General features: G+C 33.7%; 1 protein-coding gene across 4 annotated transcripts; it reads right to left on the bottom strand.

The window, feature by feature from the left end:
* Positions 1-7868: 7868 nt before the first annotated feature.
* LOC143254640 (bile acid-sensitive ion channel-like) lies at positions 7869-48691 on the bottom strand. Of its 4 annotated transcripts, none has more exons than XM_076509784.1 (9): positions 48401-48691; positions 44994-45045; positions 35642-35775; positions 31621-31727; positions 23520-23692; positions 19804-19902; positions 15897-16023; positions 11699-11777; positions 7869-8390 (listed from the first exon to the last, which is right to left on the bottom strand). In XM_076509784.1, exons 1-9 carry the CDS (start codon positions 48598-48600, stop codon positions 8240-8242), a joined length of 1122 nt encoding a protein of 373 aa, XP_076365899.1. In that variant the 5' UTR covers positions 48601-48691; the 3' UTR covers positions 7869-8239. The 4 variants fall into 4 exon arrangements, with proteins under 4 accessions (XP_076365899.1, XP_076365900.1, XP_076365901.1 ...); XM_076509785.1 differs by having other exon boundaries at positions 11682-11777; XM_076509787.1 differs by lacking the exon at positions 7869-8390 and adding an exon at positions 11057-11375 and having other exon boundaries at positions 48401-48690.
* Between the last annotated feature and the right edge of the window lie 23398 nt (positions 48692-72089).

Raw genomic sequence — 72089 nt, forward strand, 5'->3', positions numbered from 1 at the left:
AAGTGTTAGAAGTGCTATGACAAGTTGGTAAAAGAACATATGCACCACTTTGGAGATCAGGTTTGGCTGTGGTATATGCAAACAGTACAAAAGCAACTTTGATCTGGCTGGACATGCCTGTACATCACATTCCAGTTAAGTGGTCCATTGATGTAAAAGTTATAGTTGCAAAGTACATGGAGCATTTCATACACTATGTTTGTACATCACAGATGACGTTCCTTTACACTGATTTGACCAAGGATCTGAGGTTAAAACCAACGAGTTTTACAAGAGAATAAAAATATTGCATCTCAAGTTATATTGTCTCATCCAAACAGAAGAAAAGAGCTTAAAGTAGTAATTTTTCAGTCCACAACACACCAGATTAGGAAATGCTAAGGTTATAGGTAAAAAGACTGCTGTTTGAGTTTGCTAAGTCACTGCCAATGGCTTACGAACAATATGGGTAGGACCAACAATGATTAATTCAAGTACTCAGATTGTTACCGACTGTAGAATAAATGCTTAAAGAGAAAGTGGTAATATTTGTTTTCCAAGCTATCAAGTAATGTTCATGGTAAAGCATATGTACTACATTGTCTGAATTCTGATTAGTTATCGCATAGTTAGGGTGGATTGTTGGTCATAATATTGGTGGAACTGGAAAAGCTTAGCAACCCCAAATTTAAAAGTATAGAACATAGTTTTACTATAAAGAATATCTGTTGGATACTGGATGATAGTTGTTTTAGTAGGATAAGCTAGGATGGTCACCTATTTGAAAAACCAGTTATATGAAGAATTTCAACCTTTCCAAGCTACTGAAATGTATGAGGTGAAATGTCATCCAACGTTTCAAATGAATCACTCACTTGATTCAGCTCAGCGGCAAAAATTCCACAAAACAAGCCACTTGTTGCTCATTAAATTCTCATCCATACACCAGGTTAATGTATAGGGATTCTACATTAGTGCTCAAATTGTTGCCTCCAAATGTATATTGATATACAACAGTAACACTACAATTATTACAATGTATATTGATATACTCTTATAAAAGTATAAATATTACAGGGAATACTGATACCCAATAATAACAGTACAGCTATCAATCCAATTAGAATTTAAGCTAAAATATTTTATTTGATGCTTGAAACAAGAAATGAGTTGAGTTTCATAACTCAAAGATGAAAGCTTTTTATGCACTTCAGATACCATGTTCTAGCTTCGAAAAGCAATCCAGTAAAGTTACAAATATAATTTGCACAAGAACTAGATGGAGATTTTTCTGTAAAAGCTATTCGATTATGCAAGAGTAATATAAATAATAAGTAAATATATTTATACATGTGTGGCATTAAAGATGTATATGAACATTGTTTAACATGAGTTAATCAGTTACAGAAAGGAGTGAATCTGAGAGTTTAAGACTGAAAAATATGAAGTTAATTGTTATTACTGACTTGGAAAACATTATATAGAGCAACTGTGCATATATTTTTTCATTCATACTGCTGAGAGAGTGCTTCAATTTCAATGTTGAAATATTTAGCAGACAGTGAGAAACCAGATCTACTTTATGGGTTTTTTTAAGTGTTAATTATTTATTTTAAGTTAAGTACAAAGCTACACAAATGACTACTTGTGCTTATCACAAATATCAAACACCAGTTTTTAAAACTGTAAATCTGCAGACACACCACTGTGCCACCAGTGAACGTTTTTGTTAAGAACAGTATAAATTATTTTAATTAAATCAAGTGAAGTATTTATAAATGGGAGAAAATGATCAGTAGTAAATGAACTCTTCAGATAGTAGCTGAGATATCATAACAAAGAACTTTATGTGTTTTGTTTTATTTTGACAGAGTAGTTACAATAATGCAGATTGAAAGTTTTAATAATCGCATAGCTTTTAAGCACTTTTATTAACACTGTTTTAGTACAAAGTGCAGTTATAACACATTAAAATGCAGACTGTAAGTGTACTAGAAGGAGGGGAGAGTAACACTTGTTTAAAGTTGTGTATATTTCACAAGAAACTAGTACTAAACTTGTAACACGACGAATGTTCACAAGAGGAAACAATGCAAATATTCGTGGATTCTAATGGTCATAATTGAGGGTTGGAATTACCTATCTTAGGTCAATTCATGGTGTGGGAACTTGTTTTGGAATTTCGATCTTCATTACTTCTTACAGAAATTGCATTCTAACCATGTGATAGCTAGGTGGTAAGGAGAGGAATGAGGTTGGGTTGAGTATAAATGTGATGACCATAGTGACCAACAACTTCAGTTTCATTTTCTTTCCATATAAAGCAAATGAAAGTGCAACAGACTATTCCAATAATATAACAAGAAAAATCATAGGCAGAAATAAAAAGAACAAATCCTTTCTACCATAAGCATCCATCCAGTTCATATTGTGTCTTGTAAATTATAAAACACATTAATACACATAATCTATAGTAGTAGATAAATGACAACATTTTACCATAAGCTACCACTTGATACATTGAAAAGGAAGAAATGTCACTTCCTTTTCTTAATCAACTATCTTTTCTAATTTTTGATAAAGATGTTATCTCAAACAATAATACTTATGAGGTTGTTGGTAGCATCTTTAATGTTCCAGTGCACTTCATACCAGTTAAATTTCTTGAATTTCATCCATAAGACGACAGCTATAACTATGCATGTTCTCTCAAGAGAAGAACTCACTAATATTTGTTTGAGATAATTGTTTACCTAACATTACTAGCTTTTCCTTTATATTGTGTACAGTACTGTGCAGAAATATTAGGACAAGGTCAAAAATTAGATTCCAGGCTACTTTCCAAGAATAAAAAAAGGTAAATCACTGGTAAAACACATTTTTTTTTAATCTTCATATTTAGTACAACATAAACTCAGTGAAAATACTTGAGTTTAGCAAAGAGTCACCTTTTTGCTTTAATAACTGCAGACAGGTTTTTAGGTATTATTGTAACATATTTAATCCAAATGTCTTTAAAACACTCCCATAAAGGTTTCAGAAGTAACTTTTGACTTTCAAGTTTTTGATCTATCAAATCCCAGATCTGCTCAACAGGGTTGAGACTGGGACTCTGTGGGAGCCATTATACCACTTTATTGACTCCAGCAGCTTCTTTCTTACATGAGAAATTTCTACATAGGTTGTAGAAGTGTTTGAGATAATTATTTTCTTGATAGAAGAATCCTTTACAAATAATACACAAACAGCTGAGTACACCATGACAGATCAGTATCTGATGGTACTTGCACTGGTCCATTATTCGATCTATTTTGCAAATATTCCTTACCATCTCAGTGGAAAAACATTACACCCTTAAGGCATCACATTGCTTTGTAGTAGGTACTATGCAATGAGATAAGTATTTTTCACCCTTTTCTACTGGGTGTACAACATATGCTTTGAATCAGATATTTCAAACTTGGACTATTCTGTCCATAACAGCATTTTCTAATCACCAACAGTCCAGTTTTTTGTATGTTTTAGCGCAAATTTCAGTCTCTTGACAATATCTGGAGATCAAAGTAAAGATTTTTTTAACTGCTACACAACTGAATATTCCACTCTAGTTGAGTCTTTTTTGATAGTATCAATCTGGACGCCTTTCTATAATTTGGTATGTAGCCATTTATCTCATGCATTAGATTAGTGGAAGTCGTTCTTCTGTCCCAAAGGTTGTATAAACAAAGGTACTTAACATAAGTATCATGGAGTTAAAGTGTTCTGCCTCTTCTTTCCTCTTTTCGTATTTACCTGTTTTAGTCTCACGATATAACGTGTACTTGACAGCGTTTGGGGAGTATTTCAAGTCTGCAGCACTTTGTCAAAGAGTCCAATCAGCATCAAACAAAGCTTTTATGCAAACTTTCTGCTCTACTGCAATTATCTATGCTTTTTGGGCTATTATGTGGCAATAAAAAATAATATATAGAGTTAAACGTTGTTTATATCAAGGTTTATTAGTAGAGTATTATTAAATTGATTTATTGTAGGATATACTAGTACCATATGCTAGCTTCTGTCTATATAGTTAAGACACTGCATAGGGTACCACGACAGTTATTTCAGACCCTAAATTTAATCAGTATGTTCATTTAAGCAGAACCATTATGATATGCCCTTGATATAAGTTTATGGGAATTCTAAAGAATGATAAGTACTCTCACCCTGGATCATTCAACTGTTAACAGAAATCAGTGAAGTATTAACCATAGTGTTGAAATTTACATTCTGTAATGGCATGGAAGAACTAGACCCATAAAATGGAAAGAATGACAAAACATTTTCTTATCCTAACAATTATGCACACTACTGTATGTGGTACAACATTTATATTGTCATTTAAAATCCACACATAAATGAGACATGAAAAACATTTTCACACTTTTGCAAATATGAGTAAAACTCTCTGGTTCCTTCCAATCAAACTAATCATAGCTTAGCTTGGCGTTTCCTGTTTATTCTTAACAATGGGACAGCAAGCCATCATGCATTAATAAGAGATACATACAAATGTCGGATGTCAGGCACGCTCAAAAATTATGTTTATCTATCACTTTTCTGCAAAGCCAGTAGTGCCAATACAGAATTGTCATTTCTTGGATAGTCTTGACAAAAATAAATCAACACTAGTGCTTTAATTAAAATATGCTTAAAAGACCGGCTTCAATCAACAAAGGCATTGCTGAGCAAAGGTGCAGTGCTAAATGTTGTTATAATACTGTAGTCCTGCTAGTGTTTCTTAAATGTATGATGTCACTATTTGGGTAAAGATTTAATATTAAAAACCTAATTTCTGTTTTTGTGAAGCCACCTTAATGAGCAAATATAGGCAGCACTAAGTATTTGAAATTGCTTAATCAAGGCCAGATTAAGGATTTTATTGGGCCTAAGATTTTCGATTTATATAGGCCCCCCTCAAGACAAACTCTAGGTGCAGTATATTTATAGTCCTAGCTTGAGGACCCCTAATTAGTGTGAAGCCTGGGGCTTCAGCCCAGTAAGCCCATGCCATAATACAGGTTTGACCTTAATATGCACATACTACCAAGAGTAAACATTTAACTCAACTTCGTTTAAATTAAACAAAAGCAAAAACAGTTGCTACAGCTTCAATTACAGCCTTAACCTGCCAACTCTAATAATTAGAAAAACTATCTTACATTTTATATTATGTAAATAGAAAGTTCCAGGGGAAAGAGATTACAAACAGCCAATGTACTTCAACACTGTGTGTTTGGTTATGACTGGTACTGAATATTTTGTGTGTGTGTGTTTAATGTTGGAAGTTTGGAACTTAACTACAACTTCAGGTACAAAAGATCTGTTCTAGTATACTTTGTCAGCACCCCACCCGTGGTACTGTGACTGTTATAAAGGAATTAGCAGCAAACCATCAGTAACATGGTATGATATCGAATCTACAAAGCCAAATACTCTTAAATTAGTCTAAGGGTAGAGTCAAGAATATGTTATAAAAGTCCATTATGCCATCCATATAAGTAGAAAATCTCTTCAATTCTAGTTTTTAAGATCCAATGGGCTCTCAAAAGTGGAAGTTGAATTACACAGATTGAATAGAATGATTTAAAATTCACACAATATTTTCCTGGTGCTAAAAACATCCTAGGTTTATTTTGTCATCCATTTTCCAGTAGCCATATTTAATGAAGACCTTAAAGACAAATTCAGAAATTCATCAAGCCACTGCAGCTACAAACCATCATCACATGTAACTGTCTTCATTCAAAACCTGTTCACAATAACCTTGAATTCATTTATTACCTCTGATTATTGCAAATGAAAATGATCAAACATTATCTGCTCAATTTCAGTGCTGACAACATCTCTGACATAACAGCTGTTTTCTCTTTTATTCATAGTGTATCATTTTGTTTTTATGTTATATAGGACAGTCATTTGGTCCCATAAACATATCATGAAATTTCTTAACTACTGACTAAGTACATGTCTTTGTGTCATGTACAGATTTTTAGCATAATACACAAAAACTTAAGGTATTCTGAAAGAAAATGAATATGGAAGAGTAGCTTCACTCTGATTTCTGGGTTTGTTTATGTCTCTTTTGTATGCCTATGACAATTGCATATGGGAATTAAATATTCAGATATCTCTTGTTACAGATCAGTACTCAGGAAAAGCATCTATTCAAGCAAGTACAATCTACTTTTCAGAAAGGAACTGAGTGTTCTCTGTATCAGTTTTATAACTGCAGAAGAGGGTGGCAATGCACCACATTTCACACATTGCAAGCCATAGAAAATAATTTGCATACACAATATTAACACTATATTATAGGTACATATCAAGAGATACCATGCATATGGTTATCTCAACTAGATACCATGCCATTGCATGCATGCTGACTTCTGTGCCCCACTCTGAGCTGATCGCTTGATCCAACTCAAGCTCTGCTAGTTTAAACTGTCTAGATCAGCTGCAGCCATAGTTTGTCAATGGTCAAACTGCATACGCTGTAACATCAGTTGACCAACACTTGTGGAAAAATAGTCTTGCCTTGAATGGGATAAAAATATTCCCATAATTAATGATGAGATAAGCCAGAGGTGAAGTTAAGGCTCCTTCATTTACCCCATGTTGTTTTTCAAAGCCAATTTCACCCATCTATCATTATCACTAAAATAATTTAGTCTGAGAATCATTTAGCATCATCTAGAACTATGATGCAGAATACCAAAATTTCTTGCAGTACATGTGGCAGTGGGGCTGGTTGTAATTACTCCTGAGAAACCTTAGGAGCCATCATGGACCCTGAATGCTGCTTTGGAGAAGAACTAACAGCTACCACTGGTCTTTATTTCAGCATGTGGCTCAGAGTATCTACTTCAAACAGTGTTGCAACAAAAATTGCCTCCATAAGAGACAAGATGGATCTGATACTCATGTATAGCTACAAAAATTCATTCAAAAGCTCCCTCAATAAACATGAAAACAAGTGTATAATCATTATAATTCAGGAGACATGCTCAAAAATGCCTTCTCATGTACCTTTCTTATGCTTCCTAGTGGGTTCTCAACTTATGAGTTTCAAACTAAGATGTATGGAATTTTGGTTTTTCCACAGGATTGCATCTGTAATCCCATACATTGCTAATCAAATCCCAGTGACCAATTAGCTCTTTTAGGACATTGACACTATACCATCTACGCTGAGCCTCATGTATTTCCAAGCACACATAAATTACAAAGAATTACTTTGTAGAAATGCTTAAAAATTGGTCAAAATTCTTCTTCACCTTTCTTTTAATAAAATACCATGAACTTACCTATCACCATACAAACTAAATTATGATGTGTATAGGTACATTCTATTAGCTTTTCATCACTATGCAACTACTATGCCATCAAATTTACAAATACTTTTATTTTATGTTTGTGTATTATTCTCACATCTTTTGTAGCTTATAATTATCTTCTCAAGCCTCACATTTTTTTTCTTCTGTTTTTCTTATACTAGAAGTAGCTTTCTCCTCACTAAAATCTGTTGAAGGGCTACTGCTAAATTAATTATGGTTATTATTCATAATCATTTTAATTTGGCATTTGCTCCATCTTGTTTGCTTTTTCTATGTTTTGTAATTTCTTCGCCCACACAATGTTTTCTTATCATAACACAACCAATTTACTGCCAGTAATTTTAGAAATGTAAGAATATAGTAATAAATATGTATTAATCATTGGGCATTATATGATGAGAAAATACATTTACAGTATAATAAAAAAAACTTAAATCTGACTAAATGTATGAAGAGAAACATTTATGAATTGAAAACATGTAATGCTAACATACATCTATCTTTTTATTTTAAGCACACATTAATAAGTCAAATTTAATATACAGATAAATAAACGATCTGATCTAACATAAAATGTTTTACTTAAATGTCATTTTTAAAGTATCAAGAATAATATTGGTTATATATGTATATAAATATACAGCCACAACAATCATACATAGTAATTAATTTCATGACAGCTATCATATTAGAGACCATTAATTTAATGCATATGTTTATGTCACTTTGTTGTACATATTTTAAACACTTTTGCAAGAATGTCTTATATCAATTTTGTGAGTCTAATTTTAACATCTACACATTCTAAAAAAAATTCAAAATAATTATAATTTTGTAATTACCACATCACAATACTTGTCTAGAATTCTTCTTGAGAAAAAACTTTAAAAGTACAATCTAGCATGACAAAACTTAAAACATTGCAAGTATACTCTGTTTACTAACTTGTGTTTATCTCTTAAAGTACTTACTTCGTCACTTGCATTTGGAACTATAAGTGGTTCTTTATAATGTGAAACTTCATAGATAACCTTTCTGAGAAGAAAAACATCACATACAATCACTAAAAATAAATATTTACTCATAATTATTGAATGGATAGTGAAATATTATATTGTAAATGAACTAAAAAATATAGTTCAGTCTAACATAGATATTACAAGAATACCGCATAAAATAGGTATTCATCCATTTTAAATATGTGTGTGTGTCTATATATATGTCACATTGAATTTTACAAGTTTACATATACAATAAAATTGTCAGAATATTGTTATCACATGTTTTAACTTTGGGAAGGTTCTTTAAAATATTTTGTTGAAACTAAGCAACAGTACACATAACAATAATGAATTAAGTTATTTCTACATTTACGATCATTACAGGCTATATTTACATTAATGTAAGTTGAATGCCTAAGTTAAAGAAAAACTTTCATCATAAACTCTGAAACTACTGTAGGCCTAATGCACTAGTAATTTTAACAGAAATGTTCACAATTCATTAGTAAGCTTATCTGCTCAATTAACTATGCTTTATCGATCTTCTCTTAATCAACCATTATTCAGTCATTTATACACTAAATACTTCTCTTAATTCTTAATAATTTCTCATTAAATATTTAACTATTTATTATTAGTTCTTAACTGTATTTATAACTAATGTACTCATCTAGATTGTGGTTAAATATACAAAATCTTAACCCTACATACTCTCTAGCTACCATCTAAATTAAAATATTAAAAATACAGTTAAAACACTGTTTTTTATCAGATTTTGAAGACCCTTGAACAATCCTAACATAAAAATAAAATACCACTCTAAATTGTTTTGGTGATTTGCCTTTCTAAGGTCAATGATATTAAGATAGAATGCCCTCTTGTCCCTTGCTGTCTTGCCAATTGGGAATTCTCCTTATGTAGGTGGTGAAGCAAATCTACTTGTGGCTCTATTCTTAGTGATTCTCTGAAAATAGTTTTAATAAGAATCCTAGGCTCATCTTGGATTACCATGTTGGCTGTTCTCTCATTAATGTACTTTTACAGACATTTGTGATATGTGACATTTTACTTGGACTGCCTTTTCTTCTGGATTCTGTAAATCACGACATTAATTTCTTTCTGTATGACAGTGTCCTTGCTAACATCTATTAAACTTTGGGATTTAACTATCTTTTCATTGACCTAAAACTGTTAAGCCAAACTATGCCACTTTGATAACATCCAGTATTACAAGCATTAAAATAATAGTGATTTTACATTTTGTTACAAGTTCATTTCTATTTTGCTAGGGTCAGGCCATTTTTGGCATCATGATTTTTCAGATCTATAACAGCTATTCTAACCAGAAATCCATCAAATCATACCAGAGGTGTAAAAGCTGTTAACCATTGGTGATTATCTTATCAAACATATTCAGAGTAACACACCAAAAGAAAATATTCAGAAATGGTGGATTAGTTGGCAAGTATCCAAGTTTTTGATACCATAACAGATGAACAAATGAGAATTATGTTAAATAAAGTTTGTACATATATATATTTAAATGTAGTGATGCAGTTGGAAAAGGAACTTCAGTCCATTAAAGCTGTAGATATACAAATAATGACACCACGTCAAATTTTTGGAATTACCAAATCAAACAGTTTTGAAATATAAATTCTCCCTGATGATATTATAAAACAGAGTAGTCCAACTATTGGCCCACAAACCACATTTGGCCCATGAGATGATTTTTGTGACCAACAGGCCCCACAAGAAAAAAAAAATTGTTGTTGTTAGGGATGTTATCTTTAATGACAACTGCAAGAAAACTAAATAGTACATTAAACAGCATATGAGTATAATTTTAATAAGCCTTGCATAACTATTCTAAATTTTTAAAGTAATTTATTGCTGGATTTTACAAAAACTGTTCTCTCTACCAGTCACAAGGTTAGACTGTGTGTACATGTTTTTTTCTTATAGCAAAGCCACATTAGGCTATATGCTGTGTCCACCCAGGAGAATCAACTCCTTGATTTTGGCATTATAAATCTGAAGACCTACCACTGTCCTACTAGGGGACCTAAGTTATCCTAGTATCCTAGTCTCTGCATTTCATAAAAATGTTATTTATTTATTTTATATACTGCTCATAGCACTTGAAATATAAGTTAGAACTGGTTACTTTTGATTTTAAAATTTGAACTGTGTTTGCCTGGTAATGCTACATAATACTGCAAAAAGTTTCTACTTTTTTGTCGTTGGATGTAATTAGTTGATTTGTATCATGCAAGTGATGATGTGTCTTGTACATCTGGTGTCATAGTACTTATGTTTACAGCTCTCAGTGGCCAGATATGTTTCAGATAACTTGAAATTGGACCCCAAAATAAACATACACCAAAAATAGTTGGGTTTTTTTCAGGAATACAGGCATTTAACTTGAACTGCGAGAGAAAATTGTTCTTTATTGTAAACAATGAAAAATTGCAGTGTTTTGTAATGTTTACAAATCATTGATATATCAAGAAAGGTACCATTGTAACACATAACAGAATAAACAGTATGTAGGAGGATTATGGATTAATATTTTGAAGGATTTGAAAAGGAAAAGTATGAAAAATAAATATCTATTTTTACTAAGTATGCAAAATCTCAAACCACAGATCTTTCTACATCATACGAAGTCTCTCTAATACTTATGAAAAATAAAACTTTATTTAGAGATTGAGAAGTGAGAATGGCGAGTGCATTTGGAAATGATAAAATGTCCAGAAATTTTGAAAGTATAATCATTATCTTATCAGAGTGTGACAAGGAGAGAAATTAACATAATTTTTCCTAACTAAAATTTATTCTTCAGAAATGCAAATACTTTTATATAGCTTTGGAAGAAAGCACAGATATCAGTGACATGTCTCACTTGCTTATTATAGTCTGCACTACTGATGAAACTTTCCAATAGATGAAGAACTTCTGAAGATATAACTTCTAGATAGCAATACAAAAGGACCTGACATTCATGCCTCACTTGTCTCTGTTAATAATGAATGTGGTAATATAACTAACGGTGTAAAAACAATAACTGTCAATAGAACTGGATTAGTCAGTTTACTTAAGAAGGATAGAGCAGATACTACCACTATATTTTGATATTAAATATCATATATAAGTTCTGAACAGCTTATAAATTGTATTTCATCCATCATGTGGTAACAACCATTCTCTAATACTTTAAACTTTCTCTAATAATCTACTAAGTTTATATATAGCTATCATAAATTTATTTTAAAGTTTTGTAAGTAGCTTTTCTATGCAAACACTAATATATTACCAAAATTACCTGTAGGTAACACAAACCTGCATGGAGTGCGGCATAAGTCTTCACAATAGTGTCGTGCATCAACTGTCTCTGATTTAAGAGGATTTGTTTTGCAGACTGAAAATCAAAATTATATTGAAAGAGATTCAGATATCATTACAATGGTAGTTAATGTACAGTAGGAAAAGTTGATGTTTTGCTTTACCATTTGGAAGCCAATGTATTCAAAGACTTATTATAATGTTGTTAACTAGGTACACTTACAATATACACATATGTACATTTGTGTTATGTAGGCATAACATATGTTTTCTGCCTACTTGTTCAGTATAGAATTTCTTTAAATTAGTTGGGTTACAATCTTTCATGTTTAAATGGAACCCCACAGTCATGTTGGTAGTACTAATTTCTCTTCGTAAACCTGGCATTACTCCACATGTAAGTACTCTGAGGTATATTCATTCTGGACAAGGATCTCAAGAAGAAAAGCTACCAATGTCTGAGGAACCTAAATGGTTATTCACAATCTCCTACTGAGGACTGACCTTGGAAAAAATGGAAGCATAAACAACTGAAGATTATAGTAATTGTGTGGCTTTCGGCTAACCAGAGACTACATGGAGTAGTATGGATAGGAATCCCAGATTTTTTCCAGTTAAAGAAACTCAACTACTATATTGGTCAATGTCATCCAAGAATGGTTCAGAAGAGATGGGATGTGCTGTTCATAGTATACCAAATAGAGATTTTTCACTGGTAAAGATATTGAACCATAGGATAGTGGCGAGCCTTTCCAAGTCAGGATATATAGCAGTTGGACAACAATGGATCATGAAGGAGCTTTCAATCAAAGAAGTGACAGACAAGCAGAAAATGGCAACTCTTTGCTGTGTTGCTCTGGACCATGGACCAATTGCTCATGCAAGAGAAAAATTCCCTGAGCATGCCTACTATGCTGTATCTGGATCCAAGAAAATGTTTCACCAGACAATGTCTCCATTATTACTGACTCTCACTTTTAAAGAAACTAACTTTTGATGTTGTATTCCTATTCTTAAATAAAAAGTTTTGCAAAAATTTGGCATTACTTTGGTAAAGCATAAGATGCATACTTTATGAAAAATTATAACTATAAGACCTAAATGCAGTAATCAAATGTAGTCGACAAACAAAATTTCACTAATTTTTATAAATATTCAACACGTTTTTCTAACAATGTTTCAGTTACAGGCAATTGCTCCAAGTTTTTCTTTACACGAATTTAATCATCATATTTTTGTTTTGTGTTCAGATAATTTTTTTTATATTAGTATGTCTTTTGTATTTCCAATCATATTTTAGTCTCTTGTATTCGACTAAAAATGTTTCTGACAAATATTTTATTGTAATAGAACCATTTCTTTCTAATGAGATGTCAATTTTATGCAACAAAGTGCCGAATATTTTGCAACAATGTGTAATTTTTTTATCTTGAAAAATACAAGCTATAATTATCAAATTACCTACCTAATTAAATTCTAACTTTGAAATAAACAAACCTAAAACCACAAACAAACAAACTCTCAAGACTTTTTTTTTCAAAAAGTAATAAAAAAGTAAATAAAAAGAAACTATATAAAAAACCTTTGGGTGAGACATTGTCCGTATACCTGCCGTACCTAAGACATTAAGGTCGTTTCAGTTAGGCAATGGCCAAAATACTAGAGGGAAAAGTTTTGGACATGATCACAAAATCTATTTGTGATGTGAGACAGATATTGCCTCCTGAATTCTAGATGAACTGAAGTGAGATTTGAACAACTACTTACTGAAGCATTTCAGGCATTAAACTGCTTGAAAGGTCAAGTTCAAGACTTAGAAATGTCATATCAACAAGAACTTGTCTGCATATGCATGATCTGTGTTTTTTCAAATGAAAAACTTTACCCTGCAATAGTTTTAGCAGATTATGAGAATAATCCTTTCAACAAGTTTACTGAAAGTCTACACAACAAGACAATGAGGCAGCACCTGAATGTGAGAGATATTATCATCTTCTGGCAGGTAGATTCTGTATTGATGAGGTAGGTTGTATTAACTTCTAACTAATCACATGAGAGGAAGAAGCCTGTAGGAGCTGTACCTCAAACAGACTACTCTACTCTGGCACACACATCTTATTTAAACCAAACTCAGCTGATGATTAACCAATCATCCACAGATCCTGGTAATGTGATGAATAAGCTATTCCAGTGTCCTTATGGTTCTCGTGATACAGAATATTCCACCTGAATATTTTCCTGGAACAGAGAAGCAAAGTATTTGCTCTGCCTATGGGCCAATCTGTCACTTTCAGATGAACTTCTCATCCCTTTCTAAACAACAGGATAGAGTATAATGTATGTTTCGACAAGTAGTTGAGCGTGTGAAGACGAGTCAATAACAAATGGTGAACTGTGCTCCTACAGCTCCAACAAACTTATGAATCTCGAGTTGGGCCTGGCCACTGGCTTGGGCGAGTGCAACAGGTAGTTTACATCAAAATGGTTTTGGTCAGCCTGAGTGTCTCAAGACTGGGAGGATACTGTTACAAGAACAAAAGGTAGTTTTTATTTTCTATACCCACTTCTGCATCAACAAGGAACTATATCTGGATAAAGTACTAATTAAAATTTACATGATGCTTGCTGGATTTTGGTAGCAACACATCCTGGGCAGTGATAGCTATGTGAAGGACTCTTATTCACTCTTAACTGACAGGAGAAAATATTATACAAGTGCATTTAAATACCCTACAAAAAGCACCAACATCAATACTATATAGAAGAAGCCTAAGAGATTTATGATTTTCATTGTAAGCCACGGAACTTCAACCTGGAAATACGGAAAAGCAGTAGGTGGTGAAGAGATTTATTTGTATTTCAATACATGCTTTTAGTTGAAGAGATTCTTATACCTAAGTGATTGGTGTTATTAATGTGTACTGTTAGGAAGCAATATAAAAGATAATTTTATAAATTTCCAAGGGATCAAAAATACAGGATTTTATTTACTCTTACAAAAACACAAACTGTATAATCTTATTTTAAAATAAAAATAACCAGAGGGAAGAAAAACAAACAAACAACTAAAATACATTTCATACAACACTACAAGGTAAGAAAGAGACTCACGAATTTGGGTTGAATGTTAAAGCCAGAGTATCATGACTGCCACATAGATCTTTGTTCTTAAAATACTTCTCTCACTATAGTACATTTCACATTATGGTTTTGTTTCTTTGTCTTTCAAGTGCAATACTTTTGTAGCCATTATTATATGAAAAGCCATTTTAAAACATGTTTCATGATAAATAGATATTGTTTGTTATCGACTTTGATTTGGGTATAGAAATAGTATAATAGATAAATGATATTTATAAACACACAAAAATGCAAAGGAACAGATATGGTGTAATAGATTCAATTTTTTAAAATTTTCTATACATATAACATCTGATTCAACTAAGCTATAAGCATTTCTTGACCAAGATGCATTCTCTATATATGTTTAATATGCATGATTTTACACGTTTTATTTTGTTTTTTCTTCCAAAATGTTTAATTTAGATTATTTAAGCACGTGTTCATAAAGTTTAACCTTATTATAAATAGTATTTAATGGTTTGCCTCTTAGTGTGACATTTGTTAACAGAAAGAAACAAAAATATGATTTTGAATATTAACATTTTAATTTCTTATAGGTATAGTGTTAATCACTTGAAATATATGAGGTTTCAAAAAAAAATAAAATACGATAAACTATAAGACATAAGCAATAAAAAAGCATATACAGTTGAAATTATACCATATGAGAATCACTGGAAATTCAAGATATGTTTTACTCTGTTCTTTTAAATGATTTACAGTAAATATATTTTATATTAATTAGAATACTAGTTAAAAGAGAATCAACAAAAATATATCCCTTTAAAAAGTGTTTTAAAAGGGATACAGTTTCTGAATAACTTAAAAAAGATCCATTTCTATTGACATTTTTGTTTATAGTTACTTTTCTTGTAAAGTTCATTTTACCTTCATTCCAAGGATACTGGAAATCAGACATATTTACTGAAATCACTATTTAATCTTATTACTAATATAATTGGATTATTCTGTGTTCCACATAAATTATGAATATATAATCTGTATAGGTTAACCAACATTCTTAAATACCTTTTCAAAATAAAAATATTAAATTATCAAAACTACAAACTACCTCCTTCTTCCATAGACTGTTGACAGGGACGAACTGGTCCAGGTAAGTCATACAAATAAGGATAATCGTCATACATACAACCACACATCTCCAAAGTTAAGTTGGCTAAACACTCCACAAAACAGGTCTAGAACATAAAAAAAAAAAGTTATGAAACAAAATAAAATCACATAAAATCATGGCTGACTGTAGAAAAAAAGTTATAACAACAGGATTAGGAAAATAGATGATTTTAGTAACTTTGATATTTTTCTACATAAAAGTACTTTGTTCAACTATAACTAATTGTTGCTCTACAATGTACATCCATAATTTTGAACTACTGACCACAAGAAATTCAGCAGTTTAAAGTGCTGAGTGTAAAATAAAATTAATATTTGACGTTTACAACAATAGTTATCGGTTTGGTTTGTTTTGAATTTAGTGCAAAGATACACAAGGGTTGTATGTGCTAGCCAACCCTAATTTAGCAGTGTTAGATTAGAGGGAAGGTAGTTAGTCATCACTACCCACCACCAACTATTGGGCTACTCTTTTACCAACTAATAGTATGACTGATCATAACATTATAATTCTTCCATGGCTGAAAGGATGAGGATGTTTGGTATGACTGGAATTCAAACCTGGGATCCTCAGATTATGAGTCGAGTACCTTTACCACTTGGCCATGCAGGGCCACAATAGTTATAATATTCAGATTTCTAGTATTAACTGAGTACGTAGAGTAACGTTGTGGTGATCAAATATAAATTATTGTCATGGTTAGTAACCTACATAATCACCTAACTCCAATTAATAATTACCTAATATTCCACCACTCCACACTAATGAATTTATTCTTAACATTTTGGCTGCTTATAATATATTTAAAGACAATAATGGACTTATTTGTCCATCTGAGCTGTCTCTTCCACTAAAAGTAAAAATGCTTTTAAAAACCTCTAAAAGCCACCCCTCAACATGATTAAGCATTAACACTATCAGTTCTCTTAACAATTTTACACAAACTAATTATATCCCTCCTAACTCTTCTTGTTTGTTTGTTTGTTTTTTCAAGAGAAAACAATTTCTTTGTATGACAACCTTTCTATCCTAGATATCACCTTAATAGCCTTCTTCTGAAATATGAACCCTTTACAACAATTTAATGTCTTTTGTAAGGTAAGGAGTCTAAGACTGTATACAATACAGTGGCCTAACCAATTACCTATACAATGTAATTATAAACTATATAGACTTGTATTCAATATTTCTGTAGATACAATCTAAAATCCTATTTGCTCAACCACTAGCAACAGCACACTGCTTAGATGGCTTTAGAGATTGATCAACTATGGCATCAAGATCTCTTTCTTTCATGACACTGTTAAGGCTATTCCAATCCAAATTATATTTAATTCAAATTATGGTAATCCACATACATTATCTGGCATTTATTATAATTAAAACCCATTTGTCACTTATTTGCTCAATTCAATAAATGATCTAAATCGTTTTGTCACAGCTTTTTCACAGCTAGCAACACCCAAGACTTTAATGTCATCAGCAAATTTAAGTAATTTATTGACTATTTCTTCATCTCTGTCACTGATATAAATCAACAAGATCAAAGGTTCTAAGATTGAGCCCTGAGGCACCCCACTTGTAATCCAGTCTGACTAAACTTCATTTGTAACAAACCTCTGCTTTTTTCCATCCAGCTACCTTTCTATTCATTTAACTAATTTATCTCCCACAACTACAGAAATACATTTTAATTACAAGCCTTATTATCTGGCAACTTGCCAAAATACCTTTTAAAAATTCACATTCACAAGAGATGTGACATTGCAATCATACTGTATTGTTGCATCTGAATACAGTTCTAACTTCAGGCTGTTTGTGTATCCTCTACATGTTTTAAGAGACAGGAATATACGTGTGTTCTTTTTGTAAATTTTCTTTCTTCATATTTTTGGTTTAATTTGTTTTCTTATTTATCAGTTGTTAAAAAAGGAGTTTCATAAGTATTTTCTCTCCCTTTTCTTTGTATCATCTGTATTAAATTTTGTTCATTCTTGAATTTTGGCAGCCTATAATGCCCACCTTTAAATTGATGGAGTGGACTGACTTATGTCTGAGGTAATTAACAGTATTTGTGCACTTCCTGTAAACCCTTCTGGTACACAAGTTGTGTGTCTTGGTAATCATCATGTCAAGAAAAGGAAGTTTGTTATCTTCATCTATTTCTATTGTATATTGTGTGATTAGCTGTGGAGGTTTAGAAATATTAAATTCTCCACTAAGGTTTGTTTGCAAAAATTTGTGCAAACTTGTCAAGTGCTATCTGACTAGATAGCACTAATTGTGAAGTGATAAACTAGAGGGAAGGTAGTTAATTAACACAACAACTGTAAACTTTTGGGCAACTTATTACTAATCAGCAGAGTAATTGATCACCACTTTGTATTCCCCCACTAAATATCCCTACATATAAACATACATGTGGCTGTCAGAGTGAGTATGTTCATTGACATATTCCATTCCGAAACCAGTAATTTGTGAGATGAGTGTCCTAGCCACCAGATCATACCAGGTCATAGGTATGTAAATATTTATTAATCATTTGGTAAAAATAAGGACTAGGTCAGTCCATATAAGAATAAGGAATTAATGTATTTATTCAATAATATTTGTCACATACTAAGTTTACTAGTAAGTCTAACTTCACAACCTAATTTTTTTAAAAATGTGTACACAAATGCTACATCTAACTCGCAAATAAACATAGTCATAAAACTTCCTCGTTAATCTAATGTACACCTGTTACTTGCAATAATTACCCATTATTTGACCAATGACTACCTCACTGAGTAGCTTACTAGCTGCTAAGTAAAAGATTAACTATTCAGTTTGGCATTTATACACAGTATAGCTCTCTCTTTGCATCATAAAAGTTCCAAGTTTTACAAAGGCCTAAATGTTCATGAATTGTCTAGATGTTTTATGGTTTTAATGCTGATAAGGCTTCTATTGAGGTGACACAGTTATGTTGTACAATTCCTGCTACAAGTGTGGAGAAACTTCAGAGTTATACAGGTGTTGGAGATGGCTGTTTGTTCTACTGGAGAGAAATCAATAAGTGGTTCAGAGAATCTGGAAGGACAAACAGTTTAAGCCAAAGGTCATACACCTTGATTGTCATTGGAAGTAAACTGGTGAGAGAATAAGCAAATGACTAACTCCAGGGAAGAATCTACAACCAAAGAAACCAAACAACAGAATAACTCAGGGCTTCTACCAAGGCCATTTCAAGAGGATCATAAATGACATACCTACCAAAGAGTCTACACAATAATCCACCTATGTTAACTTTTCCAGTGATAGACAGGACATGACAATAATGTTAAAAACAACCACAACTCAATAAAGAAAAAACAACATAAAAAGATTTGATAAATAAAAAATTAATGTAAAATTTTATTCGTATATTAGGTTTATGCAAGAGACTTCGTAACTGAGAAATGAAGAGTGTTGTAGGCTAATAGAAAGAAAAACTAAAAATTGTATATTCATTGGGAAAAGTATACATTCCTGGATCAGTGAAAGTAGATTCATGTATTATCAATTGTATGTTATACCATGCAATTACTGATGTGCTGAGAGATACCCAACATATACAAATTGAGATAATACAATAAACTTTAATGTGCTAAATCTAGGGGAAAAATAAAAGTAACAATACCTTTTTTGCACTTCCTTTAAATATCGACAAAAACTGCATTTAAATTAAATATACTTTGATTTCACATGCATGAAATAATTTTGTTAAACAGGTGCTTTGTGCTAAAATTCTTTTAAAAGTTTACTGGTGAATCTAAAATTTAAATACCTAGTTTTTACATGAACTTTACACATCATGTCTCACCTCTTGTATTAATAATCCAGCCCGCAAAGATGTTCTTCCCATCTTATCATAGTTAGTACAGTTAGTAGCATAGGGGGGTGGTAATAGGTTTGAAATACTCTGTGAAACAACAACGCTTTGATTAAATGATACAAAACTCTGAAGTGATGGGTTTGCATAAATTAAATTTTAATCTTCAAATAACTATCTAATTTATAAATGCATATGGAAAGATTGAGGCCAAACTTATTTTCCCTAAATAAATAAAATATTTCTCTAAATAATATTGACTGAAGAGACTTCTATTTTTATTGAACTCTCTCTAATTTTTTATGTATATAAACATTTAATTGCCTGATATTTATAACTACACTTATGAATCATATAAAACACTCAAAAGCCTGAACTATAGTTAATACTATATGCTCTGACAGTTAGCCTTCCTGAATTGTTTAAAGATTAACATAGCAATTTCACTCTGCAAATTTGCAACACTTTTGAGACATGACACAATTTTTTATATTTGTCTCCATGTTTGAATTAATTAATGCATAGAGTAAGATTTAAACATTTACTGGGTTACTTTATTACTAAGAAGCAACATTATAATATAGATATTACACTTTCCTCCAGGAGCTGAGCTCCACAAGCCCTTCACTGAGGAGGGACAGAATACTGTACTCCCAGGTACTTGTTATCAGTTACTAATACTAATATTACTATGCTACATGTTAAGGTATTGTAGAGGTAAGGAGAACTGCATTTGGGAAATAATTTATTTCTTGACAATTTCAGCATAGCCTTTATCTATATGTCAACATGAAGTGTCTTAATATATAAAATAACTGAGGGCCACTGCTTTACGTACATGAATTAAATTAAATATGTACAGTGTGATAAAAAATATCACCTTCTATATCTATTTATACTTGGATATGCTAAAGTGAGCATACCATATTAATAAACCAAAGATATTAACACAATCAGAATTCCTTCAGTTTTTGCAGTAAAATTTCCAAAACTAAATTTGTTACATTAATTTATAATCTACTTTTCTCAGGGATAAACATTTCAAATTATCTGATAGCTATTGCACATTGTATTGTAACAACTTGTATGAAGATTGTGTTTTATTCATTAATAATGCAAATATTAAGATTTAACAATATGATCTACTAATGATAGAAAGTTGAAAAGAAATAATTATGTAATTAGAAAATCCTTTAATATTCCTAAATATGTGTAAGTAACTGTAAACTACAAAAACATTTTCCATAAATTCCTACTTTGATGAAAATATTAATGATCGTCATAGCAAGTGAATTCATTGTGAAATTACAGTTTAGTAATTAAAGTTAACATTGATAACTCACCTTTGTACACAGAAATGCTAGAATTTCAATAAATATGAAGCTGCTAATTTACAAAGTCAGTTGGGCAAATAAATGGCAGATGGGTTTAATTATAATAAATGTGATTTAATGCGTCTGCGTTATCATAATTTGAATTAGAATTTGGACAGAATTAACATTGTCATAAATAATTGAATTTTGGTGTAATAGTTGATCAGGCTCTAAAGCTATCCCAACAATGTGCTGTTGGTAGTGGTAAAAGAATTAGAATTTCAGGTTGTAGCTAAAAAAATATTGAATACAAGTTTAAAGAGGAGATTATAATTTCTTCGTGTAGATCACTGGTTAGGCCACATTTGGAATACAGTGTTCAGTTTCGGGCTTTCTACCTTAAGAAAGACACTGAATTGTTGGAAAGGGATCAGAAAAGAATTAATGGAATGGTGCCTTGGTTGGGGGGTTGGAATCTCTGAAATTGTTTTCTTTTGAAAAGAGTTGGGGGGATCTGGCTGAGGTGTTTACGATTTGTAAAAGGAATTGATAGTGTTGATGCCTCATCTTTTTTCATACTTAGCAATGAAAATAGTGGGACTAGGGAAATCAAATATAAATTTTAGTAAGGTAGGGGTAATTTTCAGCTAACACAGTTTTATTTTTATAGTGTTGTGATTAGTCTTTGGAATGTATTGCCTTTGGATGTTCTCAAGCAATAAATTTAAGCGAGTTTTAAACAAAAAAAAAGCTTGATAAGTATATGAATGATAAGGGCTGGCTTTATATATTTTTTTTAAATGTATTTATCAATTATTTCATTTGGAGAATAGAACAGCCGAGATGATCCAATAGGTCCCATGTATTCCCAAATTTTGTGAAAAAAAAAATACTTAATGTGAATGGGTCCAGGAGAACAGGTTCTATGTCTTAAGCCATAAGGTCCTGAAATGGGTGTCTCCTGGATGGTTGGTTTAATAAAACCAATATGGAATTGTCAGACCAGACCATTACCAAGTGATCTACCAGTAAAGTAGGAATGGAAATATGCTCTACAAACAGAAGTATATTTGAGGACGTTGGCATGTAGTGAATTGTGATGTATTCAAATGCCAGAAGTCATCTTCTCATTCAGATATATGCCTCAATCAGAGAAGGAAGCAATGGGTGAAGAAAAAAATTCAGTTTGGGGGATGACAAGTGAAAACTGGAAGTAATATGGACATAGACCAGTCACCATAACAATTCCTTGAGAAGAGGCTCAAAGAGGATAATGGAACCCAAGAAAGATTCCCTTGGATCCAAAGTATTAGAACCTCTCACACCAGATGAAAATGAGAAGTGCTGATCTGGATGATCATATACACCATAACTTACAGGCAAAGGGGAAAAAGCTATGTTTAGTTGAGATAAAAGAAAATACCCAGAAATACCAAATATTGAGTAGGCATGAGAAAGGGCTTAGATTTCATAAAAAGCCAACCCAATTGGTTATATTATTGTAAAAAGAAGGGAGATGTGAGAAGTGGATACCCTTCAAGAATGAGTTAATAGAAGTAAAACACTGAAGGAAAAAAGGCATGCCAGCTGTAGGCCTTAACTATCATGAGCTAAGACCTTCACAATACAAAAGGGGACAACTCTATGTCAAAAGTAAGAGTAAGGAATTGGAAGATGCAAATTCTATGGACAGAACACAGAAGGGATATGGAGGATACCCAAGAGGGATGTGTAGAAGGTAGGAGAGGCTATTAGAAAAGAGAAATATTATAAATTCTGAAAACAAGCAATGAATAAAACCGTGTAAGCCCTGTGAACTTTGATCATGGAGTAGAATTTGAAAAATAAAAAAGAACACAGATAAAACATATTGAAAGGAACATTCATGAATATAAAATCCACAAAGAAATTAGAGCTAAAGAATATTCCTCAAATAATAATTCACTACCTAAGGTAAATGAGGTTAATCTAATAGTCCAACAGATTACTGAGGACAAAAAACGTTGGCCAACAGAATGGGAGTAGAAGGCTTTGAACAATGGTTGCAAAATCTTTAACTGTCAATGAGCCTTCCAAAACTTTAATAGAAATGAGGTCTGTATGTGCAATAATATCATTCACACAGGAGTAACTATAAATCACTCAAAAATTCAAAATAAAAAAATTAAAACTTTTAAAACAAGAGCCAAAAAAAAAACAACAATAAAAATATCCAAATCCAACAAACTGGCCTGAAATGAGAAAGGGTGAGTTGCTGCACATGGAGATTGTTTCATCTTCATAATAGAGATTTCTGTGTGAAATGGTGAGTTATAACCATAAATTCTATAAAGCTATTTATGGTTTCAGCTACTTATAATTTTTCTAGATTTCTATACTGCAGTTATTACTCACCTTAGATACAGAAAAAGTATGTATTTTCCCAGGCTCTATAAAATATGCATCATTGATAATATCAGGAACTGAATCTGGTGATCCAAGCACAATAAGTGCATCATTAGTCATAGGATAAGTAACATTGTTGTCCAAGTATAAATAGAAATACACATGCATCTTTTTACCTCCAACTAGGAAGAAAAGAAACCACTAATTACAATAGTTCTTTCACTTGTAGACGTTTAAATTATCTGATGAAAATATTTCAGTGCTACATCCACTTAATGATAAGTTACAATTTACCTATACTGCAAATTTATTTCTGATTAGCTAATCCTGTTTGGTCATGCCCTCTATGTGCAATCTTTTTTATTGTGCATGCCACAAGCTCTCTCCTTCCCCTATTAGAATCAAATATAATCTCTAATATAAATCATCATGCATCATTTCTCCACCAATAGAATCATAATTTGCCCACATGATGCATGTGATTTCCTCTATGAACTCTACTGAACTACCAATTTGAGGCTTGGCATATGACTAAAGCACTGGAATTCAGTATAAGAAAAATTATAATTTCTGATACGGTACTTCACTCTTCTCACAAGATTAGCTATAATCTCACACTGATTAGGAGGAGGGACTGGTGCTAGGTAAGGACAAACATACCCCTAAAAGTGTCCAAAGGATTCTTCCACTTATGAGAATTTCAAATGTGAAGAAGGGAACTATGTCATTTCTGATCCAGTTATACTCTTTACCTGTAATAAAACAGAGCAGATAATTAGAGGAGCACATTCAAGTAGGAGAGAATGCAGTAAGAAAGTGATCCTAACCAGAAGACATAGAAGCTCAATCTCACAAGAAGAAAAGTAGGTAAACGAGAATGCATCCCATGATGGATTGTGGCTAGAAAAATCAACTACATCCAAAACCTCCTCATGGGGTACCAACATCTGTACACGGATAGAATGAGAACCACACCATCTTTACCTCAAACCCAATACCTGGGTAATTGAAAACCACTCTGATTCCTGAGTACACAGGATTAGATATGAGTTATCAATCCAGGAATTTGTCATCAGGTATTGAGAGAATGTCTATCACATGCAATCAACTCCCCCAACCATAAAAGAGGCCAGAACCTTCCAAATGGTAATAACATCCCTATAAGAAAAAAGGGATAGCCAAGGACAGAACCAGAGCAATCCCACATATCATTGCTGTGACCCATAATTCATTTGGAGGAAATTAGGGAGGAAGATAGACAACCCAAAACTTGTGGGGGGGGCTTACATTAATTGGTTCACTCTAAACCCATAATCAAGCCACATGGTAATGATGTCCAGTTGTCTGGAGGATAAGAGCTCCAAATCAAAGGAATGCATTGAATTTGTGATAGCTGAGCTCCAGTGGTTGTGTAAATGGCATCAGGAGGCCATATCTAATATACTTGCACATCAGCATAACACCATTGCCCTACTCTTCACTAATGGTCACAGTTATCATTTTCTGGAACCCATTCAGGAGAGTTCTGCCATGGTGAACCATCCAACTGGTTAATGATAAGGGCTCCCATACTCCACTGTAAAATAAGATGAAAATGTGTTGGAGAGTCCAGAGGAAAGTCATAAGCTGAGGCACTGCAATGGGTGATCATGAAACTTTATTTTGAAAAGGGGTCCATAGTCATTTATTCAGTTGAATTAAATTGAAGTGCCTTGGCAGGGATGGGCAGTTATCCATACCTGCTTTACCTATGAAGTCCATGAGTGGTACAGTCAAAATTTGGCATGTTTATGAAGCAAAATAGTGCAAGTTTATTCTCCCACATTTGATCTTATGAAACACCCAATCTTAAAGGTGAGTATGTAAAGCCCTGGAAAAGAAAGTGTTAGTCAACATGGCATAAAGTGTGGATTTAATGTTACAGAATACTTACTCAGGCACAACTTGACAAAGAGTAGGATTCATGTAATGAAGGTATGAAGCATGGGCCCTTGAAAGCAAAGAAAGTATTAGTAAAGCTTTACACAATGTCAGAGTCACACTACAGCCTTAAGTGGAAGGCGAAAACCTGAGGAAGCCAAAACCAGGATATGATGCAAATAAGTGGGGTTGAAAGTGTTAGAATAGGTCCATATGCCCAAATCCATGAATTCCTCCAAAAGCCAATGAAGGCAAAAAGCAAGAGAAAAGGTTAGGTGTCAGATCTGATGAGAAGCAACATGGAACAAAGTAATATGGGAAAGGGAGAAAGAGGAATAAGTCAACTAAATAAAATGATGAACCCTATGGTGAGGATACAGAAGGAAATATATATTGGAAAAAAAGATTGCCATAGGATAGACAGACAGAAATGGGAACCATGGAAGGAAGTTGTGCAGTCAATGTAACAATTAATGGCACACAAAGAACATAGAAGCCTATCCAAACAGTGGTAGAGATGAGAAATAAAGGGGAGGGAAACAGGCAGAAAGGAAGAATTATCTTTATGAGCTGCTGAGATTTGGGGAAGGAAGGATTGATAAGAATAAAGAAAAGGTAAGTACATTGGTAAAGTGTGTATGCAATGTTGATTGGGCACAAGTCAGACTGCCGATGTCCAGTGGGAAAAAGGAGAAGGAAATATATCTTAAGGGACAGGTGAAACAAAATCATGAAGATTGTTTGTTTGTTTTGAATTTCGAGCAAAGCTACTCGGGGGCTATCTGCACTAGCCGTCCCTAATTTAGCAATGTAAGACTAGAGGGAAGGCAGCTAGTCATCACCACCCACCGCCAACTCTTGGGCTACTCTTTTACCAACGAATAGTCAGATTGGCCGTCACATTATAACGCTCCCACGGCTGAAAGGTCAAGCATGTTTTGGTGCGACCAGGATTCGAACCCGCGACCCTCGGAATACGAGTCGAACGTCTTAACACGCTTGGCCATGCCAGGCCCCAAAACATGAATAAATGCATTCAAATGCAGGAAAAGTAAGAGAATGGGGTACCATATTAACATTCCAATCCAGAAAGGCAGATCAACAAATCCAGAAGGAACAGATTAATATGGTAAGGACACACAAGCGATAAACCCTCCAATAATGAGACAGACAGGAGGTATGGGTTAAGGCTGCCTCACTGAGGAGAGTGGCAAAGGCATCTATGGGAGGAAAACTATAAATATTGCAAAACTACTTGAAAACAAGAGGGTAGAGAAAACAATCAGGTAAATTTTGTTGGAGTGGGATAATCCAGCATGAGGTTGTTATATGCAATCAAATGAGTGTATTACACGTGTGCCCAATATAAATCCCATGTATGAAAACAGAGATCTTGATTGAGTGCCACCTTGTTGATTGACATAAACTACCACCATTGAATTGTCAGAAGAGATCATCAGCAGGCAATGTCTGGAAATGTGAAGAAACAAACCAAAGCGCAATGAATGGCCAGAGGCTCTAATATGTGGATACGAAAAAACTGTTTATTGACAGACCCATGACCCAAAGCCTCCTGTGATCAACCCACACAATCTAGTCCTAAAGAGATGTGTCCTTAAACAGATGCAAGTCTGGACGAAAAAAAGGAAGTGGAATGCTCACCAATGTGTGTGTCTCATCCAGCTGTCAAAGAAGAGTGTCTATAAAGGAAGAAAGAATAGTAATTGGAGCATCCATTGATTGTGCACAGTTCACCGAAGGAAATACACGGGTGCACGACTGAGGGGAAAGAGGTATCAATGAAAACCACATCTCCAAAATGACAGAACCTCACATGCAGAAAGTGCATTGTCAACTGACAATTCCACAGAATCTAATCAGAGAAGAGAAGGTTGAGCCTGACTGAAGTGAGTGTTGCAAAAACACCTAAATGTACAATGTATCTGGTTGGGCATAGAAAACATTTCTCCAATTTGACTAATCAAGCTCACTGAAGCAGCTCAAAGTAGGAGCTGACGAGCACAAAGGGCCAACTCCTGTTCAGTCTGTGCCAGAATAACCAGTCGTCCATGTAAAAATGGAAATGCAGACCTAGGACATGAAAATAAAGAAAAAGCTCTAACCACCCCATAAAAACATAAGCAGCAGAAGCTAGCCCGAAGAGTACGTAACAAAATTGGTACACCATCCTTCAATGGACGAACTGAAGAAAAAGAAGAGACCATATGGTTATAGAAATTTGCAGATAAGCATTTGAGACATCCACCTTGGTCACTCATAAACCAAGAGAAAATTCACACCAAAAAGTGAAGTAGGATTCAATGACAAAACATGGGTAATGAACAAAACAACTGAGAGGGGAGAAATCAGTGATGATCCTTCAGTCCCCAGTCTTTAAAGAAACTATAAACAGACGAGAGTAAAACCCCTGAGAAGGATGTAGAATATGTTTGATAGCCTGTTGGGTGAGAGGGTCCTGTACTGCCTCTGAAAGATATTGGCAAGTTACAGGATCCCAAGGAAAAGGAGTAGAAACATGTACCTGGGGTAAGATATGGAATTGCGAGTCCCTCTGATAAAACCTAAAGAATCCAAATAGCAGTGATGAAAGGACACCACTGATAAACAAATACTGCATCTACAATACCTAACCCATCAGGTACTCACTGAAACTGTTGGCAGCTTATGGTACATTGTTGAGAAAAACAATGAACCATGGCATCTCTAGGAGGAAGGATAAGTAAGGCTTGGGAAGGGAAGGCAAAGGAAACCAAAATCAATGCCACGCTTGGCTCTGACCGAGATAAATGAGCAACTACACATGTAATGGTAGATTGTTGTTGAGCAGATGCCACCCGAGACTCCAAAAACTCTGGGACCATATTGAAGATGAAACATCTTTAAAATGGAGCCATACCCAAATCCTTAAGATAAGGAGAATGTAAACGGGTTTGAAATAAGATAGCATCATGGCCTGAAAGGTCCCACCAACAAATAAACCACGTTTGCGAAGTCAGAATAAAAGACAACAAACATTGTGGTAAGGAGGGAGAGGATATCTGCAGAAAATCCCTCAGGGCTTTTGTAAAGAGCTTCACACAGAGGGTGGATAGTGGAAAGGTACCGTAAAAGTCATAAGGGTAAGGAAAAGGCAAGAACTTTAGGAATGGGTGAGACTAATTGAGGATTTGAGACCCATTCCCCATATGGGTAAAGCTGAACCCAACAGCTGTTGGTCGAGATATGGACAGTCAGTCCTATAATGTGTAAAAGTATACTGAATGGAAGCCCATTGGGGATGAGGCATACTAACACCATCACCCAATTGAGAGGCAAACAGGTCAGCAGGATCCCAAATGTCAGAGGAAGGGGAAAACAAAATATGGTTGGGAAGTATAATCATGTAATCCTGTCCAGGTTCCACATGTTCAGGAGGAAGGGGCACCATTTGGATATAAATGTTGATCCATGTAACATTCAATATTCCAACGGGTCACCAGCACATGAAATTTGTGCTGAGGTGCCTGTCGAATGTGAGAACCCAAAGTGGTGACTTTAACACCAGAATTAAATGTGGCCAGAATAAAAATAACTGCACTGGACTGCTGTTAAATTTCGTGAGTATATTAAATTGAAACCACTTCAATGACAAATTAAATCTACAGTGCTAATCAAGACAAAAAGAAAGATGTCTTAGTGCAAGCACTGCCAAAGAAGTGATGGTTTGGTATAGATACATAGAAAGAGTCACATCCGTCATGCTTCTCTTCGTACAACAGTAATATATGATGATTTACACGAAAAACACACTGGAATCATTTGATTCCAATAGGGGTGAACAAAAGTCTTGCGACATGTGTAATAAAAAGTTTGTATATTAGGAACTGCACCAAACAAGAATAGCTAATCTTATAAGAGAATGGAAGTACTGTATTGGACAAAATTACTTTATTTCCTTTTCTTAACGTCTAAAATCTTAAATACTTGTGCAATGCCATAAATTTGCAAAAAAGCCCATGTACATTACAAAATGTACTAGAGTACACAACAAATCAATTTACTTGTATAAAGTAACTGCAATAGCTAACAGACTGACTGTTCCAACTATAAATCGTTAAAATCACTTTACAAAATTCATAACTATCTTGTTTTTATAACCTGGCTTGAACAAAGTAGATGGAAAAAGCTGACATTACATCTTTAGAATTTTCTACGCATTCTACATCTTTTAAATAAAAAAAACATTAGTTCAACACTACCTCCTTTCTTACTGTCAGTTCTACTGAACAATACTAATACAAAAATAAAATAAGATAAAACACTAAACTGTCCATTCACAAAGTCTTTTAGTGGTCTTCTCTCCTAAGCCCCATAACATATAGATGGGATGAAATTTTGTCTCTTGTTGTTGCTGTTTTTAACGTTGTATGTCTGTAAATGTACTGCTGTGGCATTTGAGAGGCTGTTGTCACTGCCCATCCTGTTGCTGGACAAGATTTCCCTGGGTAGGCGGGTATGTTAATTCGCTATCAGCTTCAACTGCTGACAAGGCCTTCTCTAGAGTCATCTAGTTGAATATTCTCTCATTGATGTACTTCCAAAATGATTAAAGTGGATAACTTTTGATTTCGTAGTTTGTCCTCTTATAACAAGAATTTTTCATTGATACCATGCAACAACCTTGTTTCTTGTAACAATAACTGGCCAGCCATACCATGTCATCTGTATGGAATCCAGTTATACATTCAGCACATATACCTTTTTCTTTATAATAAGCTAATTTCAGTCTTTCCTGGTTAAATATATGTATGATATCCTTATTCTTCACATCTAAGAGCACTCTTCAAACAAACACTCTCTTATTACATGCTGGAGTATTCGTTTTACCTCACCTTAATCATTAAGTGTTCCTCTGATGTAGAACTGCCATGTAGTGCACAAGGATTTCTTTTTAATAGACTATGAAGGTATTAGAAATTAGCCTGACTTCACATCCACACTTCTGTATGAATTCATTTCCCAGTATGCAGTTTTCCTTGATGCCAATCACTCATGTATTAAGAGGTATAAGGGAAGCTTCCTACAGTAAAGGTAACTTCCAACTTTTCTCTTGCTGAAACCTTATATTTGCCAGCTGCTTACATTAATTCTTTCTTCGTTTCTGGAAATAATTTTCTATTTTTCCTTACTAAGTTCAGTGAAACAATCAAACCATATAACCAGCGTCAAATAAAAATACTACGTATTTTATTAAAAACTTATCAACTCATGTTTGGATTTCTTCAAATGATAAAATTTATTATCTCATTTAGGGCAGGTAGAATATTCGTAAATCTTACCCGATAAATTCAGCTAATTCCCTTTTTTCTTGATGTTTTATTAGCTATATGATTGATTTTGTCTCTTTGGTTTGATAACTGCTGTTGAGCTTGATACAGTCTCGGCTGTAGTGATCATGTTTACCATATCCTTTGGGAGGACTTATTCTTACCAAGTTCATATCTGTAGTTATCGGCATTATAGGTTTCACGTTATATTTGAATCTCTAGCTGTTTCATGGTTTATAACCCCATTCTAGTCACTAGTTATCTAACTAGTCACTTTAGTCCTTGTAAACTGTCATCAGCAGAAGTAGATGTTTCAACACCACTCAGTACAACTATTCCATAATTTCAAAATCATGTCTTTGGTTGTTTATTTGTCACTTTAATATCCTGTAGATCTATTGCCAACTGTAGGTTTCAATGGTCATAAGAGGCATATCAAAGATAACCCATTGTGTAACTTTGTGATTAACAAATCACCAACTAATTTTGAAGTGATAGACTAGAAGTAAGGCAATTAGTCAACACCACCCACTGCCAATTCTTGGGTTAGTCTTTTACTGATAAATAGTGAGATTGACCATCATGTTATACCGTCCTCACAATGGAAAAGAAGAGCATGTTCGGTGATGGAATATGAATCTGTAATCTACAAATTATAAGATAAGTGCCCTAACCATCAGACCATCCAAGGCCAAAACGTTTAGCTGATAACAGAAAATTATAACATCTAAAAAGAAGTAAGTAAACATAATTCAAAAGGTGTTCACTTGTGTTTCCATAAAATAAAGAAAAATCAATATCCTTTCATTCTGGAAAATATAAGGGTAAGAGGCAACTATTTAAAAGCAATTAAACATACTTACCCACTGTTTGTGAGCTAGACATGTTTCTGACAACAGATTCAGGCATCCAGTCGCTATTAAAGGTAAAGCAATTTCCATACATGGTGGTATAGGTCTTGTAAATGGGACTATGTAAAAATGAGAAAAATATACAGATAAGTTAACATTCAAATGGCAATTTGTTCCCAAACATAAATAAGAATAGACTTTTAATAGCTTCAAGCAAAATTTATTCAGTGATTTTAAATATTATTTTATTACATAATACAGGTTTATGAATAAGAAAAAAAATTGTTTAAAACAGGTGTAGTGTTTTGATCAATGTGCGATCATTCTCGAGTTTGTAGCTTTAAAGGTAGAGGTCTAAGTATTTAACTTTTAGAACTGATAATAGTTACTTATGTATGTGCATAAAAATCTGCACTGTATGAATGACAGATTATTTATTTATGGATGAACAAAGAATTTGCAAAAAATTAAGATGAGATGTCCAAGGGGTACAATGACCTCTATTTGGAAGTGGAAGTCATCATGAGTCATACTGGTGGTTCACTCGCTCTAAGAAGAATGACTTTACTAAGCATGAGGACTTATAATGGTAATAAAATTGGTTTCAGTAATTGTGGTAGGTAGAAAACAAATAATCAACTTTGAAGCTTTGTGGTGATTAACAAAAATACTTTCTGTAAGAGGGTTATACTAGCGAATTTATTCACTAGTTCATGGATAGCCATTTTGTGTCTAATGATATCTTGTCTATTTGTGATTACTCTTCAAGTATCACATAGAAGATAGATACGACGAAATATTTAAGATCAAATTTCTTGATTGGACGTCCACAGTAAGAATATGAATAGTACGTGCAGTTGTTGCATTTTCAAACATAGTCATCTCTGAAATGAAAGAATCAGAATTTACACTTTCCTGCTCACTTCAAACTTATATCCATTATTTAGGATGATATCAGAGTTATATAACTGTAATGGAAGTTTCAATCAGAGAATTGACTAACTGCAAGGTTCATGTGAAATCATGGCAGCACCAATATACTCTAAGTAACACAATGATCTGAGGTTACCACTACAATGTTGGGTACAAGCAAGCTGCTGCACTTGCATAGATTGGCAACCCTCTTGTGGCTCTCTGTCTAACATTTGAAGAAAACTTGATGTCATTTCTGATGTATAATAGGTTATAGACAGTTTCTTTTCTAATATCCAACACCACGTAATTAAAGCACAAGCTTCTTGTGCAGTGTCACCTGTTCACACATAAATGCTGTTAAATCTCTTAGTACAAATAGTGGGATAACCGCTATTGCTTCTCCAAAATTATTTGGTCAGTTAAATTAATAATTCGTGTAAACAAAAGTGCAAAAATACAATATTACGCCATTTTGTTTGAAGATATAAAATTCATATTCTTGTCAAAGAAATTACAAGCTCATCTCAAACTTTAACACATAATGCACAAATTTCAGGTTTTAATCAACTTATTAACTGTTCATTCCTGAGTAATTGGTCTAATATTTCTAACTTATCTTTTTACTTGTAATGATAATTTCAAAATCTAATGGATATTATTATTAATATCTCAAAATTAAACATTATTGGTAATTTAAAAAATTGTGACTTTTAACCTTCAGATCATAAAATTTATATCACCCCACAATATGTCTTATTTCAAAGTATTTACTTAGTCCTTAGTGTCTATACTACACCGTTTTTGGATTACTTCTATTTAGGTCCGACATAGCCAGGTAGTTATGGCGCTTGAATCCTAATGTGAAGGTCGTTGGTTCGAATCCCCCTCCCACCAAAGTTGAGTAGGTCGCCCTTTTCCGTTGTGGGAGCGTTATTATATGAGGGTAAATCCTACATATTTAAAAATGGCTGGTATGGGTAAAGAAAGCACTAATAGAGGAGTGAACAATGTTTCGAACTTCTGAGGTCATTGTAGAAATTCACAAAGAAAGAATGGGTTAATGAACGGTAGCTGACCACATGTTTTAAGTCAGTTGTGTAATTGAGTGTAGGAATGTAGAGAGCGTGTTTAGATGTTAAATATATTTATTAATATAGGTATAAAGGTGTTCCTATGTATTGGTTTATCTTGGGCTTGAGTTGTCGTATAAGTAAGGCTTCTTTAATTTTGTGTTTGTTTCTTTATTTAGTATTTGGGTGTTTTGTATGGTTATGTTGTGCTAGCTGTCCCTAATTTATCAGTGTAAGACTAGATGGAAGGCAGCTAGTCATCACCATCCACCGCCAACTCTTGGGCTACTCTTTTACCAACGAATAGTGGGATTAACCGTCACATTATAACGCCCCCACGGCTGAAAAGGCGAGCAAGTTTAGTGGGACTGGGATGCGAATCCGCGACCCTCAGATTACAAGTCGCACGCCTTAACACGCTTGGCCATGCTAGGCCAACAAAGAATCTGATTTATATATTTCCTTCTTTAATTATTAATTAGATTTTTATTTTGGTTTTAAATGCAAGAAAACCTACTTACTAATATTAAAATATTACAAAAATAATCTTTGTAATTATCACCACAGCTATTCAAACAATCTATTTCAAAACAAACCATCATACTTGGAACATAACTAAGATTTTTAAAAAGAAAATTCTAATAACCGATATTGAATTTGAATAAAATTCACACTACAAAATTCTACAAGTAAAAAAGTTGTAAGTAAAGTTTTCAGTGTTTTTATTTATTTCTATTGGGTTTTAGGTTTTGGCGAACTGGGAGGGTCAGGTACTTAGTAGACTTTTTTTCTCCCTCCTGAGATTTTTTTGTTGTTGTTCTACACTCTTTTTTTTCCAGTAAGCTCATTCGGATGTCTATCAATTTCTATTACAACTTCCTTTTTCAGGGATCTTTTCATTTTATGTTGCCAGGGACCCGGCATGGCCAGGTGAGTTAAGGCATTCGACACGTAATCTGAAGGTCGCGGGTTCTAATCCCCATTGCACCAAACATCCTCGCCTTTTCAGCCGTGAGGGCGTTATAAAGTGACGATCAATGCCACTTTTCGTTGGGAGAAGAGTATCCCAAGAGTTGGCGGTGGGTGATGATGACTAGCTGCCTTCCCTCTAATCTTACACTGCTAAATTAGAGACAGCTAGCACAGATAGTCCTCGGGTACCTTTGCGCAAAATTCAAAACCAATCAAACAATGTTGCCAGGTTATGTATTTTTTTGAAAATTTTTAGGTGTGTTCCGTAATGTCTTACAATGTGAAGAATAAAGACATTGTAGTTATTTTTAAGTTCATGCTTTTTTCTGATCCACACTACTTTACTTCTGGTTTATGCTGGGGATAGAATATGGCTGAAGCCTAAATTAGAGAAGAATTTTGTAACTTAAAAAGTCTTGAGATATTTCTTACTTCTTGATGAAGACTGTAGTTTTCCATAGAAGTAAAATTCAATATTCTTATTAAATTAATGCATTAAATATATCAATTTCAGACAGTAGAAATCTTGATCACATCTCTACTGTGAAACGTGTTATTTGGACAAGAATTGGCGCGACAGCTTTGCCATTTCTGCCACATTTCTCGATTTTGCTTTCACACCTCCTCAATTCCAATTCATTTCCTCTGACTTACAATAATTTTCTTGGAGAATAAACGCTAATGAAATAATAACAGAAATTTTGCTCATTTTTGTGCGTGTTTTTCGCGTTTTCAAGAGAAGAGAAACGGAGAAGTGCAGTCTCTTAAAATAACCTGCAAAACTTTTAAGGTAAGAAACTTAAAATGCATTATAATAGTTTAAAACAAATATTCTATTATTGACTAAGAGTTCGCTTTTACTCGTAGATTTTCATCAGATCTGTCGGACTCTCACCAAAGAAAGGAGCTAGATATGTAATTCGCCTCTCAAAAACTAGTAAAATTACATATGTACTTTTACTATAATATATAACTCTTCAATAATATTATGTAATATATGCATCATTTTACTTTGTTTCTCAAAAAATAACGAGATCTTAACCCACACGATATTTTATGAGAATACTTTCACTTACTCACAATTATCGAACCCCACGAAATTGCACAGAACTAAAACTTTGTCAAGTTGTATTCCGGCCTCTTTCATCTCTGCTACAGTCAGCGAGTTTTTATAGTGATTCCATTTTATCACATCAGTGGTATAAGTCAACTGAGTACATAAAAAGTAAAAAAAGTTATTTTTCTGTTCTATAACATTCAGTAGCTATTGTTGTTTTGTTTACAATATCTAAACATTAGTAAAGAAATAACACTACAACATTTAATTGGTAATATATTTTATCTAACATTTTCCGAAGATATCAGTAATGAAACTTTACTAAGTAGTAAAAGAAGCATTTTGTTGGTTTAATGCAATTATATCAGATTTATTTGAATGACTCAGTATAATACAGTTAGCACCAACAATTACTTAGAAGTTTATCAAAAACAGAACAGGTAAAAAGTATATTGTTTTCAATTAATTTTATTTTTCACGTGTACGTAAATTACGGTTTTCTCTAAATAAATAAACGCAGTTAAAAATAACAACTTCTTTAGTGAAATAACAAACTTAAATTTATACTTTAATTATATTCCTCTGTTCTTTATTTTCTTAAACACTGCTTTCCACATTGATCAAAGTATGCACTTGAGCTTGTAGACAATATCGTAAAAGGATGTATACGTGCGTTTGCGAAAAAGATATAACAAACATATTTTATTTAATAGGAAATTTAAGCACAGAAAGAGAACAGTTGCAACGACGTGCATTAGTTTTTATTGTTCTACTTTGTTTTTCTTAATTTTTCTTACAACTCATAAACCTAACTTTTAAAACAAGTTGGACAGTTCAACATCCTAGAAAATTTTAAGTGTAGGGAATAGCAAGACAAAACAAATACTGTCACCCATTACTTATTTGAATGAGAAACTTAGATTACATGTGGCGAAATGTAAAATGAGCATACATAAAACTTGCTAATTATCTCTTAAATTCTCTTACGATTTAGAAAAAAAAATACTTTGTTCAAAATTTAGTAGTAAAAAAAAGATTTAAGAAAGTTTCATGTTCATATTAGCACATCAACAATCGTGGGGTACAAAATCTAAGGAAAATACTTAGAACTATAAATCTGGGTTCCAAACAACTATTAAATAATGAAATAGTACTGCTCAAACGCGTAACAGTTGATAAAGGTTTTTACCCAAATATCACTGACAGAAAATTAATAAATTTACGAAATAGAAATGTAACAACAGTAATTTTATTAAAGCGGGTAAAAATACTAAACGTAATTTATCTTGTAAAAAGGCCTGGATGGCCAGGTGAGTTAAGATGTGCGACGCGAAATCTGAGGGTTGCGGGTTCGCATCCCCGCCACACCAAACATGCTCGCCTTTTCAGCTATTCAGCTCACTATTCGTTGGTAAAAGACTAGCCCAAGAGTTGGCAGTGGGTGGTGATGACTAGCTGCCTTCCCTCTAGTCAAACAGTGCTAAATTAGGGACGGCTAGCGCAGATAGCCCTAGAGTAGCTTTGCACGAAATTCAAAAACAAAACAAATCTTGTAAAAATAAACAGCATTTTAGAAAAATTTTATCCTGTGTATAAAAATCTAAATAATATAAATCAATTATAAAATAAAACTAAGAACAAATGGAATAAAGTGGAAGAAAACAGGTACTTGTAAATTAAATGGTAAATATTGAAATATTTTCATAAATCAGACAAAAAGATTTTAAAATATAAAGTATGTGCGTTTTTTATAGCAAAGCCACATCGGGCTATCTGCAAAGCCCACCGAGGAGAATCGAATCCCTGATTTTAGCATTGTAAATCCGTAGACTTACCTCTGTACCAGCGGGGGGTAAAATAGAAAGTGAAAGAAGGCAAATATTTAAAAAATAAACAAGAGAGAATCCTCAATAGCCGCAGCACTTGAAGTCATTTTAGGTAGAGTCAGAGTAAATTAACATATGAGACCTTGGGCATGGTCAAATATATCAATACATGGTTCGACTTCCTGAATCTAAATCTGTATTAGATCTTAAATGGATAATGAAATGACAGAGCCATAAGATAAAAGTTTATACCTATAAAACTAAAAATCTCAGAGTCATTCTATGAGCCGCGACTAAAATAGATAATTCAATACTAGCTAAACATTATAGCATTATTCAGCACTGGATCCAGTTGGAAAGAATTTTATTACGCACTAAATCGAAAAATGATAATTCAAGAAAATATTCATAAATCCCTGAAAATAATTAAAATTAATACGATATTAAATAAGAATGAAGGATTGGTGTGGCAAAATATATGTAAATGACATAATACCCTGTAAAACCACATTAATTAAGATATCACAATATTGAACATAATATATAAATAATGGAGTATTCTTGAAGATGATAAGCGAAAGGGTGTTGGAAATGTATTGATACTGTAGATCAGTCTAAAATATAAATTATGTTTATTGTGGAAAAAGTAGGTAGTTGTTTATAATTGTATTTAATAATTTATAATTTGGCTTAAATATCTAGGAAAATTTTCTATTTACTTTCTTTTGCATGCAATCCAAAAAAATCCAAAATCAAATGTTACCGTATCTTTATTATTAATACTGTACTGTCTAAAATACCTGTTACAGCATCAATTGTAGTAAATTGACAGTATTTCAAGCACACTGTAAGGTACAGTTAGAAAATAATCGAAATTTATAACTAACAAATCCAAAACCACCTAACTCCTCAGTTCTTCAATGTTACACGGTTAATAATTTACAAGGTGTCTTGTTCTAACAGTATAACCAAAAATTTTAGCTATACTAAGTACGTTTAGAAATATTAGGCAGTGCTAGTCTAATTTTTTTTTTTTTTCTGAATACATACAAGCTGAGAAAGCCAAGTGCTATGTTTAGGGCTATTTAAACATATTTGACAAAGCAGTGCAAGGTATAAAGCAATGATTTTGTTAACAGATAGCCAAAATACATACCTTCAAAGAAGAAAACTCCAGTCGAACTTTCCGCCTCCTTGTTTAACATTTGTATTGTCAATATGTAGATGTGTGAGTTGATATACTTTGCTTATATTGGCCAGTAAAACATTTCCAAATCAACGCAAAAATTGAATTATTATTGTACGCATATAATGTTATGATTGTGGAAACATATCACTTAGAACTAACGGAAATTTGAAAGATGGTGAAAATACCTAATCACAGAATCTCCTTTCTACCACATGTCTGTATTGAACGTACTTTCGATAGTCACAATCTACGGCCAGTCAGTATAATCTTTGTAGAATGTTTATCAAAATATGTAGTCTAAGATTTTCTCAGCCATTATTCGAAGAAGCTTCTTAGAGTGGAAATTATGGTGTCCAGCAAAGCACATGATCATGGCCATCAGACTAATCACGTATCACTGGAGAAAGATCTACATACAGTGTGATGCCTTTAACACCGCTCTGATAAAATCTAGTTAACCGTCAGTATTTGAAGGTTCTCTATTATGCTAAAAGAGGTTCACTTATCTAAATACTGATGTAATTGTGAATACGAAATTATCTAAAAGTTTCCTTTTATAAAATGGGATTTCCAGGTCAGTTAATATATATAGTATTTTACATTCATTCATGGTTATAAGCTAAGAGTACTTTGGATTATTGGTAGTTACGGATACCCCCAGGTTCTGATATTGATTGTCCTCCCTCACTTCATGTGTGATGTGCACTACGTAAAACAAAGACGTGCTGTCTCATTTCGCGATATATTTCATACATCTCTTGCTCTTTAGCCGTGGCATAGCGGCTCGTAGAATGTCTCCGAGTTTTTCAAGTATAAACTTTCAGCTCATAGCTCCGTAATCTCTTCGCCGATTCGAGGTCTAGTTACAACCGGATACTTTCGCTAGGGCGTGTATATGTGTGTGTGTGTGTGTGTGTGTGTGTGTATGTCATATTTTCAAGAGGAAAGAACTTAAAAATCCGAAACCCATTCTAAGCGAGTTCTGACGGTGTGCACCTGGGTGTCATTACTTATCCTATCTAAGTGCGTGCATGCGTGCGTGTGTTTTTTTTTTTTTTTTTTTTTATGAGAGAAGCTAGCGAGAAACCACATAAAAAGGGAATTTTTATAATTACAAATAGAAGTCGCAGACAGACACGCTCTCTTATTATAGACGTATAGCCTGTTATAAATGGTGAGATAGGAAGTATCTACCATATCATAATGTACCTATTAGAATGTCAGTTCGATTAACAACTTCTAACATATAGAAAAACCAATGTTTTGGTAGGTAACGTATTCCAATAATGGCTTTTATGTCATGTTGCTCAGCAACAAAAGTATCACCTAATATTATTGTTGTTTATGTACTGAAAGTGTAACAATGAAATATTTTAACAAGAAAACTAGAAAAATATTTATTGATTTCTAAATTTAGAGCCTCCATTGATTAAACACGTATTTTTAAAAAAATTAAACACACTGTTGATATAACAGAAAATACTTTAATTCAGAAACAATTTATGTTTAAAATTGGATCAATATTTTTACTTTCATTATACATTTTATGTACTTGGGTTTAGGTCAAATTACCTCACACTATACCTTTACTTTAGACTTATTTATTATTTCTTTTAAAAACCATACCAAGATACACTACATTTACAAGGTTTCATAGCAACTCCCCCCCCGTCACTAAAATGATAATATATGGCAAAACTGAAACAGAAAGACTACGATTCATTAGAGTAATCCAAAAGAAGCTCCGAGTTGAATATTATGTCCACCTGTGGGATGCTAACTAGTCATCTAGAACATATCAACCTAATAACCCGAGTGAAGGCTGGTACTCTCGCTGGGTTTTCTATATTTGTACTTTTTATTATAAATTGCAGAGTATTTGGTTATGTATTAGTACATGTTTATTCTATGTTAGTATGTGTCCTTTGTTTTAGTACTTACTACCTGCGTATCATTGCGTCTTCTGTATATTGGGGCATTTCTTTTCTGTATCAGAATTTGTCCATGGCCAGGTGGTAGGAGCACTCGATTCGCAAACTGCAGGTGGCGGGTTCGAAACCGTGTCTCAAACATGTTCGCCCTTTCAACCGTTGGGGCATTATAATGTACGGTCATTCCCACTATTCACTATTGACAGTGGGTGGTGACGACTAATAGCTTTCCCTCTAGTCTTGCACTGCTAAATTAGGGACAGCTGACGCAAATAGCCCTCATATAGCTTTGCGCAAAATAAAAAAAACAAACAATCGGAGTATGTTTCTTCTGTATCGATACGCCAGTACGTGCTTCTTCTGTATATCAGCTTGTTTTTTTTTTGTATCAATGCTTTTTCATGTTGTATTAATATAGATATATTTTGTAAGAGTACATAAAAGCCTATTTCACCTATTTCACCTTCTCTATATTAGAACATTTCACATTAGCATACGTACCTTTTATATTAATATATCAGTATGTCTCCACTCTATTGGCACATGCTTTTTCTATATTATAATATCCAGTACTTGTCTAATTGGTACTAACTTATTAGTGAGCCTATTCTGCATCATTACTTATTCGTATCAGTACAGATCTGTCCTGTATCGGTACTTCTTCTATGTTAGGATATCCTCATGTTTTCTACGTATCGCTACATGTACCTTCTCTATCACTATGTATAAATTATCTATCATTTCGTGCCTACTCTTCATTAGCACGTATTAATGTTGTTGTTTGAACTTAAGCACAAAGTAACATAACGGGCTATCTGTGTTATGACCACTTTTCATATCAAAACTTAGTTCCTAGTATTGTACACCTTGTGCAAATTAATTGAAACAAATGGTCATTTTACAATATTTTCAGCATGGCGGCTGGTGTAGGCTCGCTGGACCCGCTGATTTCTTTTAATAGTCATTTTTTCACTCAGACGGCGTCATTAGCTGTGTTTTGCAGTACGGTCGATCTATTTTGGGATATATGAAGAAATTTTGGGGAATATTACGTTATTCGAAATTTAGTTAGAAGGGCAAGGAGACCAGTCAAAACACAACTTCTTACCAACTCAATGAAGAAAAAACGGTAAAAATAGGGTCTGAGATACAAGAACTGGACGCAAGAATAATAGAAGAAGGTGTTATTCAGTGACAAGACTCATTTCTTTGTACAGGGTCAAAGAAGTCTGCATGTTCGCAGATATCCAGGTGAGAAACTTCGAGAATCTTACATCAATTAGTTCGTAAAACATCCCTTGAAGAAGAAGTTTTGGGGCTTTTTCAGCTACTATGGCGTCGGAGGCTTACATATCGTAGAAAGTATGATGCGAGAACCACAGTACATCGAAGTTTTGCAGAGAAGAGTCGTTGAATTGAAAAAGATTTCCAGATGGATCTGGGATTTTTCAGCAAGATCTGACTCCGTGCCATACATCGAAACTTGTGAAGAATTTTATGACTACAACGCGAGTAAAGGTGCTGGACTGTCCTGGAAACTATCCAGACTTAAATCCTATTGAAAATCTATGGGCGATTTGTAAAGAAAGACTTCGAGGAAAAGACTGTTACGAAAGATAAGTTAATTGAGGCCATAATTAAGGTGTGGTACCGCGATCCAAAAATTAGTAAAGATTGCAGTTAACTCGTGGACTCGATGCCAAAGCAGATTAATGATCTTCTGAAAAATAAAGGCGATCATATCATGTATTATTTTGAGAGAAATTTTGGATTCTCAGAAATAAAACGCAAAAAACTGAAAAAATCGTAATTTTCCGTCTTGTTTCAATTAATTTGCACAAGGGTGTAATTCGGCAGCTATACTGCTCTTCCACTGGAGGGCTTTGCCAGTGTTTATTTATTTTGAATTTCGCTCAAAGCTAAACGAGGAATATCTGCGCTAGCCGTCCCTAATTTAGTCAACTCTTAGGCTACTCCTTTACCAACGAATAGTGGGATTGACCGTCACATTATAACGCCCCCACGGCTAAAAGGGCGAGCACGTTTGGTGCGACGGGAATTCGAACCCACGACCCTCAGATTACGAGTCCAACGCCTTAACCTACCTGGCCATGCTAGCCCTCCACTAGAGGGTTATTTACAGTGAATGAGAGAATTACAATACCTAGTAGCCAGTACTGTTCGCATGAAAATAACAATTCATAAATGTACTTTAGTCAAGATGACATAAATAATTGAGCTGTCATATCACTGATATCAGATCCAAATGTCTCAGTCTGAGTACTACAACTAATTAATATACCCTAGGTCAGAGGTTACCAAATGTTTTAGACCTGCAGAGCTTTACAGAAAGAAATAATATTCTGGAGCCTTAATAAAAAATACACTAAAAATAGAAACAATCGGTCACTAGCACCAGATAAAGTTTATTTCTAGCTTTTAGAATATAAATTTATTAAAAAATATCAATATTTAAAGAAAAAATGTTACTTCTGCTTACTTGTTCAAAAGTTTTTCTTGCAAAATTTATATCTATAAAGTAGAGTATACTTATTTCTTTATTAGTGGCTCGGTTGGGCTTGCTTTTGTTCACGAAGTAGTTCAATACTTGGAGTTATGGTTATTACCTGTAAGCGCAAGTCATCTTCAGTATTTAGCCTCTTTCTACATTTGGTCTTTGTAGCTGTATACAATGAAAATATTTGCTCACAATGATATGTTGTTTGAAAACGCATAAAAACTTTCAAAGCTCCGTTTCTTATTTCACGGTATTCCATGGAAATTTGAATCCAAAACTGTGTAATTTCTTCATGCTGAAATTTTGTTTTCAGGGTGTAATCAGTTGAAATTTCTATAAAGGTTTTCTTTCTCTTTCAAAGGCAAACCGTTGATACTTGCAGAGTCAACAAAGGTGTTTTGAATCCACAGTAATTTTTTTAAATGAGGAGGGAAGTACTCCCCACTGGTTTTACACAAATCGGATATGTAGTATAAAGGTGTTCCTTTATACCTATACTAATTGATAACCTATGTCAATAGAAGTGTTAATACCCATACCAGCCGTTCTGAGACAGAAAATGAAACATTACGTCATCATTGGTATATGACATTGGTCCTAAGTTTGTCTAATTAAACTACCACGAATCTAACTTAACCTAACAATTATCAATCACAATTGTCATACATATAATTATACTTCATATAAATATACTTTCAAATTGAAACAATTGATACTGTTTCTAACTGCATCACATGGTTTCAAATTTGGACAAGTTTTAGCTATGACGTCATTTTTCATTTTGTTCGAGATTTAGCTACTAATCCAGATCTGGCTTTTAAAAGACAGTTGGCATCACTACCCAGGATTGACCTGTGTTTCATACGAAAATTACTTAGCTATTTTGCATCTCCAATAACGCATGCGATCGTGATATGGTGTCATAGCTTCCAGCAACCAATGGTGCCACTGTCGAAGTTAATTGAGATTGTATTAACACTTTAACCGTAAGAACTTTCCTTAAGCTAAATAAAATCGTCTGGCGTTAGGGAGAATAAAATATTAAAAGGTCCAATGTTACTTTTTTACTTGTTTGTACAACGTATTCTGATTCAATTTTATAGTTCTAGGAAAAATATTAACTTTCTAAAATTTCCTCGCGTAGCCCCAGATAACTATGGCGGAACCCAAGGGCTCCGCGGAGCATAGTTTGAAAATAATATGCTCTAGATGACTGTGTCAGTGTGTGAATTCCGAACCTATTGTAACACAGAAAAAGAGTAAAAAAATTTAAACACTTATTTTCCAGAAAGATAAAAAAGCCGTAAAGAAAGTACAGTAAATTGTGAAAGATTTACTAATATATACATATATTTTAAAATCGATGTTTTTTTAAGTTAAATTTATAATTACAAACGTTCACAACTAACAATGTTAAATCTGTATTGCGAAATTCCAGCCTACCCCTAAAATTGTTGAGGATTCTCGAGTATAAGAAGTGTAAGTTTGTAAAACTTTTGTACGTAGATTATTATTTGTAATAACCATTACCATAAATTGTTTGTAAAAATTTTGTACGTAGATTATTATTTGTATTAACCATTACCATAAATTGTCTTATTGTTTGTATATTAAAATATATTTGTGGTAAGAAAACACTGTGTAAAACAATCTTGTTGGCAAGTGTCATAAACTGGATACATATCAACAACATTTATTTAAATTCTAAATAGTACGTGGATACGTAATAATAGCCAGATGTACACCCTCAGGGTCCACTTAAATGTGGGTAAAATTTCAGGTTGCTACGTTCTTTGCTCTTGGTGTTATGGTGGTCACATACAGAAATGTCCTGTATTTATTAGAAAGAATATAGTAAAATTTATTTTCATATAATCTAATATGATTTTAATTGTGAAGAAACTTACATTTGTAAGGCAGTCATCGGGTCTAATTATACACCAGTGCGAAAAATTCATTCTGGAAATAAATAATAAAAGGTCGTATACGAATAAAGATAAATCCTGATTAATGTGATATATAACGTAAATGCTAAATTTTATCCTCGTGATCTAAGGAAAATTTTGAAATTAATTATATAGTTAATTCTTTAAATCACAAATCTCTTTATTCTTTTTGTGTTAATTAGTTTGCTAGAAATGTTTAGAAATAAGGATTTTTCGAAAAACTTTATTTAAAAAATATGCAAATTTCATTTAACTTTGTAATGAATAAAGTATTTTTATGTACTAAGTTCTTGATAATAACATTCCTATAAACAAGTTTATCAAAATCCTATGTATTCCGTTCTGCTGACTCTTACCCCATCCTGAGTTCTAACGTTTCCTTATATAGTCTACCAAACGTTAAAGGTAGATTTTACAGAAAAAAATAAAACTTTGCAATCAAAAGAACTACTCATACTGAATAATTTTGCAGGTTCACATTTTTTGTAAAAAATATGTGTTAATAAATGAAACATAGAACTTGGTGCAGAAAGAGCCCTTTCCGAGCGGCAATCCGAACGTTTTTACGTTTGCCGCTAGGAAAAGTACTGTGACGTAATAGTTGCCAAACAAACCTCCAACGCCAGCGCGTTGAATGTAAATAAACATGGCCTGTGCATATGGAGAAACAGAGGCAGAATCTGTTTTGACTTTGTGTTCTGAACAGTGTCGAGTAGCGCCATATCAATTCGAACCTATTCTGAACGAACCTAGAACAGTTACTTTTGACACAGATCTGACAAGTTCTAATGATGAGGACAGTTTCACCAGCGAGAGTAGTGGAACTGTGAGTGATACTGATAGCGCCCAGGCCGGTTGCGAGTCGGTCATACCTCCAATGGAAGAATGGTAAGCCTAAGTCATGACAATAAATATGGTCTGTATTATTTCACGTGCAATTTTAAGCATCTCGAAACCTGTCTGGTGTTTATAAATTATTGGTATAACAGACTGGGTTTTATTTGTTTATACTTTGCCGACTATGGTAACTAATGCTAATACTCGGCCCTTCCACAATCATTGTACCGGGTATTTATGATTCGTAACAAAATGAATTTCAATTAACGTCATAATTCTGTCTAAAAAATCAAACTAGTTGTAGCAGTCTGAATAGTTAATTTATCTTGAAATGTTAAATTTGAAAAATGAAATTCTTCAAACTTTTCCATATTTAAAAATAATACAAAAACATCTACAGAATGATCTACCAGCTTTTAAACTTGAAATATATTCTATTTAAGTTAGATTTGTCCACTGTCTCGATTAGGAAATCAAGGTTTCACTGACTTTCAGGTGCCACAAATGCAAAACAAGTTCATGAATGTGAAATGTGTATGTCTAGTTACATTTTTCAAAAGCTTGTACTTTTTAAATTATTATATTATACTAGTTATTATTTATCGCTTTATACTGCACACATAGCTTTAAATTTGTTCTTTTCGTGATGGCAATGGATGGTTTCAGAGGGGTGGAACTTGTACGCTGCAGGCTGAGATCAGTCCCCAGATGGTGGGGACGATCCTGTCTACTGCTGATGGTTTTTTCAGTCTCAACCTGCCTGGCTTGAAACCCACGGAATCCAAAACAGTGGGATCCAACACAAAACATGAGCGTTCAAAGTGATTTTGACAAAGCTTTGCATGGTGTAAAGGAGTCCAGTTCTTCCTATTAACCATCCACACCCACTGTTGCCACCTTGCCGGTTCCTTCTCCTTGCACGGAAACGAAAAGAAGCTTTTGTCCGATGCCAAACCGCTTTTACAACCATAAGCAACGCAGTTAACCATGTTATCATAAAACAAACAGAAAGTAGCAATATCAAGAAAAACATACTCTCACAAAGTATGTAATCCGAAAAAAGCACCGATAGATTTACATAAAACACCAGCACTGAAAGGAACAAAATGGTCGGCGCGCAACGAAGAGCGTTTGGCAACTATTACGTCATAGTTGTAAAACGTCACGGAAACAGCCGAAACGACCTAGAGGAACTTGCGTTCGAGGACCCGCATATTTTGTTTTATATTTTACTCAAAAACTAAAGTGTTTAAAAATATGGCAACCACACAGGAATTATACCTAACCAAAGTACAGTTTCTAAGGCAATTATTAAATTTGTTGAAAATTCACCTTTAATCATTTTACCATTCCAAATACCGTTACTAAGATTTACCGAGTATTTGTAATAGTTTCAGTTATAAAGGGTAGGAGGGACAAACAATGCTTTTCATTGTTTTGAGGCTGTATTTGAGAAGTATGAATGTTTTGGGGGACCTTTTGTTTGTAATCTAATTTAATAAACTTACTTGAAAGATAGCTCGTCTAATATACGACTGAATTACGATTTCAAGCAGTCTATTCTTTAATTGTTAATGCAGTATGTGTTACAACACCCCTGATTGTCAAGTTATTGTGCGAGGAGGTAACTATAAACAAGAAAGCTGTAATCTGGTAAATTAAAACTACTACTGGCCTAACCCTGTACAATAAGGGTTATGTGTTAACAAACTAAAACTACAATTGACCTAACGTTGTATAATAAAGTTTGTTTGTTTTTTTATAACGAACTAAAACTACAATTGACCTAACGTTGTATAATAAAGGTTTTTTTTTGTTTGTTTTTTTATAACGAACTAAAACTACAATTGACGTAATGCTGTACTATAAACGTTATCTGTTAACAAACTTAATCTAGGATTGGCCTAACCCTGTACAATGAAGAAGTCTTAGTGGAAATATGTTGCATAACAGCAATGCTACACGAATATCACAAAACAATTTGCACTGGGGTACAAAGCTATTTTTCTAAACCATTATTTCTTAAAAGTAAATGCAACTTTAAATTTGTCATACAGTGTAGCAGATACAACATCGTGTAGAGAAATTTCACAGATGTTAAACTTTCATTACGTAATACTTAAAATAAAGAAATTTAATAAATCAACATCTAACAATAACTTTCAACACATAGTGTAAATCTATAGTGATGATGTTTGATCACAAACATCACACTAAAATCACAGTGTATTTGAACTACAACCAAACCACTTTCAAGGAACTGTTGACTGTGTCTACACTTTAAATTACGAATACTGAAATTTGTTTACGGAAAGTCGTGATATATTAACGTAATATTAATTACAATATAAGGAGCTGGGACGAATTCGTGAAACAATAAAAACGTCGAGCGTTTATTTTTAATTATAGTATGCATCTATGTCATCTCGGTTTAACCAATGTATTTTGACTCCCTTTCGTTCAGCATGTCAGAATTATAGCAGTCACTCTAATACGATGTCTCATTATTATATTATTATGTCGGTACTTACTTGCTCTTATAGCAGAATGTAACGGATGGTAAGGGTATCTCATCAACAGGTTCGATCTTGATCTCCACAGTTGTTTGATATTCATAGTAAAATTCAACGAACTCGAGAGCCTGAAAAATAAATCCAGCAAAACAACCTACCAGAACTGATAACCGAAAAGTGTAATTAAATATTACCGGCAATGTTTTGAACGAAATCATGGCTGGTATAATATAAAGAAACCAATAATCCAAAACTTTTATAGCGCCGATAGGAATTCTATTTAATCAGTTATTCTAACAATCGATTAAGTCGTGTTAATCACAGTCAGGCACATGAAATTATTAAAGATTCACGCATGCGCGTTCAGTTCATGAATTTTGTGCGACTTTTATGTTTGCGTTGAAAAGTGCAACCTACATTTTACATTTTGTTATTCTGTTATTAGACATAACAACACTGTATTAACATAATGATAGAAAACAGAAATATGTTAACTAACATTCAGAGAAATGAATTTCAAAAAAAACGATTTACTGTAGCAACCTGCTTATATTTACATATCTATATGTCATGAACAAACAACGAATGCTTCCCGCTAGTACAGCGGTAAATTAAGTCTATGGATTTACAACCCTAAAATAAGGGGATCGATTCCCCTCGGTGGGCTCAGCAGATAGCCCACTGTGGCTTTGTTATAAGAAAACACACATGAACGAAGAAAAATTATATTTCATCTACCTAAAAAGAAAATAATGCCATGCTAAAAATGGTTCAGTGTGTAAGATTGAGATAAATTGAATATGCAAATCAGACGTTCACCGGATAATCACAGCTAATATAAAGTCACTGACATAGTTTAATCTGCGCGTGTGTGTTTTCTAATAGGACAGCCATTTCAGGCTATCTGCTGAGTCCACCGCGGGGAATCGAACCGCTGATTTTAGCATTGTAAATCTGTAAACTTACCGCTGTACCAGGGTGACATTTAGTACGCGTATGTAGTGTTATGCTATCAAAAATTAATTGATTTGGGAAGGACGTGTAATGATTTTGTTTGTTTTAATCCAGGTACAAAATATCCACACATCCATGCACTCAGATCATAAATATATATTTATATTGAAAAATTAGAACTCAAAAGCGGGTAAATAATATGCACTTAGTGGCATTGGAAACTACGGCAACCTAGATCAACCAGCAACAACTCGTCTTCAAATGAAGTACAGCATTTTGTAATAGGTTAGAATCAACCAGTACGAAAGTCAGTGGGAAAAGCCATACACGTACCTTAGAAAAATATACACAAAATAATAATCTATTTTTGGAAATGAGGCCAATGTTGTGTGGGTTATTCATGATGAGACTTCTAGCTGTCAAATACTACAAGCAGCTGAAGAACGAAACGTGTATTCGTACTATATTCCATATGGATGGTTACCATCAAGTTGCTAAACGTATTGCCTTCGAAAACTGGCTGGAAAATCATCGCCCTTGCGTGCTAAGTGAGTTATAGAAAATTTGCAAGGAGGAGTAACAAAATACATAGAGACGGCCCCGTATAAAGTCGAGTTACAACGTTTGTATTAGAACTATATTTTCACATATGTAGCGTGATCTGTCTGAATTGATGTCTGACTTAGAATTGATGTCTGAAGTTCTATGCACTTGTGTTCTACTTTATATTAAATATAGACTGATTTTTAGTTTCACACTGTAAACAGTCTGTTTTCTTCAGCTCAATCAAGTCAAATTTTAAAACTTTTTTTTCCCATTCTTTCAATACTTATTTTTGTGTAATAATTATGGATTGTCCATTTGTTTCGATAATTTGCTCTAAGCTACACAGGACTGTGCGTGTAAACTGTTCCTAATTTTAAACTGAGAAACTAGAACAAAAACAGCCAGTAAAATAGCACCCACTGCCAATTCTTGGAACTTAGAATTTAGATCTATTTGATCGAACAGTAGGATTTAATTGTCACTCCTGTAAACCATCAATGGCTTACAGCTGAGTAATGTAATAATTATAACAAAACGTGAACCATGGACTCTAGAATCCACAAAACATCACGCTATCCATTACGCTTGACTCGTTAGAAACTGTGAAAAAAAAATATGTATGTTACTGTCTAATAAAGTTAGAAGGTTTTTTTATACGTATACTGTCAACTGCGTAAATTTTATACTCAACTTCTTTCTAACACTATCTTTAAGTGGGTTGATAGTTTGTTGTTTTAAACACCAACCGACATCACCAACCAATTGTTTTTATATATTTACGTTATAAATTAATAACTCTAAGACTTTCTGTAACATACACCGGAAAACATGTAGAAAACAAAAGAACTGAAACAGGAAATAGGTATAATAAACAGCAAAACGTTTGACAAGACAAATGCCTACGTTATTAACCTTTATTTCGGTCATTTGTAGTTAAATACCACTTGATATCATTTGTGTAATAAATTTCGTAGATATGGTAGAAGTTACTTTAGTTTTATTTCTACATTTAAATATTAATCTTATACAAATCATATTAGAGAACAAAGTATCAATTACAGAACTAAAGATACAGAAACAAAAGATTGTATAGTTACACAACGAAACATAATACAAGATGTATATTAATATAATTATCTAATTTAATTTAATTACGGCTGATGATGATTACTTGGCGACTATGAGAATAGTAAAAAAAATGTATGCAAACATAATTATAGTTAATTTGTGACAATTTATTCTATACTGTAGCATTTAAACTGGAATATGTTGGTGCTTAGAATGCAACATAAAGTCATATGATGAATATCTGACATAAATTAACTTACCTAACTATCAGCTTTAATCAAAGGGGTATTCGGATGGGGGTAGAATAATACCCTAATATGTCAAAAATTTAGAAGGTCCAATATCATACGATTTTTTTAAAAGACATTCTCAACTTTCATCTAAATTATTTAAATTATTTGTGGAGAGAAAAGATTCCATATTTATTCTCTAATGTTATTGTACTGGCTACTTTAATGTTTTCATTGAGTAATAATGTGACACTGGAACAAATGTTTCTAACTAACAAAGAAAGGAAATCTAATATCTGACAGTATTTGTTAAGGTTGTTGTTGTTGTTGTTTTTGAATTTCCCACAAAGCCACTCGAGGGCTATCTGTGCTAGCCGTCCCTAATTTAGCAGTGTAAGACTAGAGAGAAGGCAGCTAGTCATCACCACCCACTGCCAACTCTTGGGCTACTCTTTTACCAACGAATAGTGGGATTGACCGTCACATTATACCGACATCACGGCTGGGAGGGCGAGCATGTTTGGCGCGAAGGGAATGCGAACCCGCGACCTTCAGATTACGAGTCGCACGCCTTAAAACGCTTGACCATGCAGGGCCTCATTTGTTAAGGAGAGCTGATAGTATATCATGGAGAACGGATGAAGGGCATATTCTTGTAGAAGGAGTGTATTAATTTATACACTATTCAAAAGCGGTTTTCTCAGGTTATAATCACCCTTCCAAAAAAATACATATGCTAGTAGGAAGAGGATAATATAATTCTTTGTAAAATTACAATATTTAGAAATCACCTTCAGGTCCTATTCATACTGAGATTATGCAACCTGAGTTGAAAAGTAGGATTTTTTTGGCAGCTACAAACTACAGTTCCCCGCTGATACAGCGGTAAGTCTAAGGATTTACAACACTAAAATCTGAAATTCGATTCCCCTTGATGGACTCAGCAAATAGCTCGATGTGGCTTTGCTATAAGAAAACACGCGCACATACAAAACTCCTCTGGGAACGCTGCTGTCTTACGCCATCTTTTAGAAGTGTTTGTTTTTGGATTTTGCGCAAAGCTGCACGAGGGCTATCTGCGCTAGTCGTTCCTAATTTAGCAGTATAAGACTAGAGGAAAGGCAGCTAGCCATCATCACACACTGCCAACTCTTAGGCTACTCATTTACTGACACGTAGTGGGATTGACCATAACATTATTCTGCCCTCATGGCTGAAAGCTCCTATTTCACCTCGTTAAGTTGGCCTTTCTTGGTAAAGTCAGCAACTTCATTATAGTTTGGGATGAGTTCTCTATAATATTCTCTTAACCCCAGAAAGACTCTGACCTGCTGCATGGTTGTGAGAGTTGGTACATATTGTATGCAGACTAACGTCTCTTCTTCTATGGCATTCTGTCAGTCACCCACCACAGGTTCAATACAGTCCAGCATAAAATAACTGATGTAGCACTTAGATGGATTGATAGTCAGCCCTACCACCCTCGCATCCTCATGAGTTTCATCAGGTGGCTATGTGGGTGTAAATATCATCCACATAATGTTCAATGTTGGTAGTTTCATGCTACATCTACCTGGTCATGCATTTGAATGTCATTGCTGAGTTGATTAATCCAAAACACATCCTCTTGAACTGGGTAGCATTTGTTTGGTGTCACAAAAGCTGTACTCTCTTTAGACTATGTCTCCAAAGCTTTTTACTAAGGATGTTCCTGGAAAAGAACTTTGCCTCATCTAATTTCACCGTGATAACCTTGGTTCAAACTCAGACTTTGTCACGAGGTTCAGCTTTCAGAAATCTATACAAAAGTGGTTTGAATTTTTTATTCTTAATAATTTCCACTGGTGAATGGAAGGTTGAATTCAAAGTTCATCGATTTCAATTTACAACATTATCTTGGCTTCTCACATGATCAGGACTCCTATCATATAGGGCACCTGGTTGGGATTTACCTTGATCAGATCCATGGTCATGGTCTCAATCTTCTACTGCACAAGGTCTATCTTGACTATGCTATATCAGAAGACATCTGTGAACTGGCACAGTAGTTCTTGTAGGTCTTTCTTTTCTTTGTCAGTCAGTTCTTCTCTTATGTTGACATTTTTGTAAATTTCTGTCATTAAATTTGAGTAGCTTTGGTAGGCTGGCTCTGCCCAGTGTCATTCTTGGGTCTTTCATTCTTCTGTTGGGAGAGCTTGGCAATCTGAATTTGTGTTATTATTCTCTTCTCATCTCCTTTTGTTTCTACTTAATTTGTATTTGATGCTCACATACTTCTTTCAGTGTTTGTTAATCTATTCTCTGCCTTTCCTTCTCTCTTATGTTGATGCTCTTCTATCATTATATGTTGTTGTTATTAAAAAAAAAACTTTTATAAATCATCATCTTTTAGCCCAAGTTGCTTGCCCCTCCCTATTCACTTATCAAAGTAAGTTGACATGATTATATAGTGTGGCTCTGCCTTTTAAAATATTTTCGTCACCACTACACAATCTCTACTGTCATTTAGGTTTTTCTACCACCATATACCATTGCATAATCCTTACTGGCTTGCTGCTGTCAGGTTTTTATGTTAAGTGTATGGGTCAAATTCTTTACAATAAGTTTAACAATAAGCAAACAGTACATAGTCCATTTGTTCTAAAATAACATATTAAAACAAGTCAAATGTATATACAAATGGTTGTTATGCATGTAATTACCACAGTTGTATCCAGGCCTTTAAATAATAGTCTCTTTAAATCAAAGTCTACACATTCTGGTTCAGTTACTTTAAAACACAATTGATAAGAATAATTAGTCTTCTCTACTCTGTTGTTTCAGTGCAATCTGTAATAATTTCACTGAAAAAGTTGCCACTCTATCCTTTTTATTGCTCAATTCACAATTAGGCTGTCCAGGTCTATCTTTATAACTAACTATATCTAACTTGAACTGCACTTTAAACAGAGGTTTACAATGTTCCACACACTACAAGATATTATGGTACTATAACATTCAGTTAAGACAACTAAAAAACTTAGAAGGTTCTAGTAATATGATGCAATAATGCATCAGTGTCACCAATTCACAAAAACTGAACTACACAATGTATTATTTGAGAACAGTTATGTAAACAAACCTGCAATAAACTACTGTTTCTAAATATAAGTGAATTCAATATCCAAATAATAGCATTCACACTGAAAGTAAACAATTTAATTTGATGATTTTTTCAATTAAAAGTGGCTTTAAAAAAAGAGGAATTTATAGGTCTTTATTATATCTTTCCAAGCTCAATGTCTAATAATAAATTCCTCTTTATGGTGAAGTTAAAGCCTTTGCATTTTAAACACTTGCATTAATATTGAGAAAACACACTGCAGCATAATGCTTCCAAATATTTTAATATTTCAGTGTCAATAAATATATCCTGTGGCAAAAACAGAATATCAAAACCATAACATTGCATATACATAAAAATAACGTACATTGTACTTTCCAGCTTTAAACACAACTCTATTTCCTTTCTAAAGACAGAAATTAATGCAATTTTTACATCCTCAAAAAATATTCACAACAATGCATGACACAGCAAAATACTACATGCATCATGATAAAATTTGATTCACTAGTTGAAAATATCTGATTAATAAACTAACATGTGAACTGTAGAACTTATTTCACAAACTGGTAAAACACATGATTTTTTTCGAAAAGGAATTATACATTTAAAAGTTCCAAGTCCCTCTGATTCCAAAAAATATGAGAGTGAATTAGCAGGACGTTAATATATATTGGCTGTAACTGAGAGAATAATTCACCTAAAAAAGTAAGTATAGTAATTTTGACTTGGAGTCAATGGACTTGAGAAAACCAAAATCCAAAATGGCAAAGCCTTTTACTGACAGCTCTGACAGTTTAGCTAGGATAGTTATTCCCAACAGTTAACTACCATTTCATATACACATAACTTCAATAACATAAAATGTTCTTTTCTGGTGATGCATATCTCATCAAGACTGAATGTACTTTTGTATCTCCTTAAGTTATTACAAAAAGCTGACAAAGAAATGTCTCCAGAATTACTATATGACTGTTTTACTAAAAAGAAAGGAAAACATTCTGAACAAAAGACAAGGAGATACTGAAAAAAGCTTTTTTTACCAATTATAGTACTTATAGTATACACACTGAATCAATGATGGAAGAAAAGAATACGTGGTGCTGGTCAACAAAACCTTTCTATACATTTTAGATATGCCAATTGTCTAATCATATTCATCAGCATTTTGTAGTTCTTATGTTGGTTTCTTCCACCTTTTGTTTATTAAAAAAACAACAAAAACAGTTTGTCTGGTACTTTATTTCAGGATTTACTTTATTTTTGTGTTGCAATAAAACATATATTAACTAAAAATTCTGGCTTTTTCGAGGTTCCTGTGTCTATTCCTGAACAACAGGGAAGACAATTCAGTCACGTTCCTTCAAACTTCTACCGTTAATGAGTAGTACAGCATAGTTTTATACATTTACTCCAGTTAGAAATAAAGAAATGTGAGTAAATACGAAATTGTTACCTCACAAGGTACTCAATGAATGTTTGTTATTAGTCCTAAGCCAGTAAGGTGAGGCATAATGTGAAACATTTCATAGGATGAAAGTTTGTATTGGTAAAGTTTGAGTAAAATTAGGTTTAACCAAAAACCTTCAAACTTTGTTTAAGAAGGTCCATTCTTTAACTATATGTATGTATGGCAAAGAAGTAAAAAATGTGGTATTTTTCCATAATACTTTTGGATGTAAGATGGATCTGTTTTCAACTAAAGATTTTAATTTGTTCTTATGGATCACTTGTCTGTCAGTATAGGTTGTTACCATCTTGATTCCCACTCACTCCTCCATCAAAATTATAATCTTACTTCTGATAAATTCAATTTCACTTCTAACAAGAAACACAAAGAACAAATTATAGTAACATATGCAGGATTTTACCTTAACACAATATTAATACCAGGCATGTACATACATAAATATACGACAAAAGTGCTACAGATAAGAAATGAAACAAAAGGAAACTAAATACTTTTCTTACCTCAAAAAAGAAAAATGGAAAAAGAGCGACAGATTTACGAAAGTTATTTTTTATGAAATTTTTCCCAGTATAGAAATGTAATATGTGACCTGTGGAATTTTTACACGAGTAGAAATCCTTACTGCAACGTGTTTTTCATATCAAGCTATCTAATATATATGCATAATGTCTATCAAATATTTCAATTTCAAAAGTTTATGCATACTAGTAACTTTTTATCTTATTAATAGAAACAATTATAGAATAAAAGCTGAATTAAGTGCATAAAACGAATATGCTTACATCTATAAGAAAATAAACAGTTGAAAATTAAAAGTAATTTATCTTTGATTTGACAAAGTAATACAAGAAAGGAGGAAAATGACCTTTTATGATACATATTGATATCAATTACTGAAAATATTTAACCAAGGATAGCATAGCTAGGTTTTTTCATTTAACTAGGTATACATTTGAGCATAGATTAAACTCTTTGAAATATACAAGACAATGTAAAACAAGTTTCGCATTAAATACTAGAAGACCACTTAAAAATAGATGTAAGTAAACGTACAAAATAAAATACCTAATTCTCTGAAACATAATTCTGTCATCAAGTGAATATCCATTTCTAAAATTAATATAAGGTGTACACTTTCAAATACTATCTTTACACAAAATAACAACAAGTTTATGGTTTTGTATGCATTGTACAAGTTAATATATCAGAGGAAATTGATTTAGCATCCACTACATCTTTCTTCAAATTATGTTATATTTGTATCACATGAATAGAAGCCAGAGTTTCTCGAATCATTTTTATGATCTTTGATGATAGCTTCTTTAGATCTAGAAACCAGTCTTTTGCTTTAACAGCACAGTTTCTTATCACCTCCAACACATTTGCTAGTGAGATACCAAGCCATATTCCAATATATCCACCGATGTAGCTAAAGAGCTCCACATCCTATGTACAGTAGAAGGGATTAAAGTACACAAAAGTAATTATTTTCATATACTGAAAATATATTTCCAATAACTACTTACCTCCTTTCATATGCATAGCTATTCTTGTTCAGTACTGCCCTCTATATGCAATTTTTTTCTCATGACACAAACCTTGAACTTCCATGTACCCCATGTTCAATGTTGTTCAACTGCATCTCAATGTAACTCATCAGGCAACACCCATCCATCAATGGGAGGTATAAACGAAGAGCACCAGTTTTCAGGGGGGAGGAAGAATGGAAAAAGTGAGAGAGATAAGTAACTAGTGGAGATATATTTTCAGTATGGGAGAATAACTTCTGATACAGTACATTTCTCACACAGATCGTATCCAAAATTAAGAGGTGGAGAAACCAGTACAAGGGATAGAAAATAAATATCCTTTGAAAGCATTTGAAAAACATCCATGAAATGTGACCGCCATAGGGAGGGGAACATACATGGGAGACTACACCACTTCTGTATCAGGTACACTCTGCATCCAATACATAAATATGGGAGGAAAGTGGAAGGAACACAACCAAAAATAAGGAGAGAACACTGATTTGGTTTGAAATATGATCCACAGTATACTGGAAGATCAATTCCATAAAAGACTAGAGAAGAATTATCTACAAATGGGAATGTGAGGAAAGCAAAATTGGAAGTGCTACAAAGTGGCTATGGTACAGTGGATCATATCCAGTCCAAAATCAAGAAGTATTAGGAATAGAACCGCCAACCCGTGGTAGAAGGAGGGTCCATACTGTCCTTACCCCAAGTTAAGTAGCACGGAAGGATATACTGTGCAAACTGATCTACAAACTGGGCATGTGCCAATACTCACAACCAACCACACATCCAAATGATGTTAGGAAGTGATGTGTCCATGTGGTAGGACCACAAAAAAACTCATTCTCAATTGCACTGGTAACCCACTGTGCAAATCAGTGGGGAGCAGTTAAGACACCCTGAAGTGGATCATGAGATGAAGTACTGGTGCCTCAGTAAACATCATCCTACAAATATGACTGCACAGAAATTAGACCATAAAAACACCCTCTGGGTCTCACTGCATGGAAGTGGATTACCTCTAGAAATATATAGCAACCTCATTCTCCAAATAGAACTGTACAGAAACTGGGTACAATATCAATTTGTGGAACCCACCACACAAAGGTAGAGATCTTGAGGAGACCCGAGTGAGAAGAGATAGCCCAACCAATACATATGTAATTATTTATCTTGATTGGGATCCCTCATTCTACCATCACCTGGAATCGATTTTCAGTGAGTGATTCTGGATTAGAGCTGGATCAGAAGGACCACACAATTGATGGGACACAATAGCAACTTCCGGGTCTCACTACATGGAAGTGAATTGCATTCATAAAATATAAGCAACCTCACCCTCTAGATAGAATTGCACAGAAGGTGTATACAACATCAACCTCTAAGAACCACAGCACAGACGTGGAACATATTTATTTGTAGACATGTGTGACATCATCCCACACATAGAACTGCACAGAAATTGGAGTGCAGTGTTATCCTCCAGGTCCTACTGCACAGAAGTGAATTGGATCAAGAAAATAGTAGCAACCACTCTCTGGATAGAGCTACACAGAAGCTGGGTGAAACATAAACCTATGGGGCCCACCCCACGAAAATTGAGCACATGACTGAAGGATCAAACACTATCTACATCAACAGAATACTACTGCCACACTCTACTGAATGGGAGTAAATGCATTCAGAACAACTCTTCCAAGGTCCATCACCCAGCAGCTCAGAACTGGAAAGTGGCAAGAACCCCTATACTCCACTGGAAGAACAAAAGGAGAATAAAAAATGGTGGAGAGTTCAAAGGAATACCAACACCAGAAACAGTGTAACAGATAAGATATTCCACAGAAAATCGGGAAAGAACCAGAAATTGGTTCAGGCAGAAGTTGTAAAACACAAACTTCAGAATTCATCTTAAATGGTGAACAAGCTGAAATGAGAAAAAATCAATAAACAAAGGTAAGTTATCGTGGCAAGCTACTACAAAAACTAACTGTAGCAAATGAACAAAACAAGTAAACTACTACTTAGCAAAGAAAAATGAAATGAACAAATAAAAAGAGAACAACTGAAACACATCTACACTCATTCACTACCTAAAGAGAAGTGACATTTCCCTAGAATTGATTAGAAGGACTAACATGAGTCATGAAGGTAAAACACACTCGTATTGGTGAAGGGTTCTCATATAATGATTTACATGCAGATGTAGTTGAGCCATCTTGATTGTGAAGTATATGAAAATTCGGGGTTTCTTCCATGCAAAAACTCTTTAGCACATAAAGGGCAGCACTAATTGACAAAAGCTATGAGCTAGGTAAATACTGTATCAGAAATGAGCACTTGTGACACAAAACTAATGCTAACATTTAAACTGTGATAATAGGTATTTTCAATAATTTCATAACATGCTTTCAAAATCATTGAAATATATATGACAAGTTATATCACTTATTGCTAAAGTTACACAATATTTTTAATTGTTAAATTTATTTTTATGATTATATAATAAAAATGTACCTGATAGCGTGGATGATGATGGTAAACCAGAAGCTCTTTATTCTTAACCAAAATATTGACTCTTACACCTGTCAATCTGGAACAAAATGTATAAAAAAATAATATCTATACCTTTAGAAATGTGAAAAAAGTTAATGATATCGAAAAATGTTAAACTTCCATAAACGTTTCTTCTATATAACAAGTAACTTGTTCTCTTTTTCTGCTTATTGCAAGCCTGCATCCGAAATGAGAATTATACAAAGACATTTTAATGGTATCAAATGTGAGAAGTAAATTTTATTAGTGGATACATATTTGAGAAGAATGATAAAGCTCTAAACATAAACGTTCCAATATGATCTTTAAACTTTATATAACACCAATGTTTGTAATTTTTCACCAATGTTACTTGAAAAATATTTGTTTGTCCGATTTTGCCCAAATCTACTCAGGGGGTATCTACATCTCCTTTGATTTAGGTGTTTTATGGCATTATACCAAATATATTCATATTTTACAGTAAACTAACTTTTTATTGATTATATCACAGATAACTTTTCATTAAAGATAAAACCGACAAGAGAATCTGTGAGGTATAAGCATTCTTTAATTTGCTCCATCCTGTGCTGTGAATTAGAGTTTTGCCTATTCAGGGCTCATCAACACAGCTTGAGATCAGCAAAAAAAATAAGTAAAATGAGGCCTCTTATAATGGTGATCCTTATGTAAAATATTTGGAGTTTGGGGTCCTCTTTGATTCACTATATTGCAACCTAAATTAACTTTTGTCAGGAAAGGATTTAAGCCTAAATGCCTAGTAAACTGAAAAAATAAAGGCACCCAACAGGCTCTGTTCATACCAGTATTATACATCAAGTGAAGGCAAATAGATGCCTCACCTAAAGAAGGGCCTGGTCAGCTTTGGCTGACTCTAACCTCGACCCCTAATGACATAGCACCTAATGTATTATTGATATTATAGTGAATCAACTGTTTAAAGATTATGTTACAAATTGCTTTTCAGCCAAGGTAAAATTTAACTTTGAGTTGTAATAATCATGACATGAACTCATCAATATAAAGTTTTTGTTCTTCTCTAGTATTACATATGTATGACACATATAGCAGCTTTTAAACACAAACATGAAGACATCATTAGACAGTTAGGATATAATGTGATATCTGTTTAAAATTAAAAGGAACACTTACTGTCACTGGATATTCTTATAACAACTATAGTATCATTATTTGTTCCATAAAATAAATCAAGTGCTACTTTTGAAGTAATGCAAAATTTTTATAAAACAAAAATATACCTTAGAGTATCCAAAGAGATTGGTTTCTTTAAGAAGTCTTGGAAAACTTGCCGTGTTGTTGTCTGAAATATAAATCGTATTTAAAACAATTTAAGAAACACAATTTTTCTAATATTTTATGTTAATTTTGACATATTGTTTTTGCAGACATTTATGAAATTGCTATTTGAAAATTTATATCTTAACATTAATGTGTCAAAAAATTAATGATTCATCCACAACAATATCATAAGGTATAAAGATCGTTATAAAAAATTATCGTAGAAAAATGTGTTATGGCTTTTGGTTCTTTAGAAAGAATATACACTAGTTTTGACATTTATCTTTAAAAATGTATCTGTAGATTCAGTATTTATTGTGAATTTAGTATGATGTATACAAAAACAAGTTGGTATGTTTGTTTCTAAGTACAATAGGGTATCAGCACTGTGCTCACTGCTAGGAATTAAATGTGAAATTTAATATTATAGGTCTTCAGTCTTATTGAGTTGGCCTGGTATGGGCTGGTGATTAAGGCACTTGACTCATATTCCGAGGGTCGCAGGTTCGTTTCACCATCACACCAAACATGCTTGCCCTTTCAACCATGGGGGCATTATAATGTGACAGTTAATTCCACTATTCATTGGTGAAAGAGTAGCCCAAGAGTTGGCAGTGGGTAGTGATGACTAGCTTCCTTCCCTCTAGACTAACACTGCAGATAGCCCTCATGTAGCTTTGCGTGGAATTCAAAACAAACAAAAACTTATTGAGTTAGTGGAGTTAGCACAAACATTTAAATTTAAAAAGGTAAAATATCCCAGTGAAAATAATGGAACAATAATTAACATACAACAATGAAGTTTAAAAACAACATACAACCAGTAACTCCAGAACATTATACTTATATGCTAATTCTGTAATTGGGAAATCATGTATTAAATAATTACTTTTGTAATTTGTTCTACACTCCAGTCAATTCTGCAAGTACGAAAAAACAAAAAGCAGATTATGTCATCACCTGTATTTTGTCCCTGCGGTTTTAGATTTTTATATTTTTCGTACTGGTTCAAGTTTTCAAACTTTTTTTAATTTTTAAGATTAATGATTCAATTTGTTGGTTTTATTGTTCTCAGTGCAACAGGTAATATGTTTTAATAATTCTTGTTGACAGTCCATAAGCCATGAAGACCTGGGCAGTTTAACTGCCAACCCTGAAGACTATTTTGATCAAACATACCACCACTAAGCAAAAAATAAGTAAATAAATTTTGCTAAAAATTTAAGATATTTTCAGAGCCTCTGATTCTTAGTTCCTAAATGTTTATTATGTATTACTTTTCTCAGATAATACCATGAAATATATATAAAATGTTGATGTTGTTTTTTCTGTTGATTGTTTGGCTCCTGAGACTTTATTTAAAACACTATTTCACCCACACTAGAAAATAGGCAAACTACCCTAATAAAGATCAAACAAGGCTTTTAAATGTGCTGGTGGCTCATGTTTTGATAAAATTATAAAAACCATTCAGTTATACAATGAATGGTTGGTTTGATGTTTTATGGCACAAAGCAGCTAGGCTATCTGCACCAAACATCCGGTAAAAAATTAAAATTAAAGTTAATTTAATAAAATTAATAAAAGAAAATTAAGGCAAAACAAAACAAAGTTTAAAAAATATATAAATAGCATAAAACCAATGTTTACATCTACTCTACAATGGTAAGAAAAAAATTAAGGAATTCAAGTTGTAATAATTGTAATTATTATAACTCGCCAGAAAGACTAACAGGTAAGTATAAAAACCACCGTCAGTCACCTGAAGTTCGCCTTTCCAGTCCTATTTCGAATTTAACCAGATGGACTGTAATTCATAAAAGAGAACCACATTAAGAAAAGGTTTAATGTATAAATTAAAAAACTTAAATGGCATTAAAAAGATTAATGGCCTTTAAAAACTAAAAACTTTACCAAAATGAACAGTGTCACCATCATCACCAATAACACTGTATGGACAAACCTTGGGACAAAACATATTTAAAATGGCCATCATTGAGAGTCGTAACGAGGGCAAGAAAGTAAAATGTGGCTTATTTTGATCTTAGGGTTACACAGACTACACACTAGTGCATTAGTTCCAGACAAAATAAAACGATGAGTTAAAAAATTGTGACCAAGGCGTAATCTAGTTAGAATAACTTCCTCTTTCTGATACTTAAAGAAGCAAGATGGCCAAAGTCCAATATATGGTTTTATTTGGAAAAGCTAATTTTCGTGTTGCTCATTACAAGTCGACTGCCAGCTGGCAAAGAGCCGAGCCTTGAATACAGGACCATAGTCCATGTATGGAACAGGCACAGTGGTGATAGTGCCAGAGCAGATAAATTTAGCTGCAGTGTCGGCGAGCTAGTTCCTGCGAATACCAACGTGGCCCGGTATCCATAAAAACTGGATAGAAGTTGATGTTAAAGAGATATGGGCCAGTCAGTTTTGAATATCGGTGAGAACAAGATTCCAGGGCCAGTAGAGGACTAAGTGAGTCAGTATAAATAGTGCAGTTGGAGTACTGCTTAGCTTCTTATGTTATCCAGGGCACGAGAAATGGCATACAGCTCAGCAGTGGACACAGAAGCTGTAGAGGGGATTCTGTGTGCAACCATTGAACCACAATAAACCATGGCAGAGCCCACATAGTCAACTGATTTCGAACAATCTGTATAAATAGGAATGGAAGGATGGTTTGAAAGATGTTCAGCAAATAACAGACAGTATTTCCCATCAGGAGTGCCTGTTTTTCTCAGATGACTTAAAAATAGGTCACATTTGGGAACTGTAAGAAGCCATGATGGAATGGGCTGACCAGTGGATACAGCAATGTTATCAAGGACAAACCCAATTCATCAAACTGCATCTAGATACGAAGGCCAAAAGGAGCAATGTCAAATCATCTGTTCTAACATAATATGGGCCACCGAGGAAGGAAAACACAACCCCAGGTGGGATGCTATGGTAAGAAACAAAGTTTCAAAGCATATAGTAAAAACAGTTGCAAATGGCAGAGGTGCAAAGAAGGTTCATGAGACTTTATGTATAAGCTTTGAACTGGGAAAGTGTGGAAAGCCCCAATGCAGAGTCAAAGTCCTTCATGATGAATGGGGTCCAGCATCTTTAAGGTTGAGGTCTTCGCAGAGCAACAGACTAGTGATCCATAGTCAAGTTTTGATCAAATAAGAGCACGATATATCCTTAACATAGAACACCAATCTGCTCCCCAAGTGGTGGAAGAGAGGGCATGGAGGATGTTCAGTGCTCTTGTACATTTGACCCGTAGCTGCTTGATTTGTGGTATAAAAGTCAGCTTACGATCAAAGATAAGACCCATAAACTTTGTCTCAGGGACCACAGGCAGCACAACTTCACTGATACAGAGTTTAGGATCAGGGTGAATACCCCATTGGTAGCAAAAGTGCATGCAAACAGTTTTAGGGAGAGAGAAGTTAAAGCTGTTTGCTGTGGTCCACTTCAGTAAACAATTGAGGAAAGTCTGTAGCTGCTGCTCAATCTACCTCATGTTCGACGATTGACGAAAAGATAACCTTCTTTGATGTTGGCAGGTGGACATGGTGATGTGAACGTCATAATGAGGACATTGGTTAGCATCGTAATTCCATCTTTGCAAGTAGAGATATGCCTCACTGCAGAAACTCCTTGGGTGGAGAAACCAGTGAGAATCTCTGACGTAGGGATGATCTTCAAATCTCTCTCAACAATAACTCCTCATGATGAATTCAAAGTAGCATGAGGCGTAACCTCGATAGGTATATCCCCAATTGCTTTTGAGTGCACGAGGAGTTCACTGTGTTGAGATGTGGATGTTTCCACCAGTATGTCACCAAATCAAAGCTTCTTTACTGACTTTGGAGAGCCAGCAAGTCCCTCTAGTTCTTTCTGAATTAAAAAAAGGATACATTTGCCTTAAAGGTTTGTCTGAAAGAGAATGTAGTATAAGAAAATGAGATAGAACAGGTGTAACAGATGTTGAACATTGCTGCTGAGAATCTTCAAGACATGGTCATTTACCTATAGACTGTTTTTTCACTATTTTATTTAAGTTTTCATTTGAAGGATTCATAATAAAAAAAGAATATTTTAGTGCCCAGTGACCCCACCCAACATGGAGCCCTATGAGGGGGCACACCAGAATGCCGAACAAGGACATTGCAACAATGCCAGGGTTTCGTGAGCACTATACCCAAACACCAGCATCAGATACAATATCCACAACACCTGTTGAGAACATACGACACTAGTACTTGGTTGACCCTAGCCCAAGTGGACCAGCCGATTGATCCAAGGGGGACACCATAAGGCTGTCCATCTACAGGAATTCAAGGCATCCTCTACTAAACACATTCACTTTAATTACATAATATAAATAACTTGTTTTCATTTTTAAAATATCTGAATGAACACCAACAGCTAGTTTTATCCAAAGATAAACTGGATGAAACCTCAAGTTCTTGCCAACTCCTTATTTGAATGAGAAAGACCAGCTTATGGATATCACTAGTTTTTATGGGTAAACCTAATATTTTTTTAAATTAAATGAGAAATATTAAGTTTAAACATGCTTGTATTGAATACTGAGTGAATTCATTGAAGGAATTGTATCTAGAAAAAAGAAAAGACCAATGTAACCAGTCATGAACATCAACAACCAATGCCCTCAAATAGTAAGCTAGATGATATCTAAAAATTTCATATCTCCCCTATGTTTGAATGATAATGACCAGCATTAGTTTTTATAGGTAAATCCAAAATTTCCTGTTAAATAAGAAATGTTAGATTTGAAGATTCATTCACAAGATCTTGAGTGAATTTGATAGTAGGAATACTTATAAGAAAAAGAAGCCAATCTAAACATGTTATGTATCCAGCAAAAGGTGAAATGTCCATCTTCCAAAAGCAACATATGCACACACACACACTGTTTTGTGTCTTCGATGAATAAAAATTATTTTTGTGTTACACACTGTGTTATCTATTTATTTCTTTGCTCAAATACAATTAGTTTTAGTTAAATTCAGCATTACTTTGTGACATATCATGTTTAACCTTCTATTATATTCTTATATTATTTGAGAAAACCAGTTTTACCTGAAATTATTACAGAGTAGGTAAGAAGAAGAAATTCAAATACTGTAACCATAGGATGTTATTGCAAGGTTTTATTTTACTGATGCATGTGTCAACTTTACTTAAATTGTTTTGTTACCAAGTTTAAAGGAACAACGCTTGTGACTTAAAGAATGGAATGTTATACAAGTAAAAGTACTCAAGACCTCTGCTGAAGGAAAAGGTTTTAAAAGAGCTCTTGGCTCTATAAGGAATATCATCAGGATATATGTTTGCTGAAGAGGCAAAATTCTGTTACTTCAATCACTTCACAGCTGGAAACTCAGGAAGTTCAATTAACATTTGTAGCACTCAAAATGGCAGAAAAAATTCAGTGTTAAGGAAGCAAAGATGCTATCATGTTTGGGACTAGATTGGATAGTTTCTATTGGAGCCCCAGGCTGTTATCTGGGGTCAAGATAAGCCAAGAAAGACTCCACATGCCACTGGTTAAAAACGTTTGCCACTCAAGGTTGTTTTTATGGCAAATTAAAAGCAGATAAACTGGAGAAAACCATGCACTATGTGACAGAACTTTTGCTGCAGAAGAATTCTCTGAATGATATCTTATTAAGATGATCATGGATTGGAAAGCAATTGTGATCAAAGAGAGTGCATGGACTATCTGCTGAAAGCATATCATCAGCCTACTTCTAGGGACTAATTACTCACCCAAGCATCTGGGTTTCTGAGCAAGCCCACTGCTCCATAGTCATGACATCAGTGACATTTCAGTCGGCCAATGGCTAAACAAATATTTTGATTCCTATAGTTTGCTTTAACAGAGGCTCCAGTGTCAAAAAAATCTATGTCAAGACAGCTGGTTTTCATTGGAAATTAGTGCTAGTGATACCAGAATTTCAGTTACTGAACAGTTTGTTTTTAGCACAATGGGCTATTCATGTCCTATCCACCATGGGAAGTCAAACACAAGATTTTAATATTGCTTGGTCAGAAACTAAAAATTGGCTCATTAGGAGGCTGAAGAATAGATTATAAGATGTAATTGCGTACCTACTTTTCTTCTCATGGTTCCTGCATGTAGAGGTATTTGATAATAAAGAATTGCTTTCACTTGTAATTTTTATTAAACACTACAGCCACTACTTGTATAGTAGAACTGTCATGTTGGATTATGCTTTGCTGAAATGGCTAATGAGTTCTGAAAATATGGAACAGATAATAATATGTTGTATAAAAAAATGTTACAAAAATATAGTTTTGTTATAATATATCACTAACATGTGCAACACAGAAAGGTTGTCTCTTCAAAGTACTTCCTAATAATGGTAACCTTGTAGTATGTGAAATCAATTCTGCCATATCAGTAGTAAGTATCAAGACATAAAGAAATATTTCACTAGACGAGGTATGCCAGGGTTAATACTTCAGGAGATATGTGAAAAGCAGCTGAAGGACCCAGATCTAGTGAGTGTGCTCCCTACCATACAGTATGGTAAAATTCAGCCAGCACAAAATGAAGAAGGTAACATGAACACATCTAACCTGTGGCATTTGTATGATGAAGTACAATTACAGAAATGAGAGCTTGATATTATTATTCAGTTAGTAGTTCTCTGTGCTTCTAGGCAAGAAATTCTCCAGATTTTGCTTAAAACAGATTGGAGGGCAAGATTTTTGATACTTGTGTTAATAATGAAGTGTGTGTCATCTACATAAATAAATGGCTAAGTTAGGGTAAACCTCAGCAGGAAACTGTTGAAACTTTACAACTAATAACTCTGGATATCTCTGGCCCATTCCCATATACTGAGAAAGGTCATTACACATATTTGTTGTTATCTGGTACTTCACAAAATGTACCAAGTCTCATGCATTTGTCAATACACTGACAAAGTCTATGGACGATTTGCTAGTGGAGTATTAAATTGCAAGAAATAGAATGTGAGAGGAAATTCGCATGGATTTGGGAGTCAATTGTTTTTTCAGCTGTATAGTGTTGGGTGCATAGAAGATGTGCACTTTTTCTTATCACCACAGTCTGATAGTTTAGTAAAATGGTTCATACAAACAATCATATGCATGGCTTGTAAAGTTTCTTAATACTGACTGAATTAACTGGAAAGAAGCTTTACAATATATCATGATGGTATAAAAAGATCTAGAGACTGTTTGTTATACAGAGATCTAGAGACTGTTTGACAAACATGCTCATGTTCAGAAGGAAAACACTGTTCTTTCTCGACATCATGTATAGTCTTCCTTCATGGAGAAGACATCCCATAATGTCCACAGGAACGTGTAAGTGCTACAGCCTGCATTAGTTGATGTGCATGGATTTATTAAGAGCTAAAAAAGTCTCCCAAATATAAGAAATGCTATAACAAGATGGTAAAGGAATGAATATATCTACATAGAAATTGGATATGCCTGTGGAACATGTCAGCAGCATGAAAGTAGCTCATATCTGACTGGATGTGTTCATACCTCACACACTGGCAGACTAATCCACTAACTTGCAAGGTGTATGAAAGTATGCAGAGTGCATTAATGATTTGTATTAATATATCAAAAATGAAGCACTAGCTAGAGCATGAGTCTAAGGATGAGAACAACAAATTAGAGGAGGGCAAGGAAGTCTTAAATCACTGACTCACCAACAAGAAAGAAAGAGTTGAAACTATTTAACTGAGCCACTTCAGAAAATTTTATAATTAAAGAGAAAAAGCTGGTGACCTATGACAGATATAGATTACTTCACAATCTAGGATAATTACTGACTAGCTGAACACAAATAATAAATTGACAGTAATTTTGGTGTTAAAAAAACATAGTGAAACATACATATTGATCATTGGGAATTACATAAAAACTATCGAATAGAAAATACATTTATGGTGTAATACTATATATATCATTTTATTTCAAACACACACTTCATGCCAGAACTATATGAAAATATATAAAGCAATTCAAAATTATGTAGATTATTTGGTTAAAAGATGTCCTTGAAGCATCATAAATAAACTGGCATATATATACTTGGTATAGTGTTGTTACCAGCCTTTTCACCACTTATGCTGTTAGTTTGAGGGTCAAAGTGGGATAAAGCTGAATTACTGCATTCTATAAAACACTATAAACCTTTCCTTAATAAGATACTCTTATGTTTTCAATGACCATTTAACTTTGAGATCTGAGTACCTGGAACAAGATGTAGAGCATACATTAACTTATTGGAATTTCAAAGCTACTATATTAAAAACCAATGATTTCATATTTTATAAGTTACTTTAACGATAATAACTTCTGTACATATGAAAATATTTCTCAAGTCATTTTGTCGTTACATTATATATCATGTTGGAAACATGTCTTATGCTATATTCTGAGTTGAGTTTTACATGTATAGGTTCTAATAATTCAAAATAATGGCAGCAGTGCAGTACTTTTATCATAAAAATACCTGTTTAGGAATTACAGTAGGATAAAGCTTTTGAAATATAGAACACCATAACAGTAATTAGGATATGAGTATGCTAGTACTTACTATTTTATTGCAAAAGTACTTACTTCATCACTTGTATTTGAAATAGAAAGTGGCTGTTTATAAAATGATATTTCATAGGAAACAGCTCTGAGAAGAAAAAAAATTGCATACACTCACTATAAAATAAATATTTATAACAAAAATTACACAGGCAAAATATTACACGTCAATGGTACAAATCAATCTAATACAGATATTACAAAAATGCCAACTAAAATAACTGCTCATTTATTTTAGTGTGTGTGCAGATATGGATAAAACTATCACTCATAACTAAATGAATATTTTTCTATATACAGAAATAGACAAACACTGAAGCAACTCATTTTTCAACTTTAGCTTCTGCTGTGTTTAAGAGAGAAAAACGAAGCCATATGGCATATTTTACATTTACAAAACTAAAATTAATTATTTCGAACAGGCGCTATCTCTAAAACACCAAAAACCTTTCATTGTTAAGTTGCTCTTATTCTTTCAACAACCACTTAACATGAAGATCTCAATATCTGTTATAAAATCTAGAACATGCATCAACTTACCCAAAGTTTTTTCCACTTCCCACCCTCAATATAAGTTATTGCACCTACATCAGGAAAATATGAATAAGCTCTGCTTTTCTGCAATAATCCAGATTTCTTAGTTGCAGTTATGATGAAAAATGACAAAACTCCCAAGTATAGGGACATGGGTGGGTTGTATTTCAGAAGAAAGTACCTGTTTGATGTTAATTTTAAGTCTTAAAAAATGCAAAACAAAATCTGGTAGACTTACTTTTTAAAAGCTAAAAGTCAAAATAACCACAAAGAAAAGGTGGATGTAACTTGAGAGAGTCATGTTGGTTCACCAAGAAACCACTTCCTTATGTATGAAAAAAACAATCTTGACTACAGAAAGTGAGATATATGATCAAGCGTGGTTTGAGTTACATCCATAACCACTGTAGAAGTTATTGGACAAGCTTCACGACAGGTTAAGCACTTAGCAAGTAAAACATTCATTTCAACAGGATCCTTCATCTTCCTAAATATATAATAGACAAATAACACTGCACAACAATTTTATTAAAAAGTTTTTCTTCCTGAAAAGTTGTTGCTGATTGTAACAGATACTTGGTGGGTATGCACAAATATAGTTTTGGTTTTGCTTCATCGTGTAGGAACTCTGAGAAATAGACAGTTAGCTGTTTACCGGCAATAACATATTTAATTGTGTTTATATTTCTAATATGCTATTAAGTTCAACATAATTAAAAGTGTTTTGCTCCTGATTTTCATTTGTATTCAATGTCCAGTGCATCACATTGCTGTGTCCAACAGTAGTCAGCAAGCATTGACGGATTCCAGTTGCTGTGATATTGTTTTTCCATTGTAGCAATGTCCTGGTGAAACCTTTTACCGTGTTCGTCACTGACAGCACCGAGATTTGCGAGGAAGAGGTCCAAGTGTGAGTGGAGGAAATGAATCTCAAGTGACATGTTGCACTTCATTGTTTTGTATGCTTTGAGAAGTTTGTCCACCAGCTGAATGTAAAGTGGGGCTCTGTAATTGCCAAGAAAATTGTCAACAACGTCTTTTTAGGCTTTCTAGGCAATCTTTTCTGGCCCAATTAACAGATCTTTGAACCACTTGTCACTCATAACATGTCTGATCTGAGGGCTAACAAAAATGCCCTCTTTGATCTTGGCATCAGTTATTCTTAAGAACATCTGTCTTAAATAACAAAAACCTTCACCTTCTTTGTTCATTGCTTTCACGAAATTCTTCATAAGTCCCAATTTTTTGTGAAGAGGAAGCAAAAAAATCTTTGCTGGGTCAAGAAGTGGTTCATGCACCACATTTCTCTGTTCTGGAACTAACTTTTTATTGAGTGGCCAGCTCTGTCTAGAATAATGTGACTCTTTGACATGACTGTCTCATTCACAAATGAAACAACAGTACTTTGTATAGCCGAGCTGCAGTTCCAGTAACAGAGCAACAACTTTCAGATCTCCACAGACATTCGAGTTCTACTTGTTGTACTGAATGTGCTTCAACAATATTTCCATGTTCTCATAGGTTTCTTTCATGTGTGCTACATAGCCAACAGGTATTGAAGGGTGAAAGTTGTCATTGACTTCTTGTTTTTGGCAGAGGAACCAGACACATTAGTCAAACAGAAATAACAGTCCATCACATGGTCTTTCTGTTCTCACCATATCATCGGGACACCAAACGGCATTGTCTTTCGAGTGCCTCTGGGCCAAGCTCTCAGACAGACAGCACTTGTCACACAACAAATGTGAGGCGCCCATTCCTGGTCTTGATCACCAATTTTACA

Source organism: Tachypleus tridentatus, chromosome 6 (assembly GCF_004210375.1).
Source record: "Tachypleus tridentatus isolate NWPU-2018 chromosome 6, ASM421037v1, whole genome shotgun sequence".
Taxonomy (NCBI): Eukaryota; Metazoa; Arthropoda; class Merostomata; order Xiphosura; family Limulidae; genus Tachypleus; species Tachypleus tridentatus.

Coding starts and splice junctions, on each gene's coding strand:
- LOC143254640 (XM_076509784.1), bottom strand. CDS start 48,600: ATGATTTCGTTCAAAACATTGCCGGTAATATTTAATTACACTTTTCGG. Junction 35,776..44,993: donor CCGATGACTGCCTTACAAAT/GTAAGTTTCTTC, acceptor TTATGTACTCAG/TTGACTTATACCACTGATGT. Junction 23,693..31,620: donor GTCTAGCTCACAAACAGTGG/GTAAGTATGTTT, acceptor TTTTCTTCCTAG/TTGGAGGTAAAAAGATGCAT.